The sequence below is a fragment of the Adiantum capillus-veneris genome, chromosome 27 (genome assembly GCF_014529385.1).
Source record: "Adiantum capillus-veneris isolate H3 chromosome 27, ASM1452938v2, whole genome shotgun sequence".
NCBI lineage: Eukaryota > Viridiplantae > Streptophyta > Polypodiopsida > Polypodiales > Pteridaceae > Adiantum > Adiantum capillus-veneris.
In genome coordinates this window covers 59,903,223-59,975,311 of record NC_140957.1, presented here as the reverse complement: position 1 = coordinate 59,975,311, position 72,089 = coordinate 59,903,223, and the positions used below count along the sequence as shown (strand labels likewise).

Here is a 72,089-nt window from a genome sequence, read left to right as displayed (position 1 = left end):
AGCTTGTCGGGTAAAGGGCCATTGTACCCTGGACCTGCTAATCATAGTAGTTTATCAACTTCCAATCTTGAACCATTCTTTGAACATTAGGCAAAATTTGGACTCACAAAGGGGCCCTTTAAGGAGTTTGACTCTATCAAAACGAGCGCATGGATAAATTTTTGCAAACAACTCCAAAGTTGGCGGAGGTTTGACAGTTAGAATCTCCTCTTCAAGCTCTATCTACTGATATATAGCACGCCATGAGATTCTTTATATTTTAGAAGATTCTTTTTTTTATTCACCTATGATGTGACAAGTCTGTTGGAATCGAAGTGAATCACAAAAAGAATCTTCTAAAATATGAGGAATCTCATGGCGTGCTATATATCAGTAGATAGAGCTTGAAGACAGCATTCTAACTGTCAAACCTCCGCCAACTTTGGAGTTTGTTTGCAAAAAATTATCCATGCACCCGTTTTGGTAGAGAGAGGTAAAGTCAAACTTCTTAAAGGGCCCCTTTGTGAGTCCAAATTTTGCCTAATGCTCCTACAAACAACATCTAGAACCTCTCCAAATTAGTATACATTGTCTCATTATGAAGAAATTCTTATATCTGAAGAGCCCTTTGCCTCCTCAGTCTTTTGTTGAGTGTTATTAGAGCAATAGTGTGATGTCGGTCTGAGTCCAAATATGAATTAGAACTAGAATTGATCATAAGTCATTTACTCTTATCATGGAGCTAATTTATAGGCATGTATTGAACAATGGCGTGTTGTGTATTTAGCTGAATAGAACCAGAATTCATTTGTTCTTTATGTTGGGTGTCTGATTGGGTCTATTGCTATTGTTGTTGCTGATTTTGACCAGACTAGGTCAGATCTCTATGCTAATGCTGATTACCAGGCCTGTCGATACACCAATTAATCTCTCTATGTGAGAGGTCATCAAGTCTATATGGAAATTAAAATCACAACTTCTCTCTCGTATAAACCTACCCTGTAAATAAAAAATCCTGATGTAATCCACCCTTTCATGCATCCCAAAACCCGTCTCCTTTGTCTTCTTCCTCAAGATCCCTTCCAAAAATCCCATCACTCCTCCTTCTTGTTCCTCCTTAGTGCACTCCCTTTAGGGCCTTTTCTTTCGAGCTTCCTGTCCTTTGATGTTGTCCGGAGAGAGAGAGAGCGAGCTTATTTTCACCTTTTATGAGAGCAGAGAGAGAGAGAGAGAGAGAGAGAGAGAGAGAGAGAGAGAGAGAGAGAGAGAGAGAGAGAGAGAGAGAGAGAGAGAGAGAGAGAGAGAGAGAGAGAGAATGGAGATTTATCTCCTTATAAGGGTGCAAACAAGATTAAAGATTAATAGTGTGATGGCTTAAGGTTAAGGGAGATCCTTAATGATATCGAGGTGTGAGAGGTGTGAATTGAACATGAGGGAGAGCTACGGAGGAGGTGGCATGAGGGACAAAGAGCTAGCTATGGAGCAAGAGTCTTAAGGGAGTTAAGGAGACCTTTTGAGAGAGAACTATAGCTTCCATTATGAAGATCCAAGAGATGAGCTTATCCCCTTTTTTATAAGCCTTCCCTCCCTTTGCATGAAAACTTGAATGCCTAATTATAGCCAAGTTTTTCCCACTAGCGCCAGTGCTAGTGCTCAGCACGGGCACATTCTCTTGATGACGTGGCAGCAAAGCAATTTCATCTCCACCAAATGGGCCAAAATCAGTGTCAAACTAGGTGTCCTGGCTCACTAATGGTTTCTCGTTTCATGGTCGGAGCGCCACACACCTCCTCATGAGCTTTGTTCTCTCCCCTCTGTGCCATGCTCGCTGCCTGTGCCACATGCCCTCTTTTTTTCCTTTTGTTCACATTAAACCTAACCTTTTTTCCACTATGGGCGGCCTTTTTGTCTTAGCAGCCATTGCCTTCATGTTACACCACATTTGGTTTACATGGCGACCAAGACATTGCCTAGCACATCATTTGTGGCCAACAATCCCCAAGCCCAAGCCTCATTGGACTTATACCGCAATCATTGCACTCCAAGGGATACGATTAGACAAGGGAAGCTCCACAACCTCCTTTCGTGCTCTTTAAGGGTCACCACGTTTGGCAAAAATATCAGCCAAAGCATTGCTAATCACAACATATTTCTCAGACCACCCGAACCAGCAATCTTATCATTAAATCTCTCAACCATATCGAAGGTATTTATAAGGCTACTTGCCTTCAACCACAAGCATAGATGAAAGGATTGGAGAAAAGGATTCCATTTGCTTTCAATTAAAAGAAACTCCCTTGTCATAGCTATGTAGAACACATCCTCAATCAATGCATTCCAAACAACGACATTCCAAAGAGATAGCCCATCAAGATCTTTATTTGCTTTTGTAAAAGCATCACATATGACATACATATCAACCCAAACACCGCCAAGTTGACATTTAGCTTGCATATCAATCAAAGCATTGCCAAGCACCCAAGATTTTGATTGAAGCAGTGTCAAGCACAACTTTAATTGCATCCGCTTCATTTTTCCCTACTCATAGTTGTCTGAGACTGCATAAAAATTTGATTAGACCATAAGTTGAGCATTGAAAGCCCGATTTGAGCATTGTAAAACTTCACACACATTTCGAGGTGGGTTCAAACACTGGTAAAACCAGCCCCCAAAAATTACAAAACAGGTTTCAAATCTTCTAATGGGGATTTGCCCTGTTTTGTCTCCAGTGCAGGATGTCAAATAATTCTAGATGGTCAGGTTTTTAGACCGTTGGGTATACCTATGGGCTTTAGAGTCTCCATCCAGCAGAGATGGAAATGGGTATTAGAGAAATTCAAGATAAACGTTTTTCTTTGGCACAACATGCAGCCCAAACCTCTCATCCACAGTGTTTGTACTAAACAACTATCTGCTCACTTCTCTGATTTATTTTATTTCCTGTTGGAAATCCTCCCAACAGTTAACTGGACCAGGCCTTGAAGCTTGCTAGAAGGTTTCTCTGGGGTTGCAATGAATTGGTTGCTAAGGTCCCTAAGGTTTCTTGGGAAATATGTTGTATGCACAAAAGCAGGGGAGGATTGGGTATTCTAAACCTTGGTAGACTTGCTGCCAAGCTTGCTGCCAAATGGATCTACAGAGCTGTGGACTCTAATGATTTTTGGGCCTGCCTTCTCAAAAAATTTGTAGCTAAATGCTACTTAAAAAGCTACAAAGTCTAGACAAATATGACCCTATGGGACATCATGATTGCACCAGTGGACCTAAAGTGTCCCAACCAGTCCATCTTTGACGGATTTTGGAATGCCTGGTTTGAAATCAAGAAAAATTGGAAGGTTCCCTTAAGTATATTGCTATTCCTAATTTTTATATGCAAGATTACATCTGGTTTCGTCACCTCCCCTACAAGGATGGATGTGCTCAAAAAATCAAAGCTCAGAAGTGTTTCAAAAAGGGTCTGAGATCTTGGGGAGATGTCCACCATCAGGGCAGGCTCGTATCTCTCAATGAAATCTCTAACAGATTTCAGTTGTTTGCTAACTGTCTTGCAAAAATCTCCAGCAGAATTATTCTTTTTCAAAAGCTTCAGGACCAAAGGATCTCTTTTGTTAACAAACCCCATATGTTGGCTGCTATAGCTAGGCATAAGAAGCAAGATTCCCTCCCCAACCTGGACCCCTCTCTGAAGGCAAAGCTCAACTCCAAATGGAAGGTCTCATGGAGTTGTAAATAGTGGATCCATAGGTTTAAAGCCAGATGGAGCTTCCAAATCCAATCAAACGCTCTTTTCTCAGCTGGCTAATGCTTCATCCAGATGTATGGACAGGGAAGAGGGCCCTTAAAGCAGGTATTGGTAATGGTCAGTGCCCAAGATTCTCCCAGCAAGAGGATGCCTTCATCTCTTTACGAATTGTTCAAAAAATCAACCTTTTCTTCAAATTCTCAATAAGACCTGCTCAGTCTATCACCCTATGCCTTTCACCTATATGGAATTCTTGATTGGAGAGTGTAAATATCTTGATATTCCTCTTTGGAATGCCTACCTTGTGGAGGAATACCTACCTCTGGTATGTTTGGGTCCCATAGACTAAAAGCTCTGTATAATGAATTTGATGTTGGGATAGTATTCTCCTTTACTGCTAAATTAAAATCCGTGGCTGAATTTGCTATTCAGAGCATTAAAGATGTTTCTTCCATCCCCCTCTTTGTAATTTAGAGAACTCTCCCCTGGAACCTATGGAGACCCTTTACTCTCTCCCTCTACTCCATAGAGAGAATGGCTATGGCTGCTCAAGCCTTCCTTTTGTAATCTTTTGATGGGATGCCTCTTTCCCTACCTTTGATGCCCTGTAACCTTTTTATTTTTTAATACATTTCCTTGTTATCTAAAAAAAGAAACCCCCGAAATCAACTCCTTTAAAGCTTTTTCAAGACACTCCAATGTCGAATTTCATCGCCGCTTAACCAATTTTCTTCAAAAGCTTCTTCTTCTCATTTCCTCGCAAATTCTTCTTCACTAATTTGACCAAGATTAGCAAATTTTCTTGAATTGAATGCTTGCCATATTGTTTACGACTATAAATAACTGCAATTTGATGGATAATATGCCGAGTATAGGTCGATCAAGATGTACATTGATAGTTGTCGATCGAACTTCAAATTGCAAATCCTCTATTGCCAGTTTGAATTTCCTTATCAAGAATTGAAATCAAGTTATTGTTTACCATGAACCTTTGCTCTTTAACCACTATTGGGAAACCGAGAGAATGGGTTTCTTCAACTTTCCTCACACACACACAACACAAGTATTGCTATTGGTTGTAATTAGTTGAACCCTTGCCCTCACACACTCTCTCTCTCTCCCCCCAAAAAAACACTATCTTTGATAAACCTGTGGTTCCCCAGTACCGAGATCATGTTATAGCTTCTAGTACTTATCCACTCACACGTACAACATATTTAATTTGAACCATACACAGTTGGTACAAACACCCCCACACGCCCAACAACCCCCTTAGGTTGGCTAGTATACTTTTCTCTAGCTTGGGACTTTGTACCTAGCTGCCTCTCGTAAATTGCCCATCCCCTTTGACCCTCGTGGGAGTCTATCCTTAAAAAGGAGCTTGGTAAAAACTTACACATGGTCGTGATCATTGAACGTGGCATTTTAATACCCCTTAATTTCTCGTCCTTACGAGGACCTTTCACGCTCTTGCAGCTCTTTCTCCCCCTCTCCCTCTCCCCTCTGCCGCATAATCCTCACTATGGCGACCCAACTCACCTGTGCAAACTCCTATCCTATCACTCTCCTTCTCAGCCTCCACCATACAAGCCGTGGCGACTGCATTGGCTATCTCTCTAGAAATTGGCACTTGCAGAATATACCGATCGTGGGGGATTCACCGCCCGGTGCAAATCATGAGGCCTCAACCTTGTAGTACTGCTATAAAAAGAGGTGAGGGTGCTTTGGCCCCTCACTTAGTGTGCATGTGAAAGTGAGGAGAGAGAGTGTATTGCCACTTACTGTGCAGTTATTGAACAATCTTCTCAGGTTGATGATTACCAATCTTGTTCTAGTTGATAGCATGTACTTGAGCTTGTTGACATATTACTACACTCTTTATGTGCTTTAATTGTCTGCATACAATTAGTACTAATTTTACTATAACATTTATGTCTGCATTGCACCGCAGTTTGGTAGTGAGCTTTGCATAATAAACCCAAAGCATAATCCAAGTAATACTTGGAACCCTTCTTGCCATATGTAGGAATCGCACATGGCGGGGGATTGTTTCACTACTTATAATGGGTAGGTTCTACCATAGTTTGCACATACTCTATAAAAGGAACTAGGGCACTTGGTAAGTAGTAGAGCCGCCTGCTCGAAGTGCATGTTGAATGTACTCTTAAAACGATCTTTTGGGGTGAAAAAAACAATGGGTTCGTGTTTTCTGTGTGTTGTCTACTTTTTATGTGACGGTTCATAACCTTTGCATATTACCGCATACTTTGATGGGGTTTGCTTCCCTGGTGCCATTTGGGGAACGTTGCACCTACTTGGGTGATTCTAGTGCAAACTCTTGCTTGTTGTATTATGTGGCACTGGCATGGGGGACCCTGCATTGATAACTACCTGGTCTAAAACATGCAGGTAGGGAGAGAGCTTGAGCTCTTGAAAGCACACCCACAATCACATAAACCCTAGAAACGAATACATCGCAACCTCCCGGCTTAGGGTGAGAATGAATTCCGTGACTCTCCCTATATGCCAACCCTCTTCGTGAAAGTGTCCAGAAACAGAGTATACCCTATGCCAAGAGACAAAGTATACCTTGCACTTGGTTTCCATATCCTTTGTAATGGTGAAGTGCCTACATAGAAGGGCTAAGAGACAGACTATGTTGATTGCTCACAACAACTTGCCTCGTCACTAGCTTGGCTATTTTTGTGGCAACCCCATGTCAATCATTACCTCAAATCTGGCAGATTGAGCATGCCCTTGCTCTTTATCCACAATGTCCTCACATGATTATTTGCGGCATTTAGCATGACATCTGAAATGGTTTTTTTGCTCGTTAATGCGTATGCTAAACGAGCTATAATATAACTTTTTTTTCACAAATGATGCATAACATCTTAGTTTTGGCTTTTTCCTGACATGGAAGGATGGGCTATTGTGTTGGTTTTAGTTTCTTGAATTTCCTTATCAAGAATTGAAATCAAGTTGTTGTTTGCCATGAACCTTTGCTCTGAAACCACTATTGGGAAACCGGGAGAATGAGTGCTAAAATTCTTCAACTTTCCTCTCTCTCTCTCTCTCTCTCTCTCTCTCTCTCACACACACACACACACACACACACACACACACACACACATCTATCAAATCTCTCACCATCTCTCCCTTAACCAAGTATCCATAAATAGAAAACGACACCATACACACATACACAATAGAATAGGCACGATAGTGATAGCTTGTACGAGAAGAAGATGGAGACACAATTTCTACATACACAGTTTAGCAGAAGATAATAGAGAGAGGAATCTTGCAAGAGAATGACTTAAAGTTGTAGCCCCTAGACTCCACGGTTCTTGTAAAGTTGAACATTTAATTTTATTATTGACTAATTTAGGTGCCAAAAATTTGAGGCCCCACTTTACACTTTAGTTCATATATGGTACCACTTATTGCATGACCATTTATAGGGTGGGTTCTCACTAAATATATATAGTGGAGCCATACCACCTTATTGAAAAAATAACTGCAAGACTATGCAAACGTAAATGGCCGAGAAGTATTATTTTATTGCTGGCACCTTCTCCTTAGTTCTCAGAGTTTCAATCTACACAACCTCAACTCACTATTAGTGAAAATAAAAGACAACATAGTAATCAACCATAACACACAGGCTATTCCAATTGTAATGCTAACCACATACAATAGGAGGGTGCCCAATAGCATAAGAATTGCACAATGTGAAAGTTATAAATGTGTTCCATTGAACCAAGCTCTACCTACCAATGTTATCTCTCCAATTAACCGCATCGACTATGAATGCTTGTTAACTGAGTCAACGTCAGTTAACAGAAGCTGCTAAAGACCAAAGATGTACGGATGCACATCGAGGATGAATACGAAGAAGCAGTAAAGATTGGAGTTACACATTTTTCACATTTTCCCAGAATGGTCATGTATTGTAAATTCTCGATTTATTTCAAGCCACTGTAATATTTTAATGTGTTACGGGCTCAATGGGAGTTCCAAGTTGTAAACAACAGGTCAGTTAGTGTGCCTAGGTAGCAGATTCAGTAAGTGGTGGAGCCCTAAAGGCATTGGGCACCCGGACATTGCATATTTTTACCCTACGTATATAAGGCAGTGTGTAAAAGAAATTAGGGTTCTCAAGCTCATTAGTTGAGAGCACTCTTTGGTGAGAGCTCTTGATGTGTGTGGCTATGGAGTCCTTGAGCTTCTCCTTGCTGCTATTGAGACTTGATTAACACTAATCAATGATTCATTCTCTTTCACTATGCCTCTCTCATGCTTCTTATGATTGCCTATGATGCTTAGATTAGCTAGATTGTAACTAATTAGTGGTTAATCCCTCTCTAATCTTGTGTGATTGCCCTCTCTGACTTGTGTGTGCATGTAGGTTTGATTGGAGTGTGGTGCTCGATAGATCTATGTGTGTGTGCTTGCGAATCTGTTGCATGATAGGATTAGTGTTGTGTACGTCTTGCAATTGTTAGTGTGTGTGATTGGATTGATTAGAGGTGAAGAGAAGTGGATGTGGAGATTGCCCTTCATTGAGACTTAGCTCCTCCATAGGCCGAGAAGCTCACCTCATAGAGTTAACCATTTGTGTTGCCATGATTAGCTCAGTAATTGTGTGAGTGTTTCCATGCCCTAGCCGGGTAGCTCATCCCTCTGGATTGATAATTTTTTTGGTTAATGGAGCTATTGCAATGATGGGACCCCCAACATTTGGTACCGCTGCTGGGATCATCTTGTGTAGTTGTCCATTAACTTTCTCTAGGTTCACCTAGAGTTAAACTTTCTCTTTAAAACTGCATAGCTTAAGAGTGTCGTCTTTTGCTGTGTAGAGGTAGCTTGGAAGTAGTTTGTACTTACTAAGTACCGTGTAGGATTAGATTAGGATTTTGAGAATGATTGATGGACAAAACAAGTCTTAAGATCAAAGCTCAAAAAAACCACAAAAAACAAGAAAACCATTGTTTGTGAACACTTTCCACAACCCAATTGAAGAAGAACCTAGGAGTAGGGTAAGTAGAATCCGAGGTGAGATCTCAAATCATTGCTCACTCCAAAAGAATCATCTGTGAGTTGTTTATGTGAAGTTGCAGAATTTCAAGTCTACAGCTTGAAACAACACCACAAGACTGTCAACCAGTGAATCCGGTTGGAGATTATGCTTTAAAAGTTGCATGAACCAGTGGGTAAGCTTAAGAACGTATTTGAGGTAAATTTTCAAGAGTTTGCAAAAACTCAGATTATTTATTTTTTCTTGACATTTTAGGCCAAATTAAGTTTTGACTCAAAGGCTCAAAACATGTCATAAAAAGACTGTCCACTGAAAAAGTTGAAAAAATGTTCATTTTAGGTCAAAAGTAAATAATCGTGATTATTTACTTTTAGCTCAAAAATGATCAAGGTTGATACCAGAGACTCTATGCATGCGTACAAACATCTTTTGTAAAGGCTCATAGAGTTTGGATCACAAAACAAACCAAAAACTTGACAAAAACTGAAATCCCTACTGATTGTCAAGAAATTGTGTCTGACTTGGTAAATCTTGTTCAAATTCAGTGAAACTTGACTCAGAGGCTTAAAACATGTCACAAAAAGAATTGAAAAAAGTGCAAAAAATGTTCATTTTAGGTCAAAAGTAAATAATCACATTTTTTGCATTTGGCTCAAAATTGATCAAGGTTGATACCACAGACTCTATGCATGATTACAAACATCTTTTGTGAAGGCTCATAGAGTTTGGATCACAAAGTAGACAAAAAACTTAACAAAAATTGAAATCTGTATTAATTGTCGAGAAATTGTGTCTGACTTGGTAAATCTTGTTCAAATTCAGTGAAACTTGACTCAGAGGCTTAAAAATGTCACAAAAGACCGAGTATTGAAAAAAGTGCAAAAAATGTTCATTTTAGGTCAAAAGTAAATAATCGAATTTTTTGCATTTGGCTCAAAATGGATCAAGGTTGATACCACAGACTCTATGCATGATCACAAACATCTTTTGTGAAGGCTCATAGAGTTTGGATCACAAAACAAACCAAAAACTTGGCAAAAACTGAAATCCGTACTAATTGTCGAGAAATTGTGTCTGACTTGATGAATCTTGTTCAAATTAAGTTTTGACTTGACTCAAAGGCTTAAAACAGGTCATAAAAAGACTGTCAGTGAAAAAATTACAAAACATGTTCATTTTAGGTCAAAAGTAAATAATTGTATTTTTTGCACTTGGCTCAAAATGGATCAAGGTTGATACCACAGACTCTATGCATGATTACAAACATCTTTTGTGAAGGCTCATAGGGTTTGGATCACAAAACTTGGTAAAAACTAAAATCTGTATTGATTGTCGAGAACTTGAGTGTGACTTGGTAAATCTTTCTCAAATTTAGTGAAACTTGGCCCAGAGGCTTAGATTGAAGTGTTAAACACATGTATATGCTCAAATGACCAAAAATATACAAAAATTTGCTAGAAGTAAATAATCACGATTATTTACTTTTGCCCTATTTTTTGACTTTATTTACCAATTAAGCATACCACAAGTTTTAGCATGTTATATTAAGCCCACAAATAAAATTTGGTAACATTTGGATCATTGGAGTGAAAATTGTGGCCAGATTTGTAAAGTCGGTCTGCAGACACAAAATTATTGACCATTTGAACAGGGATTATCCAAACTTGGTGAAACTTGGCTAGGGAGCTTAAGTTTAGTTGATTAACCAGTTGGTATCAGCATTTTGGCAAAAAGTTTAAAAAATAAATAAAAAAATCCCAGTAGTAAATAATCTCGATTATTTACATTTGCTCCAGAATTGAGAAATTTTGCACAACTGAGTATACCACAGGGTCAAGCATATCAAGTAGACTCCACAAATCAAATTTGGTGAAAGTTCGATTACAAAATTGAGACTTAAGCCAAATTCTTGGAATCAGAGTCTGCGGACACTAAACAATTAATAACTTGGACAAATCTTGTTCAAACTCAACCAAACTTGTCCAGAGACCACAACAAGGTGATTACTTGGCAAAAAAAGCCTTAAAAGTGTAAAAGCTGAGAAAAGTAAATAATCGTGATTATTTACTTTTGAGCCCAAGAAACAAGATTTTGGACTTTTGAGCTTGTACAGTGTTAGAGCAATATAAATTACAATCAATTCTGACACTTTCGAGCTAGAGTTAATTAACTCTTGTGAGTCTAAGAGCAATCAACTACCAAAAGTACTTTGGCAAAACCAGTCTTATCAAACCCGAGTAGGAAATTTTTTCACTAATCAATATCAAAATCTGCTAGGAGATAGTTTTTACAGAACCAGTCGACATGGAATCATCTCAAGCTGAAAGTTCAAGTACATCAAAGCAAGCCAGTAGCAGCAGCAACACGGGTACAAGTGCAACAAAGTAAATTCTATAGCTATATGGCTACAATGGAGATAAAGTTTATATGCAGATTTAGAAGGCCGTAGATACTTAATGAGCAACAAAAGCAACACAGGAGCCAAGATTCTATTGATAAGAGTGAAGCTAGATTCAGAGAACTCCCAAATGTTCACAGACTTCAGTGGAGCCAGGTATTACAAGCTCAAAGATGAAGTGCAGATAGAAGTGCAAAAAATCAACCAAAGTGGTTATCCAAAAATCTGCACAAGCAAACAAAACATATAGTTGGTGCATATGCAATCAGGGTCACTGTACATGGATTACAGTGGTTAGATCTATTGTCGAGAGCCAGAAATGGAAGATCCAACAGATCAACCAATAGAAGCCAATCTAATTGGAGAACCGAGTCAAAGACAATACAAAGGTAAAGACAGAGCATTCTACAACTTGATGCTCAGTGTTCTGAAAGAAGATGCCGACAATTTGGCAAGCACAAAAGCAAAAGCTTCTCAGCTAGAGCTTGACATGACAGAACCAAATGAAATACAACCAGTCATAGCGTATTGCTCAAATTGTGGACAAAAAGGTGGACATTGTTTATGAAGATTGTCCAAGAAATCCAGACAACAGGGACGCATCAACTGCCAACAAGCAAGGTAGAGAGAAAAATGGAAATGCGAATCTCGATGTAAGTGCATTTAACGCGTCACTTTTAATGCAATCAAATGATTCTACATTACCATTAGAAGCAGCAGTAAAAACACTGCAAGTTCAAAATCAGCATAAAGATGCACAAACACCTGAAAAGCTTAAAATTGATTCTTTGAACAACAAATTCCTGCATGAATTTAGTTAAGGTGTCCATATATCACCGAAGGTTGAAAAGACTGTTAGGTTTGCAAATATCTTGCATCCACTGCCACAAGTGTGCAATCATTCACGAGTCTAAGGGACATATCAAACAGAATGTTGTTAGCATTGTATGGTACACATAATTCATATACACACTATGTAGACCAAAAAGGGAAACTGTACAAAAAGAATCAACCAGTGTTTGAACGGCCCACATACCAACTCATAGAAGAGCGTCCAGTGATAGATCAGGAAGGATGGCTCATTTCAGACGAAAGAACCTATTATAGCCGATCCTCTCTAGAGCTGAAGGATATTACTCGAGTGAACCCAGAAATCTGTTCAGAGCCAAACTCTCCTCCATCGGAAATTAAGCTTCGACATTGTGACCAAACGAGCACATAATTTGACCAAAAAAATCGTAGATATAGACGAGAGTCTAGCATCTATGATGCCTTGGGTCCTGAAACCACAGAAGCTCATATCATGGGAGACCCATGGGATAGACAATATCAGGGCAAAGATAATACTATCTACAGCTTGACTTGGGGAATAATTTGTCATGTTTCAAGGAGATACATAGGAAACTATGCAGAAGGTTTGCAGATGCCAAACATCAACAATGCTACCCAAAGTGTGACTTCACACTCCCAAAAGGTGAGACTAAACCATAGCCAAAAAAATTTAAACTCTTACAATGAAGCAGGCTATAGTGATCACCCTAGGAAGGGGGAAGCTGCAAATCCATCAAGCTCAGCTCATGTACCAGGAAATGCTACACTAAATAGAAGCCCAAGAACTTCTAGCCAGCAGACCCCTTCAAAGCAAAACCCATTGGAAGATCATATAGTTGTTCGAAGTTTTCCACTGACCCAGAAACCATCAAAATCAACAAAAAATGTCTTCTATGAAGATCATCAGGGACAAAAGTTTTAGTTGATCTCCACGAGTCAAAGCCATAAGTCGACAAATCCCATAGTGCTCAAGCAATTGCATGAGACCAAGCTCAAATATGCATATCGAGATGCAAATGGCAATGATTCTCAGCAGGTTCATGATCTTGTACAAGCCCCTACAAATGCTAAACCTAAAGTCAATGACTATCTGAAGATGATGCAAAGCCTCAAGCTGCCAGAACAGGTGACAGAAGTCAAAATCAATGAAAGCTAAAGTCTAGAAGGCTACACAAAGGTCACCACCAAAATCTCCTCTGAAGAGACATATCTGCCTGAAAGTACAGTGGGTCTTCTAAGATCAAAAGTTACTCAAATGCAGGCACACAATGCTCAACAATTGCAAGAAAAAGGTGCAGTATTACAACAAAACGAGCCAACATCAATGGAAGTAGGTGATCAAGACAAAGCCAATGTAGAAAAAGCTCAACCCAAGGACACTGCCACAATAGAATCAATCAATACAAAAAGAGATCCTGAGAAGATCGAGTGCAAAACCAGTGAAAACAAAAAAAAGCTGTAAAGTGAAGTAAAGCTAGATTTTCAATTAGACAAGAACCTTATGTCTTTTCGCACTTGGAAAAAATGTGGTCAACCACAGTTGGAAGATGCTCCTGAATTCGTGAGCATATCTGGAGACAAACGAGAAGAATGTTGAGGAATCATCTCCACCGCCATTCAAATAGGTTCACAGATCATCACAACCCAATTTCATGTGATCAAAACAAAGGATATACCAGACAACATCATATTGGGAATGACATTGACCCAAAAGGTCCTAGAGATACAAAGATCAATGAAGATGTAGTCGTCAAAGAAACAAAGAATGAAGACCGAGACTCGTCACCCTCGGACGACAACACAAAGTCTTCAAGCACATTTAAAATGGAGACCGATGCCAAAGCAAAGCTTATTGAAGATGATTCATCTCCATTGGACATAACCTCAGAAGAGCTTAAAGCAGATTAGACATCAAGAAGTGCAGATCAAACAGAGTAGAGAGTAACCATGAAAGCTATTGAGCAGAGAATTCCACCAAGACAAGCAGTAAAGAATATCAAAATTGCAGATACCCAAGAAGCAATAGGAAGTCCAAAGATCCAAATGTTGCCAACTAAATCAACTGATGAAAGTCATATTGGAAAATAGAGCCACAAGCCACCCTCCATAGAGACACTATTAGGTCAGGATGAGACCATGGCAAAAGCTGGACAAAGATCTTCAATAGAACCAACAACAAGGATAGTTGTAGTTCTCAGCAGTACAAAAGGAACAAGTGTCAGATGTAATGCTCTAATGGATAAGGAAGCAAAGTGCAATATGGTTGCAGACAACATCCAGAGAATTCTAGAGATTACTCCATGAAAACATGAGCGCAAAACAATGCTAGGTATGGATACAAGTCAAAAAGAAATGGTTGCTACCCTTAGCATCCAAACACATGAAGAGCAGGTAAAATTTCAGGTGAAGCCTTCAAAGGAAATGCTTGCAGATGTCATCCTTGGACATCAGTGGTTAGATCAACACAAGGCCTACAAAGAAGATACAATGCTAATACTCTCTTCTCCAAGAGGTAGCCAACAACATTTACAGGTATCGTTAATGCTAGATTCAGAGTTGCAGAAGTCACAAAATCGAAGACAAATCTTGCAGACAAAGGTAAAGCTAAAGTGGATCCTCCATCGACTAGCAAAGAAGGTGTGACAGCATATGCATCTACATCAAAGAACCCCCGTGGATTAGATACTTCTAGCAAGTCAAGATTTCAAAATTTCAAGTCAATTGCTGACCCAATTAAAACCTCTAAGGAGACACCCAGAAAAGCAAAGATATTTCAGCCAAAGTAGTCAAGAAAAAAAAAGATAACCAAGCAAGTGTTTGTTTCGAGCAATTTAGTCAAAGTCAATGATCCGGTTTGGATTAAAGACAGGAAATCAACACAAAAAAACAAAACACATGGGATGGATAGCATCACAATGGAGCTTAAAGAAACAAGAGTACTATAGAGGTAACAGACAGATATGGGTACCAAAACCACAGGTCAGAGCATATGAAGTAACGTCAAGTCCATCCCAAGAAAGAAGGCCCACAAGGTATCAACCTCAACAATATCCTAGGATACCTAAGAAGCAGGTATACAACAGAACAACATCAAAAGATGTTGAAGTCTACCACAACTCTCAAGAGGATATAGAACAAAGACGGATCTCAAAGCATGTTCCTCTTGGACAAGGATTCTACATAGGTTATACAAAGATTTGGCTACCAATCAACCACAAGCCAACTGCAACTACACCAGACCTGCATGAAGATCTCAAGAACTCAACAAGACCTAGAGCGAAGCAAAGTCAACAAAGGAGATACAAAGGTCATCAAGAGATTTGGATTCCTAAGTCTTCCAATGCTCCTAGTCAAAAGCCAGATGCCTATACTCAAAGAAGACCTACAACAACATCAAAGACTTCTTACAACATGCCTAATTGGAGAATCAAATAGATAATGGAGTCTTCACAGTCAAAGAAGGACAACCCAACCAACGAGAATGCAAATTCGAAGATGATGAAACAAGTATGGCAAAAGAAACCTTCAATGCCAACTTGTGTTGGAATTAGGGTTGCAGAGAAACACACACAGCTTGGAGAAGACGAAGGAAGCTCAAGGCACACAATAGAGAGTGTGTTACTTAGTGTGCAATGGAAAGATAGATATCCCTAGAGTGATGGGCGTATATACAATGCACAGGGGAAAAAACTTCCTAAAGAGGGAAAAAATGCTCCGGCGGTCCTAGTGTGTTCACACACATCACTACCACATGTATATGGTAACAAATCCCCCCTGGAGTGATGCGGTGAACGAGAGTTGGCACATGAGTAAAGGGAAGTGCCATGCTCTAAGAACAGGATCAGTCCACAAAGGGGACTAAGCCCAAAGCTTTGCGGAAAGCTTCAAGCTTCTCACGAGGCAATGCCTTTGTGAAAAGATCTGCAAGGTTGTCCTGTGTTGGCACATAAGCCAAGCTAATCTCTCGTGCTGAGAGCCTCTCCCTGACATAGTGGTAATGCACCTCAATGTGCTTTGTGCGAGCATGAAAAACTGGGTTCCTCGCAACTGCCAATGCGCTCTGACTGTTAGTGTAGATAGTGTTGGCAGTGTCCTGTCCAACACCCAAATCAGCCATAAGGCGTCTGAGCCATACACACTCAACCGTAGCTGTGAAGACTGCCCTATACTCAGCCTCACAACTCGAAGTGGCCACAATAGGTTGCTTCTTGCTCAACCATGATATACTGCCAAGCATGAAACAAAAACCACTTGTGGACACTCGCGTGTCAAAACAACCAGCCCAATCTGAGTCCGAAAAAGCATGTAAGTCTGGCGGCAATGATCCCCCCTTGGGATCAAACAAGCCAAGATGTAAAGTGCCACTAAGGTAGCGGAAAATCCTCTTGACAGCCTACCAATGCTTAGACCCTGGGCTATGCATAAATCTGTTGACCTGTGAGACTGCAAACTGAATATCCGGCCTCGTGTTGCATACATAAATGAGGCAACCAATAGCAGTTTGGTAAAGAGTGACATCATCAGGATCGCCAGCATCCTATAGACTCAACTTCAAACCTGTTTCCATGGGAGTGGCAATAGGTTTGCAATCCTCAAGTCCAAACTTACATAGCAATGTTTCTATGTAACTTTTCTGACACAAGGCAATACCACCATCACACTGCTTAAACTGTATACCCAAGTAATGATGCAACAGCCCCAAATCTTTCATCTTGAAAGTAGCATTCAAATCAACCTTAAATTCAGCAATATGTCTCTCATTTGGTCCAGTGATCAGCAAATCATCAACATAAAGAACCACAATGAGAAGTACATCACCCTCACGCTTTACATACAATGTGCTTTCTGTTGGACTGTTACGAAAGCCTCGCTTAACCAAATGAGTGTCAACTTTCTCATACCAAGCACGAGGAGATCGCTTCAACCCATACAAAGCCTTCTTACATCTGCACACTTTGTCCTCTTGTCCTTTTATGACAAAACCACGAGGCTGCGTTACATAAACTTCCTCAAATATGTCACCATTCAAGAAAGCAGTTACAATGTCTGATTGATGTACATCCCAACCAAAATGAGTTGCCAATGCACATAGAAAACGTACAATAGTCATACGACAAGTGGGAGCAAAAGTCTCTTCATAATCTATGCCTTTTTGCTGTGCATAACCTTTTGCAACAAGTCGAGCCTTATGGCGATCGATCTCACCATCCGGCTTGCGTTTCAACTTGTAAACCCACTTCGTACCAATGACCTTTTTGCCAGGAGGCAAATCACATAAAGTCCATGTGTCATTTTCTATAAGTGCATCATATTGTGATTGCATGGTAGCCATCCAATTTTCTGAATTTTGTGCTTCATCAAAAGAAAGAGGCTCCTCAACGTCATGTAAGCTAGACACAGCCAAAGCATAACAATCTGATGCATAAGATGCATGGCGAGAGCCTGAACGAGTACGACTAGACAAAGGTGCATCTAATTTACTGTCACGCAAAGTGTGCACCAACCATTTTGGCATACCTCTAGCCTGCTTATTTTCAGCCCTTTCCTCATCAAGTACATCATGTACATCTGCATCAGTAATAGGCTGATCTAAAACATTTTCAGAAACCCCCATAGGCTGTACATTTGCCTCATTGGAACTTACATTCGTATTTCCACCTCTGAAAAGAGGCAACAAAGTGTCAGAAATGTCATGTGAGCTTACATTACTGTCTCTAGTACATGACAACAAGGGCTGAACAGAATCTTCCACAAACACTACATCGCGAGAAACCAAAATACGTTTTGTTTGCGGATGATACAACCTATAACCTTTGCTTTCAGCACTATAACCAACAAAAATACATTTGACAGCCTTATCATCCAATTTTCTGCGCTGCACTTGTGGCACCAAATCATATGCCAAACAGCCAAAAACACGCGTGTGCTCAATAGAAGGCTTTCTATCATGCCATGCTTCATATGGATTAATAGACTGCAAAACTTTCGTAGGAAACCTGTTAAGTACATAAGTGGCACACATGATGGCTCAAGCCAAAAAGAATGTGGCAAAGCTTGACTTTTGACCATACATCGTGTCATTTTCGTTAGTGACTTGTTTTTCCTCTCAGCAACACCATTTTGCTGAGGTGTATAAGGCATTGTACATTGGTGTTTTATCCCACGACTAGCCAGAAATGCATTAAATTCATGAGACATATACTCCCCCCCTCAATCGGAACGGAGGGTGCCCATAGTACATTTCGAGACATTTTCAACCATAGCCATAAATTGTTTGAAGCACATAAAAACTTCGGACTTCGCTTTAAGCGGAAATACCCATGCATGCCTGGAGTAATCATCAATGAAAGTCACGAAGTACATGTAATTGCCCAAGGACGGAGTTTGCATGGGCCCACAAACATCACTATGCACAAGCTGCAACCTGCATGTGGCCCGAACTTAACCATCCTTTGGAAATTTAGAACGCTGCATCTTACCCAAAATACAGCCTTCACAAACATGTTTGACAGGTGCTTCAAGAGGCGGCAAAGAAGCAACCATATCAGATTTCTGCAAACGCAGTAAACTGGCAAAATTCAGATGACCAAAACGTGCGTGCCAAAGTTTTGCATCTGAAATAGCCCTTGAATCTACAACAGCATTTGCAAAATTTTGTCCACACTTGTCATACAAAGTGAGCTTATGCAGCCCACGGCACAAAAGCCCAGATGCAACAATTTCAAACCCTAAACTGAGATCATGAACTGTACATCTGTCATCCACAAATTTGACTACAAGTCCAAGTCTAGCAAGTGCGGATACAGACAAGAGATTCTTCTTGATCCCCAGTACATAAAGTGCATCAACAAGTGTGAAGGAACTGCCATTAACAGCAGTGAGCACAATCTTTCCAACTTCCTGAACTGGATAAGAGGCATTGTTGACACAAGTGACTGAATTCCCATGAGGGACAGACTCGAGAGAGGTAAACAATTCATGATGTGAGGTAATGTGCTTTGTAGCACCACTGTCAAAATACCACACATGTGAATCTGCAGCAACTGACAAGCATGCATCATGGACAACAGGATTGTAAGTGCACTCTACGCTAAAAGCCCATTCTGCATCAACATCAGCAACACAATCTCCTTTCACAGAAGACTCAACAATGGTTGCATTTGTAGTGGAACCAGCATTTGCAGTGGAACCACCCTCTTTCTTCTTAGCCTCTTTGGCCTTCAACTTAGGACACGACTTGATCAAGTGATCATTGGCTTTACAATAATGGCAACACATCTTCTTTTTTGCCCTTATCACCAGAATTTCCACACGAATTGCTGCCAGCAAAAGCATTAGGAACAGAATTTTTGCCACTTGCAGCAGAACCATAAGAAGTGGCTACATTGCTGTTACCACCCTTTCTTTGAGAAGCAATAAAAGCATGTTCGACTGCACGCTGTCTAGTCCTGTTTTTTCTGGAAAGTGACTCTTGCAACAGCAATGTGCATAATGCATCAACTTGACAACTTCTGGATTTCCTTGGGTCATAAGTCTCCAAGTACTAGTAAAAGTCTAGTAAGAATCTGGTAAGGCATCAAGAACAGTATGCACAAGGGAACTGTCTGAAATAACTTCACCTGCAGAAATAAGTTACTCATTGATATCCTTGACACTAGCAAGGAAAGTGTCCATATCATCTTCCTCATGCATAATCTTCGACTCCAGCTCTTTACGCAGCAAAGCAATTTTAGCCTCATTGCGGCTTGCATAAAGACCTGCTAGAATATCCCAAGCCTGTTTTGCAGATTTTGTTGAACGGATGTGAGGAACAATGGTGCGCTTCACAGACAACGCAATCAATGCATGAGCTTGCGCATCCTTCACATCCCAACGAGCTTGTTCTGTCGTAGGCAAAACAACTCTAACAGCTACAATCCTTGCAGCAAGACCTGCAACATCCTCAACATTGCCTACATCCTCAGAACCAGGACGTACATCAATGCCCTGCACAATGTTCCAGACACCCTTTGACACAAGAACATGTTGCATCATATAAGCCCACATAGGGTAGTTGTCCCCATCCAACCTGTCCTCAACAGAAAACATCTTGAACACATCTGTGTTGTTGTTGTCAGCCATGGTAAATGATGCACCTGATGTGAAAACTGCCCGAAAATAGGAGAAACGGAGCGGGAACAACCTGTGCTATATAGCACAAACGGTAGAAGACTATAAGGCACCTATTATGCAGAAAATGGCACTGACACAAATTCTGCACAAAATGACGAAATAGCCTGTGCAGTTGTGGAAACGGAGGCCGAAATGAGCCCAAATCAAAATTCTGAGCAGACGTACGAACGCTTGCCAAAGCTAACTGAAAACGGAGAAAGTGAGCAGGCGTGTGCTGGAGCAGCTAGCGACTAAGCCCGGGAGGACGTGACCTGCTCTGATACCAATTGTTGACATTAGGGTTGCGGAGAAACACACACAGCTCGGAGAAGACGAAGGAAGCTCAAGGCACACAATAGAGAGTGTGTTACTTAGTGTGCAAAGGAAAGATAGATAGCCCTAGAGTGATGGGCGTATATACAATGCACGGGGGAAAAAACTTCCTAAAGAGGGAAAAAATGCCCCGGCGGTCCTAGTGTGTTCACACACATCACTACCACATGTATATGGTAACAACTTGCTCCTTCATTGATCCTCTTTTTGAGGATTCAAGCTTACTTTTACCTAAAGAAATTTTTGTAGTAAGCACAAGAATGTAAAAAGTCAAGTCGCCAGGGTGCAAAAAACACTCTATGGCATAGTCGGAGTCGGGCTGCTGAGCCATAAAATGAGCAAAGCATTAGTCCCAAAACCTCGAGTCATATTAAACTATGTGCTAAGAGTCATAGTTATTAGGCTTACACTCAAGCAAAAAGAGTTGAGCATATTTAAAGTCGTGTTGCTCATGTTGGATGAGACGAGCATAAGAGTCGAAGTCTATTAACTATAATTGGTGGAGTGTCGTAGAGTCCAACGCTCAAGCACAATGCACAGTAAGATGAGAGCACATATCCTCGTCAACAAAAACCATTCTTAAAGGGTGCCAGCTTGCAAAGACATGTCATATACTTTTATAGCTACACCATCTTTCTGAACAACCCCTCAAAATCCTTCTTGCCAGCATATTGTTTTCCATGCATTCTTTGTATGCATATATAGGACGTCCCACCATTGGACATATGCATTACACACTCTTTTTTGCTTCCACCTATGCACCTTGAGTGGACTACAACAGGCAACCCGATGTTCCATCATGCTACCCTCTCATATTTGCTATCTTTTTAATTCCATATCTATCAGCAAATAATCCGTTGAGTACTTTATTAATATTTCCAATGCTAATAAGTACCCCAATAATGCGCGTATCCCAAAGGTACTTTTTTTCATTGGGTTTTTCCCTTTGGTCATCCAGGTATTATACCCTAGTTTAGAACCTCAGCATTCTACTTCCCTTGTACATACTTTTCATAAATAAATAGTAGCCCCATCATTATGCTATTCCAATAAAAAAATGCAACATCATCTTGGCACAACAGACATATTTGGACCAATGAAGATGCTGCAGCAAATTAAGCCTCATCAACAAATTCATCGACAAATGAAGACACTCAGCCCATCAACAACCAATCAAAAACCTTCCACAGCCTCCACGGACACTTTTCAAGAGTGCCCAAGGACGGACACTAAAATAGGAAGGGGGGAATGTTGACTGAGTCAAGACCGAAGGCGTACGGATGCACATCGAGGATGAATACGAAGAAGCAGTAAAAATTGGAGTTACACATTTTTCACGTTTTCCCAAAATGGTCATGTATTGTAAATTCCCAATTTATTTCAAGCCATTGTAATGTTTTAATGTGTTATGGGCTCAATGGGAGTTCCAAGTTGTAAAGAATAGGTCAGTCAGTGTGTCTAGGTAGCAGATTCAGTAAGTGGTGGAGCCCTAAAGACCTTGGGCGCCCAGACATTGCATATTTTTACCATAGGTATATAAGGCAATGTGTAAAAGAAATTAGGGTTCTCGAGCTCATTTGTTGAGAGCACTCTTTGGTGAGAGCTCTTGAGGTGTGTGGCTATGGAGTCCTTGAGCTTCTCCTTGCTCGTGAGACTTGATTAACACTAATCAATGATTCATTCTCTTTCACTATGCCTCTCTCATGCTTCTTATGATTGCCTATGGTGCTTAGATTAGCTAGATCGTAACTAATTAGTGGTTAATTCCTCTCTAATCTTGTGTGATTGCCCTCTCTTGCTTGTGTGTGCATGTAGGTTTGATTGGAGTGTGGTGCTTGATAGATTTATGTGTGTGTGCTTGCGATTACTGTGTTGCATGATATGATTAGTGTTGTGTGCGTCTTGCACTCGTTAGTATGTGTGATTGGGTTGATTAGAGGTGAAAGGAAGTGGATGTGGAGATTGCCCTTCATTGCGGCTTAGCTCCTCCATAGGCCGAGAAGCTCACCTCATAGAGTTAACCATTCGTTTGTCATGATTAGCTTAGTAATCGTGTGAGTGTTTCCATACCCTAGCTGGGTAGCTCATCCCTCCGGATTGATAATTTTGTTGGTCATTGGAGCTATTGCAACGATGGGACCCCCAACAATGCTTGAAACCATAGGAGGCGTCAAAGCTTTGGTATTTTGTAAAATTAGCACCTTTCTCATGCCAAGTCAAAGCCCCTACTTTTTGGCACCTTTTCATACTTTATGGGTTGACCTCTCCTTTTGAGGTTATGTATGAGTGATCTGCAAATCATATCCAACATGTGCACTTATCAGAAGTCCAATTCATATGTTAGCTTTTTTGTGTAGCTCCAATACTGCATTCGAAACACTCAAATCAAAGTGAGGAGTCATTTTGAACCCGTTTTGATCAGAGAAAGTTATATTAGGCTTGACTTCCTACATCATAATGGTTATTTCTTGAGCTTTTGACACCTTCATGTCATTTCCTCGTTTCACGGAGGCTTCTTGGACAATAAAAATGCTGTCTTAGGGTCATTTCTAAGTCACTTTGTTCTAATGAAAAATTGTTAGAACTTCTATATCAAATCTTAGTGGCTTGTAAATATTGTAATGCTCTTTTAATACTTTAGACTTAGTTATACCGTTCTCACTTACTTAGTAGCTTGCTATAAATCAAATATAGACACTTTCTCTTGCTAGACTAGAGAGAGGAAACTACTCGTCCAATCTTAGATTTTCATTTTGATCACTATAAAACATCTTTAAGTGATAAAAATGTCTTTTTTTATTACTCTCAGAGTAGTGTAGACATACAAAAAATTAAATTTGGTGACAACTGTTGTGGTAGACGTGTATCCGGGCTGTTTCTACATTGACGATACATGGCAAACGCTACTCTCTTGTATGATTCGCTTCAAAGATTGTTGTTCTGTAGGTGCTTTCTCTTGTGTAAGAGTAGTAGCGGAGAAGGAGTACTCAATCTTTGCTTGAGGGATTCCAGAATCACATAGTCAATTTGGGAGGCACCCACTGCTTGACCCTCCTCGATTTCAACCCAAGACATCACCCTTGGGAGCATGATGCCCTAATCACTTCACACACACACCTGTTTTGAAATATATGTGAGTCGGATTGATGTCATAAATGTAGACCATTGTAAATTTGGTGTTCAGGGTGGCATTTTGTAACTTCGGGACACCAATGTATTACTTTATTTTCCTCGAGCTGGCACCTAAAGCGATGCCACACTTGATCGCGTCCCACCATGCTATTTGACCCTCCTTGATTTGAACCCAAGACGTCACCCTTGGGAGCATGATGCCCTAACCACTTCACGGACACACCCGTTTTGAAATATATGTGAATTGGATTGATGTCATAAATGCAAACCATTGTAAATTTGGTGTTCAGGGTGGCATTTTGTAACTTCGGGACACCAAATATATTACTTTATTTTTCCCCTGCTAGAACCTAAAGTGATGCCACACTTGATCGCCTCCCACCATGCTATGATAGGAGCAACAGCTAGCGGTGTCATCAGAAAGGCGGCAATGAAGGGTTGCCATGTCAAGAGAGGAGGCAATTTAGGATAAAGGGCCCGTGTCCTAAATGGGCATTGAGCATGATTTGATAGTGATGAGGTTGATTTGGGTTGAGAACTCGAGTGTCCTAAATAATTTGGGTTTATGCCCAATGTCCAGTTTCCAAAGTACTGAAAGCGGGAAGAAACTTTGAAAAACACTCGCGGGGTACTTCATTTTGTTCGGCCTTCCCCCTCTCAGCAAGAGCCGCTGCCCTTGCTTCTGCTCTGCTAGCCATGGCTTCTCGCCATGAGAAGGAGAAAGGCGTCAACGTTCAAGTTCTTTTGCGGTGCAGGTTGGCTACTACTCTTTCACATCGCCCGTTTGTGACCTCGCCTTTGCGAGGAATTCTGATCTATTGGGCTGTTCTAGCTTCATACCTCGCCTGCGGTTTGTTTTTTCAGCATATTTTGCGCCTTAACACTCTTTAGGGGATTTTTCAAGGTCACAGATGCCCATCATCTTCATGTTGGCAAGTGCACTTCTAAGCGTGCACACTGCCATCCTTCTTTTCTGCCCTAACGTTGCCATTCTCATCATTTCCCTGCAATATGGATTTGGGTTCATGGTGATCCTTCGCCAGGCAGAATTTTAACTATGTTGTTTGTTTTGCAGACCTTTCAATGATGAGGAATTGCGATCCAATGCTCCTCAAGTGGTCACATGCCATGATCTACAGCGGGAAGTGGCAGTGTCACAGAATATTGCTGGCAAGCAGCTTGATCGAGTCTTTACATTCGACAAAGTAGGAAACTATGAGAGCATGTTTTAATTGAGTAATCAAAACGTGGCCATCCACATATGCTGTTGTATAAATGCGCCCATGTGCGCACACACACACACACACACACACACACACACACACACACACACACACACACACACACACACACACACACACACACACACACACACACACACACACACACACACACACACAATGATGATTGGAACTCTGGACCTAGTGTAAATAGTAGATAGGGAAGATACATAATGTGCCTTGGTTTATGATTTTCAAGTGAGCCGTGTGCCTAGCTGCGAGGGATTTTCCAAAACCTGGAATGTAGTCTATGTCTTCTCTCCCTTCAAAGCTTTCCCAGTTCACAAATGGTTGTCTGTGCATCTTTAGCTTGCATGGAAGTGCATGAGCACTCTTGTATTCTTGTTATGCATACCTATATCATTCTATCTCAAAGCATGTATGTGCATGTGTAGACTAGATTAATAAGGGTTAGTGCATGCTACATTGTACTCCAATTGTGTGTGCGCACGTGCTTTTATAGAGGAGTATGTATAGAAGGCAGACTAGAAATTACAGACATTATGGTGTGCATGATACAGAGTGGTGGATCGAGGAAATATAGGAGTGCTGCCCTTCTTTCGCTTCATTTCTGCATTGACCTTTTGCCTCAAACATTTCTCTTTCTTGGATTCATGCATTGAAAACTCTCATCTTGTAGGCAATTTTTTTTTGTGACCGAAGTAAGTTTGTCAAGTTGATGGCTATTGTGTATTACAGGTCTTTGGAACTCAGTCTCAGCAGAAGGATTTATATGATCAAGCTATAGTGCCTATTGTTAACGAGGTTTTGGAAGGCTTCAACTGCACAATTTTTGCATATGGGCAGACTGGGACAGGAAAGACTTACACTATGGAAGGTGCAGGCAGAAACTCTAGGGTAAGAATGTATTGTTTGGTGATTGGCTCTGGAAGGCCGCTCTAGTGCAACTACATATCTTATGTGTGCTTTGTTTGTAATCCTTTTCAGAATGGAGAGCTTCCCCCAGATGCAGGGGTGATACCTAGAGCCATTAAACAAATCTTTGATACTCTGGAGCTTCAAAATGCTGAATATTCTGTCAAAGTTACCTTTTTGGAGCTTTACAATGAAGAAACCACTGATCTACTTGCACCCGAGGATATCTCTAAATTGATGGATGACAAGAGAAAGCCCTTAAGTTTGATGGAAGATGGCAAAGGGGGTGTCATTGTTAGGGGCTTGGAAGAGGTAATCGTCACAAATTCAGTAGAGATCTTTAACCTTCTTGACAGGGGTTCTTCCAAAAGACGCACTGCAGAGACCCTGCTTAACAAGCAGTCCAGGTTTGGATTCCCTCAAGTATTTGTTCAATGCTGTCAAGGCCTGTACACCTGCTAAGTCTGGACAAAACTGTATGATTGGCAGCCGATCACATTCTATTTTTTCAATAACTATTCACATCAAAGAAGCCACCCCAGAAGGAGAGGAGTTGATAAAATGTGGAAAACTTAATTTGGTGGATCTCGCTGGCTCAGAAAACATTTGTCGGTCTGGTGCTAGAGAGGTGCTTTTCTGCTCATCCTTGTGCATGCCTCGTGGCTGTTGTGGTAGCTTCAAGCAGGGCAGTGATGTCAACTTTACATGCATGCGTAATGCATTATCGGAGAACTTGGCTATATATGCAGCTCAATATTCTAAGTGGAGCTTCATATTTGCTATGTTGCAAATTGCTTTTCATTGATAAAAACATTAGTGACCTATTGCAGGGTAGAGCAAGAGAAGCAGGTGAAATCAATAAGAGCTTACTCACGTTGGGCCGTGTTATAACAAGCCTAGTAGAGCATCTTGGACATGTACCCTACAGGTGTTCATGTTTGATTGGCTCCATGGGTTCATAAGTTTTGGTCACCATTGTTTGGAAGAGGTCTTGAATGAATTATGTGGTTGTTTTTACAGGGATAGCAAACTTACAAGACTGTTAAGGGATTCTCTTGGGGGAAGAACCAAGACATGCATTATAGCCACTGTTTCACCATCCGTCCATTGCCTTGAAGAAACTCTAAGCACCTTGGACTATGCTCAACGTGCCAAGAGCATCAAGAACAAGCCAGAGGTATCTCACTCTGTGCATCATTATAATGAGAATAACTTTCTGTCCTTTGCTTCAATCTACACATGACACTTTCCACCTAGTTCATGACACCTACCTTCATGGTATCGATGTAGGTGAACCAAAAACTGATGAAAACTACTCTTATTAAAGAGCTCTATGGTGAAATAGACAGACTCAAGACAGGTACCTGCAGCTGTTAATGCCACACCCTTGATTAATTGAGACTCAGTTGTGATATTGCACCTCAAGCCTTCAGTCCTGATAGTATAGACTGGGACACATTTATTTCTTGAGGACGTGTGAATTGCAGAATTACATGCTGCCCGGGAGAAAAATGGGGTATACATCCCTCGAGAACGCTATTATCAAGATGAAGCAGATAAAAAGGTTTAGCATCCATGTTTTATACTCCATTAGTCCACATCCTATTTAAAGAAAAATCTTTGCATCACATCATCTTGACAAGCAGGCAATGGCTGAGAGGATGGAGCGTGTAGAAGAGGATCTTGCATGTACTCGAAAGGTGCTTACTTACTCTAGCCATATCTTGTCATTTGTCTACTTCTTTTTGACTTAGGGGACTGCGCTCTGAGTTTGTGCACTTGTGTTTGGAATGTTAGATTGTGTATCTCCTTCCAATGTTATCACTTCAAGTCAATCTGACTTTGATGCTTTTCTAAGGTTTTATATAAAAACATTGCCCCTCATGCCACTGCTTAATTTTCTCCTAAATGCTATGGGACCTAGGGTTGTCTGATCTCTTGGTGCTTATCCTTGAGCCATTTGTTAACTACTTTACAGATTTCCCTGTTCCTGCTGGGAGCACTAAAAGAGAGGTTTTAGCAGAAGAGCTCTATGAGGTTGAGCAATGTGGGCAAACGCACTGGTTGTTAGTCAGTTTTTTGTTGGTCACGGCTTTGCACCTTGGTCTTTAATGGACAATATGCATATGCTACTCTGTCTCCCACAGAAACAATCTTATTCAGGCATCTGCCCATCATTTGTTACAGTTGGCAAGAGGAAGCTTTATTCATGTTGCTTCTTATTTACTTCAGGGGATTTAGCATCCGGTAGCTGTGCACAATTTAGAACAATAATGACTTCTATGGTGCCTGCACATTCCTTCACAAAAATAATAATGGAATTATGCTTGAAAAGGCCTTAAAACAACCACTCTGCAAATCACTAGCGCTTCCATTTCCGAAACATAAGACAGTACATGGGGATTGGAGTTTTTGGTCAAGACTCTATCCTTTTGGAATGTTGAGAGGTGTACCTCAATGGACTGCTATCTGCAAAGTTACTGCTCTTTTCTCATTTTGAAACTTGCCAACAAATCATCTATTTCCACGAGGAGCATAGGCATTGTCAACATTGATGTCTTGTGGCTGGGAGAATAACCAAGGAAACCCTTCACTGGGGAAACTTTTCTTCTGAGGAAGTTACACTCTAATTCAGAGGTTAGTAGGGCTTAAGAGGCTGCACGATTGTCTGTTTTCCTGAGATTCAACATTTGCCATCTGTTAAATAAGTCTGCTCATTTTTGAGGACTGTAATTTGCTCAGAGAAAATCGCCTTCTGCTTTCCAGAAGTAAAATGAAGGCTCGCACCTTCTTGTGAATTCAAGCTCCCTTGGATTCACCTTGAAAGGAACAGGCAGTGCATCTTTATGGGGGTGCAAGCTCCCTTAGATTCACTTTGGAAGGAACAGGCAGTGCATGTTTGCATTGCTAACTTGGCCACTCCTACAGTCCCCTAGCAATCTCTCTGCTGTTACCAGCACGGCTGGTGTCCACGGGATAATTCTGTGTGCTCCATAAAATAACTTCTGCTCTTTTCAGAACGTTAGATTTGCTATCTAAACTTGGCAATCGTCTCCTTGCCAATATTGCAGCTTTTGGAGGAAATGCAAGCAAGGTATGAATCAGAGCACGATCTTTGCAATCATATCAATGCCCAGTTGGACCTAAAACAGGTAAAATTTTGTTACTTTGTTACATGAGAGGGCTCAATATTTTGTGTAAGCAAGGTAAAGTGGGTGGTGAATTATTTTGCAGCAAGATCTTGAGGTGACTAAGCAGTTTCTTTTGGACACCAAGGAGGATATCAAACAAGCTAGTACTAAATTAAGTCAAAAAGATTTTGTGATTTCAAGTCAGCAGCAATCAGGTACCAATATCTATACAACACAACAGAAACTTGTAGTGCTTATATGAGGAAACCTTACCCAATTGATGCTTCGCTGGACAGAGGCAGTGCTACTTGAGAAAACCACCTGTATGCGTTCCAACTTTGAGCAAACTGTTCAGGATGTGACTGGTCTATTCTCAAAACTGGGTATTCATTTGCCTTTATCCTATTGTATGTTTTTCTTCTGGTGGCAATACATAATGAAATGAATTGTTGATTGTATTCGTCTTGCAAGAGCGGAAGAAGCAATTAGAAGCTGAAAACATGAAAGTTGTCCAAAGCTTTCAGTCCGAACTTCTGAGATTCATGGCTGCACTCCGCCAGGATGTCACTGCTTCAATCAAACAGCAACAAGAGCACATCTTTTCTTTGGATGATCAGATTCAAGCCTTTATGGAGACAAAAGGACATGTATGTGTGCCTACATTTAATATTTAACCATTCTTAAGTAGATGTTAATATTCTAACAACTTCAATGCAGTCAGCTGGTGAATTAAAGCTTAAAGTAGAAGATCTGAAGCTTCTGTACTTTGCACGTCTTCAAGGTCTGTTCGACCTGGTACATACTCATGAAAATGATTCCAATTTATTATTGGACAGAATAACCGACACAAATACTAATCATGGTAGAGGTCTTCAAGATGTAAGAGCATTTATTGGGAGCTATTGGGCATGCTTGTTTCTGCATGAACTTTTGGTGTTCACCTCATTCCCTCATTCTTGCAGTTGCTGCGAGACGCTGTACTAGAGGCAGAATTGGTTCTGCAAGATCTAGAGTGCACTTTCTCAAAGCAACAAAATGAAGTAGCAGCTTTTGCTCAGCAACAAAGAGAGGTAGCTCTACATAAATTTATAGTTTGCTTCAATTTTTGCAAATGCTTATTATCTGCAGTCCTTTGAGGCATAAATTGCTCATTGGGTTGTGCAGGGAGCCCATTCTAGCTTGATGGCTATCAAGGAGTTATCCAAGTCAACATTTGATGCTTTTGATCAACTCGGGAAGTACAATGCTGAACTAAGCCGTCATATTGATGACTGTAGTTTAGCACAAGAACGTAGCTTGGTTGAATTTGAGAAAATTTTTGAGGTACGTGCACTTGATTGCTCACTTTCTGTAAATAATGATGGCATGCCAAGATTTATCCAGTATCAGAGTTTCTGCTTGTGAAAAGACTCGTTGTTTTATAGGAACAGGCTAGGCGAGAAGAACAGCAGATGCTTCAAGAGATTGCCACTCTCTTTGCAAAAACAAAAGCCCAAAAATCTGCTTTGGTGAGTAGTCTTTATATTTCTGCAGGTGAAAACAAAATAGTTTTTTGTACTAAAAACTTTACCATTTAGGTGCATGACATGGTATCCACATTAAGAGAGCAGTCTGCTTCTGAGAGATCTGCCATACAGGATGGGATGAATAAAGTTACCAACTTAGCATGTACAACCCACAGTCAATGGGAAGCTTTTGTGTGCCAGTCTGAGGTGAATAGTGCTGAAGATATTAAACAGCTTGCAGCAAGACATTGTGAGATGGAAGCACTTATGCAGACCTGGTATGTATGATGACAATCTTAATTGTCTAATGTTTGCTCAGTGATTTTTATTATCATATTACATTGTTTGAAGTGTTTGAAAGAAAGTAACTGTTCGCGATTACAACATATCTGCAAAACAACTCAAGTCAGCTCAAAAATTTCAGAGGGTTATTTCAAGGGACAATCAGTTCGCTCTTTTGATCAAGGAGTTGGCTTCTCCTTTCGTCCAGATCAGAACTCTTGATATTCCGGTGTAGTAAAATTAGCCATCACACTCAAACCACACTGATCTTCCACAGGTGTCTTGATGCACTAAAATTACATACCCAAGCAATCTCATCCAATTAGGAATATGCAGTTGTTGACACATCACAATGCAACACAAATGCTCACATATGTATGTTATAGACACAACAAACAGCGCCGTTGAGCACTCCCTCGAGACAAACGGTTTGCGGTATGAAGCTACTCAACGACTACCTTGTCACTCCCCCCCACAAATAACCTAAAAAGGTTCGAGGAATACAACCCGCTCCCCAGACCGCAGCTTGCGTCGCTTGGAGGTTCAAGCATACAACCAAACGCTCCCCAGAGATCTCATTTGCATCGTTCGGAGGTTTTCTAGCATACAACGAAATGCTCCCCAGACATCCTGTGTGCGTCGTTCTGAGGTTCAAACAATACCAAGACAATATTTCTCACTACTCTACCCATGAGTAAAATCTGCAATCATTGAAACCAATATTAAAACTTGAGTCAAACAATTCAAATCGGCACCAAGACAGGTTTAAAATAGATAGCATCCATTTCAAACAAATTTCAAACAATACTTCTCAAACAATGTTAAAAAGTATCTAACTATAAAACAATTAGAGAGCTCATTCAAGGCTTTGTTCTGACAACCGAACTTTGAGGATGAATTGCTTGCCCTTCTGTGCCACGGTGATGGTTCGGTTCCGAACTTGGAGAGTCGCATCATTCTTGTTGTGCCAAGGCATGCCCGAGAGAGCGTCGCAATTGCCCAACTTCATAATGTAGAAATCGGCGTTTCCATGATAATCTTGGATAGTCACTGGAAGAGCACCAATGAGCGGTACCACTTTCTGAGTTTGCCCCGTGGCTAGCTCAACTTCAATTTCTCCACCCTTTGCATCATAATCAAAGTGCATCTGCTTCAAGTGTTTTGGATGGGTGAAGTTCTCTGTAGCTCCGGGGTCAAAGAAAATAAGGGCTTTGAAGCCGTTGACTTTGCCATATGCTCAACACAATTCATTTGTACTTTCAAGGTGTATGCCATAAATATCAGGGACTAGTCCAATAGCGGGTCTAGCTCTCTTGGCTGGTGGTGGCCTTGAGGATCATTTTGTCGTGGGAGCAAAAGGTTGCTCTGAAGACATCGAGGCTCTATAACAAACTTGGACACCCCAAGTCTAGATTCTGCTGCGCGAGAGAGAATCACTTAAAATATTTCACAACTTTAAAATCACAGTTCAATTTGGTCGACACGGTTCGGCGTAGTTTTGTGCCTAGAGAGATTGGCCCCAAAGATTGGCGTCCCTTTCGGTATTTCTTTTATATTAATCTTTGAGCAAAGTGCAACTCTCGAAGGGTCCTTTGTGAGTGTGCGAATGCGGTGTGTGTGTGGAGAGTGAGAAGGGAAGAGAGAGTACATAGGATGTGGGTGGAGCTCCCAAATCTCACTGTATGAGCACAATGTGAGAATGAGTGAGAGCTACTTATTCTTTGTATGTATAAAGAATAAGGAGATAAATGTGAGCGCTCGGACACTGGCCGGCGAACACGGCAAAGCACGGTGAGGCACACCGCCTTAACCTAACATTCTCCCACTAAAGGCTGTGTGCCGATAAGTGGCAAGAAGACTAGCCTACAACTAGTATATACAAGAGGTGAGAGAAGACGGCTCTCAACTTATGCCCATTGGCTCACTTTGTAACCGCTCTAGTGTAAATGCAACATGCATACCACTAGGTCTAGAGCTACAATGACACTCTTGATGTAGATATCGAGTGACAACCTACATGGCTCCACAATGCACAATGTCAGTGTCAATCATTGCACGATTGACAACTCCCACTGCAAATGCGCCAACCGCATAAGCAAGATCATGTCTCGAGAACCAAAAGGTCAGACATGAGAGACTTGAAAGCCGAAGAAACATACACTATGTGTGCCAACCTATCCCTGTCAGCAACCTTAGTGCCATATACATCCTCATCAGGAACCATCTGACTATACATCACCATGTCAATATCCTCTGGCAAAGACATACACACACAGCTGTTTGAAGGACATTGTCAGCCTCAAACGTATCAGACGCATCATAGAACAATGCATCGGTCTCTGGCTCAATTGATGTCACCTCAATTGATGACATCTCAATCGATGACTGACAAAGCTGTGCATCCCCAGAGATACCACCGTCTGTGTGAACGTCACCACAAGACAAATGCACAACCTGTTCTCCATACAACACATCCGCAAAAGAGACGTCTCGTCTCTCGCTCCAAACATGGCTGCAAATACACAACCTTTACCGCCTCGTGTGTTAGAAGTATGCAAAGGGTATACTAGACCACTCCTAGCACCTTTGGGTATCACTAGTGATTCCCTATGCATCTGGAAAGATTGCTCTTTAAGCAATACATAAAGTCCGCTACTCTGCAATTGACGCACTGAAATGAGACTCTGGCTGAGTCCTGGTACATAACGTACATCTCGTAGCGTAAGCAATGCATCGCTAGGTAAAGACATGCATACATCTCTAGCACCCTCTATGTCATATTCTGAACCATCAGCAAACTGCACACAACCAAGTCTCCCACTAGAGAAAGAGCAAAACAAATCATGACGTGGTGTCACGTGAAAAACTGCATGCTCGTCTAGTAGAAAACGCGTAGACAAAGTAGTCTGAAAGCAAGCTAGACTTAAAAGTGATATGCCCGTCACATGCATACTCTCTAGTAGCTGTCCTCATAGTAGCAGCATGCATCTGTCTTTTTTGTTGTCTCATAGCCTGAAGCAACGATGCCTAATATGCCCAACGTGGCCGCAATGCCAACATGTTAGTCGCGATTGTGAGCGAGAACCGCCTCTAATTTGATCCATGCCAAAACTATGGCAAACAATGCTCGAGATCACAAGACTCTACCACGCGAGAGCAGACCACTGTCTCAAGCAAAGAAGCATACACAACTCCTCACTCTTGCGAGAGTGGATATAAGAACACCAAATGTGTCCAAACTGATAAAACCTCTCAAAAGTGAGAGCTAAGCTTGATCACAAACTATGACGAGTAAACTCCAGATACTATCCCTCAAAAGCATACACAAAGCAAAAGCTCAAGACACCTGTCGTGTCAAAACCGGTATGCAAGCCAAAACATTGCAGAAGATGTGCTCAACCACAAATGGCAACCCTTGTGGGAGTACTAGACTCAACATGTAGTTGGGAGTCAAAACTGGAAGCTCCAAATGGCCAAGCACTCACAGCTCAAGATCAAAAATGTAGAGCAAAACTCGTGATTCACCACCCAAAAGAGAAAACATTGTATGCAAATCTTGAGTGCTACAAGCAATCACAATCTCGATTGCACCAAGGATGCGCATAAAACTGTTGGGAAAATTTTGCAGAGTTTCGTCAGCAAAACGGCTACAAAACTAGTAACCAAAGTGACTGCACGCTCAAAACCATGAGCAACCAAAGTGCATCAAACCGCACTCCAAATGCATGCACCAATCTCCACACTTTGTATACATCATTGCAAACACTTGCAAATCTAGTACACAAATACTTGCTCTACCTGTGACTGTCAAAAAACATGCTCGAGGCATACATTGTCGAGCTCAAACTGCAATCATCCGAGAGCAAACCATGTGTGGAATCCTCAATACACAATAAATAGTTGTTGCTGCAGAAATTTTAGAGGTCAAAATCAGTCCAAATGGACATCACCATTGCGTGCCAAAACCCCAAGTTACACCCTAACCTTGCATACATCGCATTCGGTATGCAAAAAACATTGTTTTGGAGCCCGAAAAATGACCTGTAGAAATGAAAATCTGCATTCTTCCTGCAAGTATGGTTGCAAAAAAGCATACACACTTGCAATACACCCTCCTTTCAAGCTTGGGAATGTCTCTCAAGCTTCCATGAGCACAGATCTGGTAGTTGCTCACCAATCTCAAGCTTCCACCGAAAGCGAGCTCACCATAGCCGAAAGCTCACTTCTCTGTAGCACTCCATCTGTCGCGAAGCCAAAGCTCTGATACCAATTGTGAGTGTGCGAATGCGGTGCGTGTGTGGAGAGTGAGAAGGGAGGAGAGAGAGAGTACATAGGATGTGGGTGGAGCTCTCAAATCTCACTATATGAGCACAATGTGAGAATGAGTGAGAGCTCCTTATTCTTTGTATGTATAAAGAACAAGGAGATAAATGTGGACGGCCGGACATTGGCCGGCGAACACGGCAAAGCACGGTGAGGCACACCGCCTTTACCTAACACTCTGTTCTCAGACTCTGCGTCATGCCCTCAAGAGAGAGGCCCTAAGGACTCTTTTATTCTTACAAGGGGTTCCAAAAGCAGAGCCTCCAAAAGCAATTAAACTCAAAAGAAAATAATCCCTTAAACCAATTTGTCCAAAAGCAACTGACTCCAAAAATCTGTTCAACAAAAAGCATCAGCGCAATTTGCAAAAATCAACAGCCACATTAGCATGTCAGCTCGATATGCGGAGATCCATATTGCTGTCCATACTGTTTTTTGCCACGTCAGCATTGCTGTCCGTACTGTTTCTGCCACGTTTGCACTTGTTTGTACTCGACTGCCACGTCAGCATGTGTGTGTGTGTGTGTGTGTGTGTGTGTGTGTGTCTGAGGACTTGCCATGTCACCAGTTTGTGACATACTCCCCTCTTGAAAGAATTATAATCGCCCTCGATACGCTTGCAAAACAGACAAAGGCCATAAACTGTCTTAGGAGAGATTGGTTGTTAGTACCGACGCACTAGACACGAGACATCTAGCACATGTACAAAGATGACAGTCACATTACTGCACATGACATCATAGGACATCACATGACAAATCACATTAAAAAATCATTCCAAATCTCAGACAATGACTGCCAACAACGTATTTAGTAACCACATCTAGATCCATTTTGAACCTCATTGATGTCGGATTAACTAATCCCATATTGTGATCATGTTTATAGATATTTTTTTTCGACTCGAGCACTGTCGTGTGCAAGTAGTCATTTGCCTCAAGCACTGTCGTGTGCGAGAAATCTTTTCCGAGGATCTCAATCGATCACTAAGTTCATATTGAACAGAGGGGTCTAGTCATTCATTCCATTGAATTAATCGTGATTCATGATTCGTTATCAAGTTAATTCGAGAGCTGTCACTGCTTCAAAATCATCATCATCTCATTCTTATTCCTGTTATTTGTTTAAGTGAAGAAGCAAGACCAACACACCCACACCCACACAGATTTGTGTAGCAATTGATGACGTGGCATTAGTACAGATGCTCCGCAAATTGCGTTGACATGATGATGTGGCATCTTGTACGGATTTTCGCAATTTACGTTACTAACATGGCATGTGTATGGATTTCCTAAAATTACGTTGACTGATTTTCAGCATATGCTTTTGGACTAGATTCTTTTGTGTTTGAAGCTTTTCATGTAAACTGCTTTTCATAGGCCAAGAGTCTTTAAATATGTGTAGAGGGCTCAGTCTCTGGCACTCTTCTGGATGAAGGTGCAAAGCGCGACTATCGGCATTGTACCGAGTTCAAGTATTATAAAGAAAAGGGGCGTCAAGGTTTGGGGCCAGTGCTCTCTTATGGTGGAATTCTGCCACTCTTCGTCTCGTGTCGTGCATCTCTTTCTGTTCAATTGTTATTTAAATTGCTTAAGGTTGTTCGGTCTGTTCTTTTTCGTTGTCACGTGGTGCCTGTCCCGATTACAGATCTTGAGGACCTTCGAGTCCTTAGCACCCAAGTACCTTCAGTATCCAAAGTACCCCGCAGTACTAGCAATACCAAAGTACCCCACAATACCAAGCACCAAAGATCCGCAATGCCAACAGTTAGCCTCTCAAGTACCAAGTATCCGTTGCAGTACCCCTCAATATCCACTGCAGTACCTCTTAGCTTCTAAGCAATACCTAGTATCAGTAGCATCAATACCCATTAGCATTTCACCATCTCAACATTTAGCATCATTGTATCTTCTATCAAAATTTTGTGCAAGTAATAAAGCACTCTGGCAACAAAGCAAGGGGACCCTTGAGGGTGGTTGGGACCCGACATGCCGTGTCGTCTCTTTTCTCTCTCTTTGCATCTCTCTTTCATTCAATTCAGTTTAGTTCTTTCAAGTGAGTAAAGTAACCCTTGTGTTTGTTCGGAGTACTAGATCCGAGCTAAATCCTTTTCCATTGCACCCGACAAAGTTCTTCTGAAGCTTTGTGTGACTTGTTTTGTCTACAACTATCTTATTGTAAACCGCTTTATAGAGTGTCAGAGTGTAGTGCAACGGCTCTTCATCAATACTGAATTTACTGAGACTTCCATGCAAGTACAGCCACAAGGATCTTTTGTACAACTTTTTAGAGGATTTCAAGTTCTAGGAATCTCTCAAGACTCTTGACAAAATGGTAAAACTAGTGATCCACTTGCTTAGCTTGATGGCCTTGCATTGACAAGGTCTATGAAGCAATGGATCGCATGGTGGAGGCGCTCGAAGACCTTGAGAAGGACCCAAATAGGCTCGAAGAAATCGAAGACCTTTGCAACAACAGATGGAACTCTTTTAGTTCACCTTTTCATGGTGCATCTTGTGTTGGATCCAAATCTCCAAGGTGCAACTCAAGAGCATGGTTTAGAGGTGAATACACATTGAAACACTATCTTAAGAAACTTTACCCTGATTGTGACGTGCAACGCAAAATTAAGGATCGGCTTGCACTTTATAGGGATATGCGAGGATCATTTTTGATTGTCAATGCCCAAATTTTCGTATCAAGATTTCCTCCGTCTTGTGGTTGCAAAGACATGGTTTAGATAAGCCCGATCTTCAACGACTTGGTATGTGTATTCTCAGCCAAGCGGTTCTAGCCACATTGCATCTAAAAAGAGGAACCCTGCCTTGGAGTGGAGAAAGCAAATGACTGTTTTTGTCAATACAAACTTATGAAGGCTTTGAAAGTCAGTAATTAAAGTTACAAACCCTTTTCTACAATGGAGATGGAGGTAGAGGCAAATGTGCTTGGAGAGGTGGGAGGATCTATGCATGGGGATGAGCCTATGGAGGAGGATTGGGATGATATTGTAGCAGGGCTACAGTGTCACTTCACAGGGCAGACAGTTGGACAGTTGGCTACACTGGGTCTGGTTCACACGGGACGGACCCTCTGGACGGACCTCTGGTCTAGGGAGTGACACGTGGCAGGGTACCTACCCACGGTGGTCTAGTGGACCTCGTGGCCACGTCACCACATGGCTAACATTTATGAGCCGTTGGTGGCTCTTTATGGTGATACATATGAGTAGTAGCGGTTGGTGATCATGATAAACTTCTTCACCTTTGGTCCAGCATCGTCCTAGAGAGCAGTGAGTCTATACACAAAGCAAGTCTTCACCATCCTTGCACATTTGAGCCTCGACACCCCATTTGTACCTGTGAGTCCTGGGCTGGAGCTGAGTGTGTTGCCACGCCAGAGTCTGTACATGGTTCTTTGAGCTAGTCGAGTCCACATGTTCTGGTCCACTGTTGTGTCTCTGTTGTTATGCATTGTTCCTGTGTTTCATTCTGTTTGAGAGAGTTTCCATTTGTTTGAGTGAGATTGTCACGCACATTGCACTGAGGGGCACCCACACTATTGAGAGCACGACACATTATCCGCGCTACAGGTGCTCTCATTTTGGCGATCACGGTGGGACCTCAACTGAAGTCTCACTCTGTTGAGTAGCTGGTTTCTTCGCTTCGCCTGTGCAGCCTATTGGTTTGGTCCAGTTTCACCCTTGACAGCTTAATCTAGCTGGTCTAGTCTCTTGCCTTGTCGGTCTGGTCCTCTCTCGCCCTGGTCCACCCAGTCCTCGTCCTGGTCTAATCCTTCTCGTCCTTGGTCTAGTCCCTCCTCGTCTTGGTCCAGGCCAGGTGGTCTAGTCACTCGCCTTGGTCTAGTAGAGTCTAGACCAATGTTTAGCCAAGTGAAGGTTGTCTTGCCCAAGTGAAGGTCTTCTTGCCCAAAGCTTGGTGGGGTTGGCGGTTACTGCATGACACATACAAGGAGGTCTTTGGAGCGTCAAAGTGCACTACTGAGTCCTCTGAAGTACTACCACAGACGGCGTCAACCCTTGGTGCCTAGTAGAAGCATATTAACCCCATCACCCATACCTACTCATACGGCTACCTCCATTCCTTCGACCGGTTCTACATCCTCTAGGTCACCCTCTCCGGTAAGGCTCTCCCCCATTTTGCTACAGCAAGTTAGTGAACAACAGACTCAGGAGCAAGAGGCCATGGAGGAGCTCACAAGTCTTCTGGCAAAGGTGAACATCAAGTTCCCTACCTTTAAAGGTCTCTCCACAGAAGATGCAGACGACCATGCTCGGAGGTTTGTCTCTCTTTGCAGAGGTCGTGGCCTCAACAGAGAAGACGCATACGTGGTGCTCTTTTCGTCCACCTTGGATGGTCTTGCAGATAAATGGTAGTGTCAATTTGCTGAAAACCACTTTACTACTTGGACTATGTTAAGACAGCAGTTCTGTGAAGCTTTCCAACCAGGGGATTATCAAGAGAAGATTCTAGATGAGTTGGCCAACCTGTTGCTCCAGCCTAAGGAGACATTTGTAGAGCTCATGACCAGAACAAAGTCCCTGGTTGCCAAGCTGCCTCAGCAACCAGGGGAATTCATGGTGAAGAAGTGGGTATAGAAGGCTCTGCCTAAGACTTCTCAACAAAAGCTCAGAGAAAGTCTCCGTCCTGAAGCCAGTCTGGAGGACTTTGTTGCTACTGCTACTAGAATAGAGGGAGCAAGAAGGCAGTTCACTGACTCTCCTCAGTTAGATACTGCCCCTGTACTCGTGGACAGTCCATCAGACCCCTTGAATTCTTTAAGAAGGGAACTGGAAGCCGTAAAGTTACAGCGGGCTCTTCACGAAGAGAGATCCTTCTCTCTCAGACAGGAGAAGCCTCCACATGAAGAGGCTTATGATCAACTTAAAAGAGAGTTAGAAGAGCTCAGGTCTCAGCAGGAGACTAAGGCTATGGTATGGTGTAGTTCATGCCGCTCTCCAGGACACCCTCCACAGGATTGTCCCCTTCGCTCTTATTGTCACTTCTGTGAAAAATCGGGTCCTGAAGATAAGGATTGCTATTATCTAAAGGGATTGCACAAGATACAGCAAAGTCTTGGTCCTACTCTCCAGCAGGGGCTAGCACCATCATCCAACATGGTTTCCCACTACGGCCATCCCAACTACATGCCACCTTTGCTCAATACCCCTGCTGTCCAAGGTATGTCAAGTACTTTCCCGACTCAAAGTTTTTATAATGCTAATGCCACCTCAACCCCTCAGAGCTTCTACACTTCAGCCTCCAACTCCATGCAGCAACCATCTCGCTCCCCGTTTCGTCCTTCCAATCGGCCCATACTCTGCTACAGATGCGGAGAATATGGGCATTATCAAAGCAAATGCCCTTTGCCAAAAGGCTCTTCTCCGTGCCAACTTTGCCCTGAGGCTCAGGATCACTACACTAAGGATTGTCCAAAACAATGCGCCTCTACCTCTGCGAACCCAAGTCAAAGCCAGACCGAGTTTGCCTTTCCCAAGCTCAATTTGATAGCAGTTAGCACTGTTTCTCAGCCGCCCCCTTCCACCCACGTGGTTACCCCTCAAAATAAGCCGCCGCAGTTGGCAGAGGAGCCATCGGGCGTCCTCACCCGGGCCCAGAGAGCTGCTCTCGGTCTTAGCATTCCATCAAGTTCAACTTCCCCACACAATCTCACACCAGTGGATACCCTACTTGCAGCTGTTAACAAGCCATCCCCCAGTGCCATCAAAGAATCCCAATCTTTGCTCTCCGATATCGATGAAGCTTTCTTGGAAGCAGTTTTCGATCTACAGAAGATCAAGGTACCAGAGGAACAACAGGTAGAAAAAGAGAAGCTTAGAGCAGAGACAGTCTTGAAGAACACTTTCCAACAAGTGTCCCTCTATGACATGCTGCGACTAGATGCAAAGTTTAGAAGTGACACCCTTGCTGTTATTCAATCACTTTATCCTGGAGCAGGTCCTAGTGGTGGGCACCTCCCAGTGCGACCATCGGAGTCCTATATGATATCCAATCCCGTTGCTCCACTCACTGATTATAGAAGCCCTCGCCTGACAGTGTCCGTTTTGGGTCGGCATTTCTCAGGAGTGATAGTGGATGGTGGATCTGGCATCAACCTGATGCCCGAGTTCATTATGTTAGCTCTAGGTCTACAGCCTACTCGCCCTGCTTCCTTCACAGTTACATTGGCCGATCAACGAACGGTATACCCAGTGGGCATCGTAGACAATGTGCCTCTGCAGGTACAAAACTTTACTTTTAACTTGGATTTTGTGGTGATTCGTCTTCCCCAAGTTGAGGGCGGATTTCCCTTGCTTATTGGAAGATCGTGGCTGCGACACACTAAAGCACTCCATGATTGGGGAAACGATGCAATGTGGATACATACTTCTGGCTCCCCGATGCAACCCATCCTCTTAGAAGGAGGCATGGATCCAGTGGTGCAGCAAATTTCCTTGTCAATGGAAACCAACCCTGAACAAGAACAGCCTACTACACTTGACGGGTCAGACGAAGATCTGCCGGTGTGGCTGGAGGCTACAAAATCTATGCCTTGTTATGGAGTCTCTATTCACTCTTCGCTTGAAGGAACACCCTCTTCAAATGATTCCACAATAACTAAATCTAATGTGCCACCTGAGCCTATGAAGAAGCATAGCAGCAGTGAGAAACCTCCTCTACAGGAGTTCACCCCCCCTAAAACATCAACCCTTTTGGTGTCTGCTTCTCCGACCATAAGAAAGCTCTCCTCTGTTTCTAGCAAACTCCCTTCTCAGAGCCCGTCTTGCAAGATGAATTCCAAGTTCTTGATAGCTGTATTGCTCTTGATAGCTGGTGCTCTTTGTTTGCCACTATCTACCCTCTCCCCCTCGCCCTACCCTCCCCCTCACCCCCTGATCCTAGTCCCTCACCCTCCCTTTCCCCTCTTCCCCTCGCCCTACCCTCCCCCTCACCCCCTCGCCCTAGTCCCTCACCCTCCCTTCCCCCTCTTCCCCTCGCCCTCGCCCTACCCGCCACCTCATCCCCTCGCCCTAGTCCCTCACCCTCCCTCCCCCTCTTCCCCTCGCCCTCGCCTTGGCCCTACCCTCCCTCACCCCCTCGCCCTAGTTCGTCCCTCGCCCCCTACCCTCCCATCTCCCCCTCGTCCTCGCACTACCCTCCTCTCGCCCCTATCCACCCCCTAACTCCCTCTCGCCCCTACCCTACCCTCCCCTCATCCCTCGCCCCTACCCTCCCCCTCACTCCCTCTCGCCCCTACCCACCCCCTGACTCCCTCTCGCCCCTACCCTCCCCTCACCCCTCGCCCCTACCCACCCCACCCCCTCTCGCCCCTACCCACCCCCTAACTCCCTCTCACCCCTACCCTCCCCTCACCCCTCGCCCCTACCCACCCCACCCCCTCTCGCCCCTACCCACCCCAGCTCACCTTCGCCCCTACCCACCTCAGCTTGCCTCGCCCCTACCCACCCCCTCTCGCCCATACCCACCCCTCTCGCCCCTACCCAGCCCCTCACCAGCCCTCCTTCCCTAGTGTTTGTAATTAGGCATTGGTGGAGCAGTTGAAGTAGGTATTGAGGTTTCACAGGTCACAAAGTTCGTTCTCAGAGGCTCTTCTCGACTTTGAGGAGATCGAGTTGATTCATAAACTGTAAGACCAGGCCCAAAGAGACCCTGATCATGATCCAACCCGTCGTGATCCAGCCCAATCTGAAGTTCCTCAGCTTGTCGCTTCATTGGTTGCATGCTCGTACTGGCTACGCCTTCCAAGCCAAAAGCTCTTGAGCTCTTTCTGGGATGGAAGTACTTGGTTCCAGCTAATGTACTTGGAACAGAAGGTAGAACATCTGCTCCTCGCCCTACCATCCACTTTGCCCCCGTATTGTCGGCCATGATGATCAGCTTTCGATGACCATGCCAACAGCGTTCTCAGAAGCTCAAGAAAAGACTAATCTCTGACCTTGTCACAAGTGCCTCCACAAATTTGCTCGGCTCCCAAGGGGATGACAGCTATTCTCGGTTCTGCAGACCAGTATCCATGGTCACAGCCTCGAACCCTGTAGTTGCTCTGCTTCTACCCGCAGGCATCTGCAAAAGGAGCTCCCTCACAACGCCACGTCGTCGGTTCAAGTCTATACTAAGTTGATTTCCTGGATTTTTTGAAGCACTCTTAATTATAGCATCAATCCATCGCTTGGTAGACGTACATTTCAGTCCACTAGCATGTGGCTATTTAGCATTCTTCTGGTGGCCATCTTGTTGCTGCGAAAGCTTTTCATTTTGCCATCATGATAGAGCTTAACCACATTTGCGGTGTTACTCCACCTTATGGTCATCCTTTGAGTAACACATTATGGTCATTCTCTTTTTCGAAAGCAATGTTGTGTAGAAAGTGTTGCAAGGTTCATCTGCAAGTATGGAGCAGGTCATTTGTCTCAGTATGTATTTCCTCTCACCGAGACGGTGAGCGGTCTTGTGGCGGGCATCCTGTAGCAGGGCTACAGTGTCACTTCACAGGGCAGACAGTTGGACAGTTGGCTACACTGGGTCTGGTTCACACGGGACAGACCCTCTGGACGGACCTCTGGTCTAGGGAGTGACACGTGGCAGGGTACCTACCCACGGTGGTCTAGTGGACCTCGTGGCCAGGTCACCACATGGCTAACATTTATGAGCCGTTGGTGGCTCTTTATGGTGATACATATGAGTAGTAGCGGTTGGTGATCATGATCATCTTCTTCACCTTTGGTCCAGCATCGTCCTAGAGAGGAGTGAGTCTATACACAAAGCAAGTCTTCACCATCCCTGCACATTTGAGCCTCGACACCCCATTTGTACCTGTGAGTCCTGGGTTGGAGCTGAGTGTGCTGCACGCCAGAGTCTGTACATGGTTCTTTGAGCTAGTCGAGTCCACATGTTCTGGTCCACTGTTGTGTCTCTGTTGTTATCCATTGTTCCTGTGTTTCATTCTGTTTGAGAGAGTTTCCATTTGTTTGAGTGAGATTGTCACGCACATTGCACTGAGGGGCACCCACACTGTTGAGAGCACGACACATTATCCGCGTTACAGATACCATCACGTCGAGGATACCACTGCAGATTGGGAGGTGAGAGGCTCTTCTGTCCCTACGCAAGGGTGAACATTAGGCATGAGTCATGACTCACTGCTCATTGGTTTTTGTTTCCTTTGTGGCTTTGTTCCCTTTTGTATTGCACCACCACATGAGTGATTGAGTCTTGACCTGTCACCTAGTGACTCTTACAATTTCTATTTTGCATTCTAGCCTCTACATATCTTTCTACATATCTTTCTGTAGCCACTCATAGCGCCTTGGCAAGCCTTGTAAGTCATCTTCATGATCTATAATCGTTTTGCTCCAAGCTTTCTGTAGCCACTCATAGCGCCTTGGCAGGCCTTGTAAGTCATCTTCATGATCTATAATCGTTTTGCTCCAAGCTTTTGTGTGGAGTCTGGACTCTATTCAACTTTAAGTTAATGTTCTTTATATAAAGAATCAAAATGCTTTTGTGAATTGTGATTCGTGTCACGTGTTGTGTGGAGTGCGTTTGCAACCAGTTACTGCGTTGGCACGTCGCACAATCGAGTTTTAGCCTTAAGACTTTAGCGTCATTGCAAAGCATGCCTAAATAGGATTCTACTCGGACATATAGGTTGAATCTACTAACATATATGTTGAATTTAGCTTAATTTAAGCATATTTTAGGTTTGTGGCTCTCTACTAACTTATAGGTGGAATCCATCCTTATTTAAGCATATTTTAAGTTTATCAATCCGCCCCCGTTCCTATTTTGCTTTTTTGGCCTCCCCTTTGTTTGGGAAACGTTTCAGAGGCTCTCGTTCCTATTTCGCGTTCTTGTTCTGTGGTAATTTTGCAATGAGCTTTGCTTGGATGATCTCATGGGAAACTGAGGCCTTAGGCTTAATCATTATGAGATAAGTGGCCTTTCCATGTCGAGCCACCCATATGTACATTGATGTTGAAAAATATGAAACAGATCTTGTCGTATAAGTCTAGTGACCTCCCTTTGTTGAGAGAGAGAGAGAGAGAGAGAGAGAGAGAGAGAGAGAGAGAGAGAGAGATGAAATGAAATGTTATATTAAACGTCTTCAAAAGGCCAAAATGACCTATGACACCAAATTGATACAATTTTTGTGGCTCTAATCCAATGTTTGGGTACAAAAATAAAATGAAGTAAAGTGAAAGATTAAAACTAAAAGACTAAAATTGTCAGATTGAAAATCATCATCATTATCATCATCCATGCCTGGCATTGGGCGTTGTGTGAGAAAGTATTGCATCGATTGTTGAAGAGCTTCGTCAATGTCCGTCTCTGTAAATAGTCGTATTGGGCGTCTAGCCTATCGTGCTAGAATAGTCCTGATTCTCTGGTGGAGCCTCCATGATGTCGTGGTCGCCCCCATAGACGTGGGTGTCTAGCTCTCCTGAGCTTAGTGGCTCTGTCCACTAATATACCTCTGGTAAAAGTAGGCTTTGAAATCTGTTGTGAAGCATGCTCATCCGGCTGCTGAGTCCTTGCTCTAAAGAAGTCAGTGATCTCTCTCTGTGAATGTCTCCCACTACGTGGTCTCCTTAAGAGACTTTCCCTCTGTCTGCGCAACTCTAGCAAAAACAACGATCTTGATATCTCATAACTCTAGCCGACGGTCCAAAGCCCTCTCTGAATAGACAGTGGAAGCAGCCTCATATCTCATAGTATACCGGACAATGACAAATGTGATGTAACTCTGTCTCTGGCTCTATATGGCATAACTGGCATATCATGGCATCCATGTGCTCCTGGTATCTAGCTGGATCAGGTCCTAACGAATGAGTCTAGTAATCTCCACCTGTGTAAGAGACATCGAGGGTGCCTGAAGAGAGTACTGGAAAGGGGGCAGCCTGTCCATGGTGAAACCATGCGTCTGAAACCATGATGTCATTTGTGCATACCGGCATGAAGTGTCCCCCTGAAGAGCTAACTGTCTTGAAGACTCAAGGGCCAGTCTAGCATATCTGTCTCTAGTAGTATCCCACAAGCTGTGCTCAAAGGAGACTGATTGGTAAGCGCCTCAATCTCCATAGGAGGGGCATCTAGCTTTGCTCGAATGATAGCGTGGGGTACAAAGGCCTTGGCTCTGATCATTCGAGAGATCATAGATACCAAGGGCCTCTCCATACGTCTCCAACCATCTTGGCCTATAGAAGGTCCCCATGTTTGCACCCCATACAACATAGTTGAGGCTACTAAGGTTTCAAAGAGCCATAACTTTGTCCGAGGTTCTTGGAACTGAACCTGCGAACACATCCTCTCCAAGCATCCCAAGGCCGCAAAAGCTCTAGTTAGTCTAGTCTCTGCTGCTCTTTCCAAAGAAAACCTCGGCCCAGTGAAGGCAACCCCAAGGTAAGTGTATGCATCTGTATACTCTACAATCTCTTGACCATATGTGAAAGTCTGTGCTGATCTCCTGATCCACTGTGGTGTGGTGTTAAACACCATAACCTTGGTTTTACCAAGGTTTACAGACAATCCACTATCCTCTGCAAATTTGTGTAATGCATCCAACTATCGTTGCATACCCTCTGGTGAGTCAAAGATCAACACAATATCATCAGCATATAACAACAATGGGATCCACTTCCCTGCCAGCTGGGCACCTCTATCACCCTCTCTGTCAATGTAATGAGACACCTCATCAATAGAGTAGGAGACAATGGGCAACCCTGTTTCACATCTATGGTGGAGTGAACTAAATCAGATATCCCCTCCGGAGTGTGTATATGTCCCATCATTGATCTGTATAGAGCCATAATCCCCCAAGTCAACACTATGGGCCATAATCCCCCAAATCAACACTATGGGCACCCCCATCTCCTGAAATCTGTGCATCAATCAAGCTCTTGGTACCATGTCAAATGCTTTGTGGAAATCCACAAAGCTACAATAAATCTGTCTCCCATGTGATCTGGCCTCCTCAATGATGGCTCTGAGTGTCAGAATATGATCAAGATTGGAAAAACCCCTCTTGAAACCAGCCTGGCCCTTTGCTCGCACACCCTCACCGTTTGCCCAATTACTCTGTTGCGTAAGAATGGATGCATACAACCGTGCCAATGTGTGCCCAACCATAATAGTGCGGTAATTCTTAGGCCTTGTAGGATCACCTGCTTTGAAGATAGACACAATAGTAGACAACCTCCAAGTCTCAGGTAACCCCTCACGCATAGCATGATTGAACAACACTGCAAGAACCTCTACCAGCATACCTCTAGCATGTGTAAAGTGCTCTGCTACTAGACCATCATGATCATATGCCCTGCTGGTCCTCATCCTTCAATGGCTCTCTTTACCATCTTAGTGGTAAAGAAGGTGCTGATAGGTGGGCATGGCTCTGTAGGATCTGGAAGGGGGTCTTGTCCAAGAATTGTATATAACGATGTGGCATACTGGCCCCACACATGAGGAGAAGTAATCACTGGGGGAGGGGAGTGCTCATGAAAGAATCGCCATGCCTCTCTTGAGTCTCTACTCAAGAACAACTGATACAAGTCTCGCTCCATCTGGGCCAAGTAAGCTCGTTTATTCCGTCGCACAAGGCGTCGGGAAGCAATCCGAGATTGTCTGTAAGTGATGACTCCTAAAAGAAGATCCCTCTGAAGCTGGGCTCTCATCGCTTTGCACTCCTCATCATACCAACTATTTTGGGGCATGCTCCCAGAATATCGCCTCCGACCCCCCGCCTCCGACCCGGCTGAGTGTCTGGGTATGCCTCTGATGCTGCACCATGTAGTGCCTCAGTTAGTAAAGTCGTGTACTCCCCCACTGAGAGGCGAGGACTAGCTGTGCATAGACGGCTATAGATTTCCTTTGTATAAACTGAGTCAGTCTCTGGTGTAAATGTATAACGGGTATGTGACCTACCTCCTGATGTTTGGGTTGTACTATACTGAAATGAAACAGAAAATGTCAAAAGTGCATGATCCATTGCTACGCCCATTGGTCTGGCTCCCACTATGAAATCCTGAATACAAGGAATAAAGCTCGGCTGTGCCATAACGAAGTCCACTGTACTGGCTCTGTGTCTGTGTGGAAAGCATGTGAAACCGGCTGCTCCAGGAAATCGCTGTAAGCCTTTAAGTATGGCTAACCCATGCGCTCCCATACTCCGTGTGCTCTCTGTCATGTGAGCATCTGTCAAGCCCCAACTCACCCACATCCAGCTCTCTAAGCATCTCATCTGAAGTGTCGTAGAAGACTGTCTGAGAGTTGCCCGTTCGGGCATTGAAGTCCCCCAGGAGGATGATATCACCATCCGTAGAAAACTCCCATATATCATCATCTAGTATAGAGAAAGGCGATTGTCCTCTGGATGCAGCATATACTGACGTACTGGGGGGAAGTAACATATGGCAATGTATAGAAATCGGTTTGTGTCAGTTCTCAGCCTCACCCACATGTATCTAGCATGATCATCTCTCCGTACAATATGTAGTAGTGGCTGTGTAACTCCTCCCTAAATAGCATTGCTACTCCTCTTGAACCTCTACTCCCATGCTCAAATCTCGTGACTGTCCTGTGGGCTGTCTCCCATCTGTATCCCACCACATGTGGCATAAGCTATTCGGGGGCCTGATGCGCCTCTGAGAAGAAAACAATGTCCATGTCTTTGAAACTGTCCTCAAAGGCATCAACGTCCAACCTCATAATCCATTATAATTCCAAGTAGCCATCTTCAGTGTGGTCCCATAGGTCTCACACCGTCAGGTGAAATAAATGAGACAACCTTGAAAATTTGTTCAATAAACTTGATAGCTTTTTATGTTAAGAGTCTGCTAGAAACAAACCTCCAAACTAATTTTCCTTTTCTATGCAGCATGAAGGGAAGAGATGATGCTACCAAACAATGGAAAAAAGCAGAGTACCTAGTGGAACAGTGTAACAGAATGCATCTTCCGGTGACCGAATCGATTGTCAGGTTTGCAATGCTCTACTGATGCATTACCATTTGTATTTTCATTATTACAAAAGAGGTTGTGATTCAAGTATGACTGTGTTTTGCCTATAACAATGCAGAGAATCGAAAGAGGCTAGTCAACAATTTCAAGAACGGATGAAACAAAATGTTTTGGCAGCTGAGCTAGAAGTCGAGCTGTTTAATGGTTCTTTGCTTGCACATACTCTGGGTATGCAGCTGATATATAACTTATTTTGACTATGTTGGGCACTAGGAGTGCATAATTGTTGAAATTTTGTCCTGTTGCTTGGATATGCTCTCAGATGCAACTCAACATGACATGGAAATCAAGGAAGAACTGCAGTACAGCATCTCCAGCCAAGTGCAGGGCCTTGCGACTCTTCGGAGCCGTCACCACACTAAAGTTGAGGAGCTGCAAAGATTAGCAACCGGTTGCTTTGAAAATATTAAAGTATGTGTTGCTTTTTGGAGAAATGTCTTGCATCTTATGGCAAAGTAACTAATGTTTAGCCACATTACACTTCAGCTGTACATTAGTGAAGCCAGTTTCTTTTGAAGTGTACATTAGTAAAGCCATATTGCTTTGAGTCAGAAAACTTACTTACCAAGAATACACCTGTGCATGTGCACGCACGCAGACACATTGGGTCCATGCAAATCTGTGCCACCATCATTCATGCATGCACCTTTTAGGTGAGCACTTGAGAATGTTCACACGTCAGTAGGGAGTAAGTGTTTGGTTTCATTATGATTTTCAGGAGGATCTGCCAACCAACCTGACACCCAAGAGGCGACAAATTCATGTTCCTAGCATGGAAGAGCTTCGGGTTGGCAATGCAGAAAATGTCAGAGAAAAATATAGGGAACAAACGGCAAGTATTGCGAAAGAGAACGGGGTAGCAGAACCAGAGCATTTCACCATAAAGCCCTCGCATCGGAATGAAGCCCTGCCAACTCGGATACCTCTTGCCAGGCTCAACTGAGGGCTAGAGCTATTCAAGACAGTGAACGACCTCAGTTGGCTAATTTCTGCATTCTGTGTCTTCTTCACTGGTGAGGCTTTACCTCCTTGTATTTTACAAAGTGAATAAAACACATGGGGTGATCATTGATTCATACCCTTGAAATGCCTGGAGCTTGATGCTTACTCTTGAGGTTATACAAGGCATATTCCCAAATATTGTTACCCCGTCTTTGTTGTGATTGTAATACCTGTATATACAATAGTACTAAAAGCTGCATAAATATACACTTGCTTTACAACCTTAAGCTCAATTTGCATTTTAAAATTACATAAATATCAAAGCTGCTGATTCAGGGGATTCTTTTGTTGATAATTCCATGGTTCAATGGTCGACAGTTGTTGCGTGAAGTTTTTGTAAGTTTTAGGCTAAGCATAGTTAATAAGCTATTTGCCTCTGTAGACTATGGCACTGCCTTTTGAGAGAGAGAGAGAAAGAGAGAGAGAAGGTTTAATGTCCCAAGAGCATATCTCAAAGATCCATATGATGGGAGAGAGAGACAGAGGTTGTTACTATGTCTTTCCTCCTACATGGCATTGGCTTAAAAGATCTCCACATCTACACTCCCATTCTCTTCAAAGACAATGCCATCAAAGGTTTCCTCTTGTCATATTCAGTCACATTATGAGGATTTGAGTTCCTCCTTACCTTGAGAAATGGATTATTCTATAAGAGAAAATGTGAACAATATAACCTTGTGCACCATCTTGGAGGAGAGAGTTTCACAGAATGCCTACACCTTTGTTTTGTCATTTTAAATACACTCCAAAAACGCAAGAATGTTCATGGCTTATGCTTGCTACAAATTCTATTCCTTTGTTGTCAAGGTCTCTAATCGCCTGTTCTGCAACCAGCCACCTGATACAGCAGGTCCTTCACCGGCAAAATGTGCGCCCCAATATTCCCTGCACTGAGGTGTCAGGCTGAGGCAAGTTTGGTAATTCCGGCTGTTGACAGGTCAGGCTCCCAGAGACTTTGACGGCCGGGAATAGGCCTTGGTCGACCCATTTTGTAGCAGGCTCCCGGTTACCGCCGGTCGCCTGACCTGCAGAATAGGCCTCCCAAGGCCCATTCCCTATACCATCTACTTTTACATGGATAATTTTTGATGTACATTTCAACATTGAGAATTTCAAAATCAACCTTGAGTAGCTAATCTTATTCTTGAGGCGGTCAGTTTTCAAAATGTGTATCCGGGAGGATTATCAATACTCTATAAAATGTATACTTCTATGTATATTTATAGGGGTGTTGGGGTTTTTAAATAGGCACTCATGTAAATACATGTATATAGGGGTATTATTAATAACTGTTGCATGCACGTGATATAGAGAGCTACGAGATCTCCTTGGCTACTCTTTCACATGAATCTCAAATTGGTATAGATTTTACAAAGCTGTACACACAGTATGAGTTAAAGCAGGGCAAATGTGCAATCTTGATGCTTTCATTAACTTTCACTTGCGGACAAGGGCATAGATGGTGAAAAAGAGTGAACATTTTTGGTGAAATATCTTGAGATTATGTTGCTCCCTTGCAGAGTTAACAACTTAATCTCAGCATGATATATACTACCGTGTAAAATCACCCCAAGCAAGGCACGTTGATTGCATCACCGCAGAGTTTAGGATTGTCACGCCATCTGCAAAGGAGAACCATAATGGCTTGAGTTGATTAGATGCGTGTACAGAGACAAAAACATTCTATGAACGTCCTTTGGAGGCCAAAACATGAGAGAGAGAGAGAGAGAGAGAGAGAGAGAGAGAGAGAGAGAGAGAATGAGAGCTTACATATCTATATTTTGAAAGTTAGCCATAGCTCCACCGACAGGAATAGTGCCATTAAGGTCATTGCTGTAGACATAGCTACATAGTTTTCACAGTAGTAGAAAATTAGGTAATTGAAAGAGACTAGAAGTTCAAGTTCAAGCTTGATGAGTGAAACAAGTTCAAGCTGGATGAGTACGTAAAACAAATGCTTCTTTGTAAAATAGTTAATCACAAAATTAATGTGGATTCTCAATGCAAATGGTAGAGTTGTAGCCTATGTGCCTAAGGTCTTGCGTTCAATCCCTCCTTGGCGATTTGAAGACATGTTCTAAGTCCTTAGGGGTTGGGTGTGCGTGTGATGGGATGCCTCTCTCCCTACCTATGAGGCTGTTGTACATAGGGTGTGTGCGTGTGTTTCAAAGTTCCTGTACCCTCAAAAAAATTAAAATTAAAAAATCAATTTTGCTACCCAACAAGGTGATGTCTCCTCTTGTCAAGTTTCTAGGTGCATTTCAAATGTTATTGTGTTTATGCAAATGAATGAAGATGAAGTTTGATTCTCAAAAAGGTTGAAAGGTGAATGAAAAAGGAGAAAATGGGAGGGATTCTTACAAGGTTTTTAGTGAAGTGAGCTGTCCAAGTTCTTTAGGAACGAGCCCGGTGAGGTGGTTCTTTTGGAGATGTAGGGCATATAAGGCTGGGAGATTTCCAAGCTGAGGTGGAATGCTACCATGAAGGCTATTCCAAGCCAAGTCCCTACAAGTTAGTTACAACATGAAGGTTAGTTCAAACAAAGGCATATGAGAGATTCGTGTGCATGTGCATGCGTATGCACACACACTTCTTTATTTTGGTAAAAACACACACACACACACACACACACACACACACACACACACACAATTGACATATATTACTAATTTATGCGCCCCTACACATGCATGCACATGTGTGTCTGTGTGTGTGTGAGAGAGAGAGAGAGAGAGAGAGAGAGAGAGAGAGAGAGAGAGAGCTTACAATGATTGGAGGTGCTTAAGCTCTCCAAACCTTGGTGAGATTGAACCAATGAGTCCAAAGTGAGGCAACAATCTAAGACAAACATACTGAGATTGATACAAGCTTGTTAATGAATACATCCTATTTAATCAAAGAACAATCATCTTTTTTTTTTGGGTCCTACATAAGGCCATAGGGACTCATCTTACTCTTGAGAGCAATTGTGGACCATGATTAAGTTTGTTGATCAGTGCCACATGGTAAGGCTAACCATGGAAAATAAGTTTCTGATGGAGTGCTTAAGAGATGCATTAACTAGGGGGCTACACATTCTTTGCTTGAGTAAGGTCATGAGTTCAAGGCTAGTTAGATAGATCTTTGGGGTCTCTTGGGATTGTTTCTACAACAAAAATACTTATTTTCTTCTTCTTCTCTCTCTCTCTCTCTCTCTCTCTCTCTCTCTCTCTCTCTCTCTCTCTCTCCATCCAGAGTGTAGATGAGGATGGATTTTAGTAGTAGTAGTAGTATTTTTGTTCTAGTCTTTTTGTACCCAGACATGGTATCAGATTCACAATTTTGTAACGGTTTGGTCACATAGGCCATTTTGGCCTTTTGGAGACGTTAACATAACATTTCATTTCTCTCTCTCTCTCTCTCTCTCTCTCTCTCTCTCTCTCTCTCTCAATTGGTTATCCCAGTTCCAACTTGATCAAGAGGTCTTGAGTTCAAGTCTCCTTGGATAGACCTTTGAGGCCTCTTGAGATTGTTCTACTTGTTGAAAACTTCTTTTCTCTTCACTCTAATATTGTTGATTGTAGGCAATATAACATTTCGCCTTGATTCTTTGGGCTATGAATTACTTGATTAACAATCGATACAAATCAAATCTAATTTCCATGCACAGGCCCAATCACTTCACTCACATGTTACTTCCTTGTTATCTTTTGTACACAGTATTTTTGGCTTTGACATATAGCCATCATTTTTGTAGGGCTTCTTTGTATTTCCTAAGTATACACTTCGGCATACCCTTTCCACCCAAAAAAGAAAGTTCCAAAAATAGCCATCAAAATAGTTTCTTCAAAGAATGCTAGAATTTTGGAGGAAAAAGAAACTCAAAAACTCAAGTAGGACCTTTCAACATTTGCAAGAAGGGTCACATACTTAAACATAATCAAAGGAAAACTCTTATAAGTAAAACAACACTTGCCATAATAATCAAAATATGACCAGTAATACAAATTTAAAAACATTAGCCTTTTGCTCTCACAATTCTATCCACATAGTACTATCTTTATTTGCAATCCATGCCACTTTGAAAAAGACAAACTTGAATTGAATTTGCACTTAGTTTCTTCCCACCCGTAGAGTTATGTTAGCCACTTGTGACCTTGTTGATACTCTATAAGGCTTTTTGACTCTTACACCAAAGGGTGGTTTGGTAATGCTAGTTCTTCTAGAGTGGTATCTCACTAATCGCTCAGGCCCCTTCGGAAAGGAGCCCTCTTTGCCTTCCACCTAAGCTGTGCAAGAAGAGCCCGAATCCAATAGCAGGGAACATTGAAGCTTCATAGGGTCTTTCTGTCCAGGTGCGGGTAATCCGCATTTAGCCATTTATGCTCAAGAAAGGGACCTACAACACTATATCATGAGTGTGCAAAAAGGACCATGTACCATCATGAGGTAGTGAATGTGCTCTATTGAAGGGAGATCATTGCAAGATAATCACCTTGGGAGATTACTAGGACTTTGAAGGGCAAGAGCCTTTGAAAAGCAAAAGCACATAGTATCCACCTTTGCTGGGACATTTTATTGAAATTGTTGAGTTGCTTATGCAGTTACAAGTTACAACCTTGCATTTGATCTTTAGTAGAGCCCACCAAATGTTAAAATTTAAGGTCTCACTTTAAAATTTTCTTTAGAAAACGCGCTCAAATGATATGAATTACTTTTGAGTTATTTATGGCCCTGTGAAACAATTCCACAACCGAACCATAATTTTGATCCTTTGCTCTAGGTAATAAGGGTTGTCACACCCTATGATGACATGGTAGTGGACTTTTTAGAGGACTGACGCTATCCTTAGATTGCCTTGTATAGGTCATACTTCTTCACTTATCGAAACATGTAGTAACCAATTTTTACAGAACATGAAGATTGCCTCTTCTTGAGCAAAGAAGAGCACGATATTGGTTCACATGCTTATGAGTACATGTATTGTTTCCATACTTTGTAATCTTGCATAGTCACTTCAAGAGAGATGATAAAATCATAAAGCTACTCACATCATTTGGACGTCTGTAGTATCTGGTAGGCAAACCACCCCGCTAAAAATGCAAGGATTAGCTTGGAAGGGATCCCATAAAAGCAACCTACAAAGAATGTCTATTAAGTAATCGAAGTGAAAAATTTGATTCCTATTGAGGACACAATGCACCCAATATAGAAATTGTAGCATATGACTATCTATTCAAAAGAAAAATGTAGAGCAAATAATCAATGTTGTTGTGTTGGCTAAGCTATAGCTCCATCCAATAAGCATCATGTCAGATACCATCCTAAGATACTTTAAACACACCAATTACATCCAAAACTTCAAATGTACATAAAAATTACCTTTTATTAGGATCCTGGATGCTTTGCTTCCATTCTAATAAGATGTCAACTGCTCACCGCAAAAGTAAAAACACCGAGAATCAATCTCTATCACCATGCTAAGATTATTTGTAATGCAAACTTGACACAAGTTTTGCCTCAATTATAAAGATGAGGAATGAAAACAAGACCTAGATTTAGATCAATCCCATAATTGAAATTTGTGTATATCCCCTTTGACGGGTACTCTTTTGTATGTAAAAATATTTTAAAAATGCGAGTAGGTAACCCTTTTTGCTAACTCACATGCTATGTCAACATAACTTATATGAACGACCCATTGAGGTTAATCTCTTTTTTGTGCATGGGCATCAACTATAGGATATATTGACAACATTTGAAGAGCCAGAAACAAACGAGGCTATAAGTGCTTATGGGCTTGACTCCTAGATTCAACCTTTAATCAATAGAGGTCCTTGGTGAGCCTAGTTACTAATTGACACTCCAATTATATCTATGGTTGAAAATCGGCATCGTGTGTTGGCAAAGCTTACATCTGTTGATCTCCAGTGTGAACTTGATGTAAACTAAGTGTAAATTCAGGAACACATGAACTCATTGTGAGCATGCATGTGAACTCCACAAGTGATGTGCATAGTGGTATGAATTAAATGTGAATAGACGTAAACTCAAACAGAACCCGATTAGGATCGTGGATAAGCCAAAACTACTCAATATAATGCTACCATTTCCCTTACATAACAAAAAGTGTGCATAAGCATAGTGGTAAGATATCCTTCAGGCTGGTCTGATTGGTCTGCCTTGGCTCCCAAATGGATCTATAGGTGCTCGATCAACAAAGATCTGGACCGTAGACTGTGCGGTTAAATTTCAGCGCTAGTGCTTACGTGGCACAAGCGAAAATCATTGATTCTATTGATCTTGAATTTTTCAATGGCGAGCGTTTCTGCCACATAGGCGAAAGCACTCGAGGGGTGTCAGAAAGTGCCGTGGGTTGGCGACCTTGCGCAACTCAGGGGGCCCATGGAGCTGCGCTATTACTGCTATGTGCCGTGTAGAGAGAGAGAGAGAGAGCTGACGAAAGAAAGAAACACGCAGACGAGCTGATGAAGACGATATTTACCGTCATGTGCAGTCGCAAAGGAATGTAGAGAGAGCGCCCACACCACTAACACCACCGCTGCGTTCCTCATTTGCACTTCTGGCGCTACCTCAGTCTCGCTCTCTCTATCCCACAGTTATACGTTTATATGGAGGCTTCGTGACCGACCCACGTACAAAATTTAGAACTTACAAGTTACCTCTCAATGTGAAATTAGAAGCTAAGAAACTCTACAAAAAGCTTAGTGTAAAAAGCTTCAATTATAGCCTTTCTTCAAGTTTTCTTGAATTTCCAAGGGTCCTTTTTAGAGAGTGTGTTTCTTAATAGAGAAGCACTTAATCATGAAAAATGAAAAGGGTGTACACCTACCCCTAAGGGTGGATAGGGGCCATCATAACCAAGCAATTGGCTCTGGTCACAACACAAGGGGAAAACTTTACAGTTATATGCTACAGAGAAACAAATAGTCACGGATCAATAATCACCTAGAAAAGACATACAAACCAAGCTACCATCTCAAAGACTTTTGCAAACAAGATAGAATCTTGTAGACAAAAGTTTCAAGAAAACAATAACTTTCTAGGAGGCACCCATCCACTTTTTTTTATTGTTCCAAGCTCTCCAGAACTTGCAAATAAGAGCAGATTCCTTTGGAACGAAATGAATTTTTTAAGCATGTGATAGCCTCTTCGTGGAGTTCTTTACGTGGAAAAGGTGCATGTTTCTCTTGATCAGTAGAGTCCAATAGTCTATAAAGGATGCAACTCTCATAATCCACTTGGAATCCAGCTCGGTGGAGAGCAATTGGATGTTCAAATTCCCCAAACCACCTCTATCTTTTTCCATGTAGCAACTTTACCAAGCCACGTTTGGAATTTTGTTAATATTCTTAGATCCTCCCCATAATAAGAATCTTCTTGCCATGCTAAAAAAGCTTTATTCAATTGGTAATGAGAAGGCATCCCAACAAGACAAATAAAATATGAGTGAGGAAAGAAGATAATGATTGAGGAACAAAACTCGAGCAAACAAATGTGGCTGAAAATTCTACGAGGAATACAACTTTTCCTTCAATTCAGAAACCAATTCCACCTTTGATTGAGGGTGACATTGAAGCCCATGGAAATTCATAGCAGTCTAAAAAGTTCTCCATCCACAATAGGCTTACATCCCGCTTGTGTCACCATTGCAAAGAAGACTCCCTCTGAAGCTCTGTAACCACTTTTAGCATGATTTATGACTGAATCACTGGCTAAGCAAAAGATGTTCAGGCATTTCCAGAAACTATCTACACTCTACACATCATTTTTACCAAAGCATTAGAGTTATCAACAAAGTGTTGCAAGCGCAGAGGGTCCATAGATCTTGGAATGTCGATTGCATTCAACTTACCCTATTGCACATAGAATTTGACCAGCCATCCCAAGGCATGATAAGAAATGGCATACAAAAGAGGAGATAGAGGACACCCTTGCCTTATAAGTTTGCGAAGAGGGATGGGCTCCATTAACTCCCCATTGATGGACATTTTGGCACGAGCATCACCAACGAGACTATGCACAAATTTTATAAACATCCTTCCTAGTCCTATATCATGTAGGCATTAAAGTATGGATTCCCATTCAATTCTATCATAAGAAGGTGAATTACAAGTGGTATAGTATGACCGGACTCATTAGCATCTATATACATTCTTTTTCCCTGTAGGTGAAGTAGATTCTCCTTTCAAGGAACTTCATGCCAGCAGCCATGTGGTTGAACCATGGTGCCCCTAGGATAACATCCTCATGCTGGAGAGGAGAGATGAAAAACTCTTCCTTGTCAACGTAGCTTTGGACATCAAGCCTCAGCTTCCCAATCAAGGGAGTAATGAAGCTTGCTGCCCCTTGAAAGCCCCATCGTCGGCAGTTACAGTATCTCCCATTTTGAAAGCTTGTATGCCCACCTTTGTGGCCAACTCCATTGATATGAAGTTGTGAGTAGAGCTAGGATCACATAGGATGAAGGAATCATGCTCCCTCACCTTCCTCCAAGCATATGAAAGGGATGATCCTTTGCAATGAGCATCCTCTTTTTGAGATTTGACCGTGGAAGCTCTAGGAGTCTCATTATGAGCATTTCGTTTGGGGCAAGAACGATAGCCGTGTCGTTGCTCCCCAATTTTGAGCATTTGTGATCTTTACAAAAAGCCTCTAGCTCTTCAAGAGAGAGTTTGTTTTTACATTTGTAAACTCCTTTCTCCTTGGTCTTGTTGTTGTTGTTGTTGGCATTTCCTTGGGAAGAACTTTGAGTATTTTTCTTCCCCCTCGAATCATTCCGATCTTTGTTTTCCATGGGCTTGGCATTCCTTTTAGCCCATTGTTGGAAATTAATGTGAGAAGCAACCATAGTGTGGTGGATGACTTCGGTGATGGAACCAAGCCGTTGACATACTCGACCATTTCTTTAGGTAATCCCGCACAAAATTGTTGCTTTTTCTCGGCGAAGTCTATCTTTTGAAAGATTGTAGCTTTGAGATGTAAATCCCAAAACTTGTCTACATATTTGTGGATAGACTCATGGGAGAGTGGCTTCAAGCTTCTCCATTAGTAAGCACGTTGTCCTTGGCATCGCTTGCAAGGAATTGCTTCATTATGGAAACTCGTAGAGTTTTCCATGTCCTTGGGGCTTCACCATTCCCTCGGAGACTAGCCCATCATTGACGAGCAGATTTTTGAAAGTGTATAGCTACATGGTGGAGCTTGGAGGACTCTCTGAAGCCCTCGTCTCCAAAGGCCCCATCGAATTACTGGATGAAGGCCAATACTTTGTCAGTAGCACCAAAGGTGCCATCATAAGTGAGAAAAGAGATACTCTTTCCTCCCTCTTTGAACTTCTTAAGCTTTTGGGACCTTTTCCAAGCAGGGTAGTATTTGTGTTGTATTCTCTAGGAGAATAACCGTTGCTTTCATCCGAAGAGGAGGAAGGTGAAGAAGAAGGAGAAGAGGGTGACCTCTTTCTTGCCTTTTTCTTCCTTTGTTTCCTCTCTTCCCTTTTGGAGTGATGAGGAGAAGGACTATATGATGATATTTCCCTCTTGGAAGGAGTTGGGGATCGTGGAGACTGCCGTCTTCATGGAGCCACATCTTCAAAGGAATTTGGAGATTCACTTCTTTCTTGTTCATTGGATTCCTCCTCTTCTTTATCGGAGAGAGTCTTCTTTTGAAATTCTCAACAAGTGGCTTCCTAAGCTCTCTCTCTTCTTGGAGAGGTAGGGAAATCCCATAAGATGAAGTTGCTGGGTAACTTCGGCTTGCAAGGTAAGGTTGCCCATAGCTTGTCTAGTAATAAGATACTTCACAAACATTGGGACATCATCAGTAGCACCTTCTTGTGCAAAATAAAAGTTGTCAATATTCATTCTACTCTCTTGATTATTGTCAGACATGCTAATTAAACTTAATGTATATGCTACTTTGTGCTTTGGTACCCTTAGTTGCTACTCTTCTTTACCTTTGAAAATTAGCTCTCAAGTAGCCACACCAGTGGTTTAGAGACTGTTGATTGCAAAGAATAGTGGAGAGGGTCTAACATTGCTTGATTGATTATGGTTTCTATTGAGCTTGGTGGTAGCTCAATAATGGTTAAGCCAAAGGCAAGCCCCAAAAGACTCCATTATTAAGTCTATAGTTCGCAACTGTGTACCTTGAACTAAGTCCTTTTCAATCAATTTTATAGATCCCTGTCCCACTTACCCTTTTGCAATGAACATGTCCAACATTTCATGGACAACTTAAGGACTCTCTTCTTAAGCAAGAAAAGAGAAACCATGGCAGCTTTGATACCAATGCAATGGAAATAGAGTATGAACATTGAGAATACCGGAATTAAGAAAACTATAGTGAGCATTTCTATGAGAATACTTTGAGAAAATAGAGGTTGAACTTGATTAGAGGTAGCAACATAACCAATATACTTAATTAAATACTAATGTAATGGAAATAGAGTATGAACATTGAGAATAGCAGAATTAAGAAAACTATAGTGAGCATTTCTATGAGGATACTTTGAGAAAATAGAGGATGACCTTGATTAGAGGTAGAAACATAACCATTATACTTAATTAAATTGGCATGAACAATACTTTGCAAGATAGAGAATTAGAGAACTTGACAACAATTGAGGATCCGATTTATGCAGAGCCGGTCCCCCCTCCAAAAGGCTTTCGTATTATAGTTTTTCCCATAAAGAGAGACTTGGTACAATACAAGCTTTGTGTTCCTTGAGACCTTGATGGTGCAATGAAGATAGAGAGCTTCATGCACCACAGTTACACCCGTAAATTAGCTCAATGAAAGCATTAACTTGTCCCCGAATTGAGTCCCAAGACCCGAAACACCTTCAAAGATGGAGAGAGCTAGCAGGGAATGAGGATAGGGAAGAGGAAGAAGAAGTATTCTTACAAGAAAGAAGTAGTGTCCTCTCTTACCATTACTCATAGAGCTTAGCATAGCATAGTGTCATAGTAATGGAGATGGAGAATATGGCTAGCATAGCATTGAAGCATGGCTCTTAGCTGGATTTGCATTCCATAGCCAAGAGTGTTGGTGTAGACTCTCAACTTCTCAACAAATTTGGAGAAGAAGATGAAGTTCTTTGCACTTCACACAATGAGAATGTGTGTGTGTGTGTGTGTGAGGGTGTATATCCCTCAAGTCAACCCCCTTCTTGCTTGGGTCGACCCCTCATCCTAGCTCATGCCTTAAGCTCATTGGATTTCTCAAGCAAAGCAAATCACAAGCCTAGGTCAATTCAAGCTAGAGAGGTAGTCTTTGGACAAGTTTCCTCCTTCCCCCTTTGAGAGAGAGGGCTTGATTAATGATTAAATAACTAATTTAATTAACTAAATTCTCATTGGACCTCTCTAAGGATCAACCAATAGGATTTAGGCACACTATGGGGGCAACCTAGCTAGGGGCCTGACATGTGTCCTACTTGCCTCTTGAGGGAAAGGGGTGTCCCTTGGGTAAGTTTGAGACTTTCCAATCACATCCCCTCCTTTTGGGGCTCACCCCCATCCTTTCTAGGCCTTTGTTTGACTTCAAGCATCTCAAACACCTTGGCCCCCAAGTACCTTAAGCACTTCATGTACCTTAGTCATCAAGCATGACAAGCACCTCAAGCATCTTAGTCAACAAACATGACAAGCACCTTAGTCAGCAAGCATGACAAGCACCTCAAGCTTGGGCCGGGTTCCCACCTCAAGCTCAGCCCTAGCTTGCCTAAGGTCTTAGGTCTAAGGACTTTTAAGACTAACCTTTGGAAGTCTTTAATGAAGCTAACTCTAAGGTCTTTCAAGATCCATTAGCTAGCATTTCTCTTTGAAAAACCATCTCTCATTTGGACCCATTGACTTTGGTCCCGCGCTATATAGATCCATAAGCACATGTCTATATTCTAACTCTTGTTCTAGTTTATTCTCCCACATTAAATGATTAGTTTAATATGAGAAAATCATTTAGATTAGTTAGATATTAGATTTTATGACATAGACTCTCTAACAAAAGTCATATGCACAAGTTGAAATTTTTATTGAATTCTCAAAAGCTTGTGTTTGCACAAGGGGTATGGTGTTACTTGTCTCATTTTCATATATATACACCTCTCTCTATATACTTCAAATAGATTTTTCTCTCAGGAGGATTTGTAAAGATAGCCATGTGATTAAACCATGGTGCCCCTAGAATTACATATTCATGTTTGAGAGGAGAGATAAAGAAGTCTTATTTGTCCACATAACTTTGCGCATGTAGTCTCAACTTTCCAATCAAGGAAGTGACCGAGGCTTCTTGTCCTTGAAAGATCCATTTGCCTTCAAAGTATCCCCCATGTCATAAGCTTGTATCCCTAACTTGGTGGCTAGCTCAATTGATATGAAATTATGAGTTGAGCTAGGATCAAAGTGGATAAAAGCATCATGTTCTCTCACCTTTCCCCAAGCGTAGGAAAGTGGTGACCCTTTGCAATGACCATCCTCTTTTGGAGCTTCAATCATAGATGCTCTAAGTGGTTCATTGCGTATATTTCTTTGTGGGCAATACCAATAACAATGTCCTTGCTCCCCACACTTAAACCATTTGTGATCCTAACGATAACATTCTAGCTCTTTGGGTGAGAGTTTATTTTTGTCTTTGTAAATACCTTTGTCCTTTTCTTTGTTGTTGTTGTAGTTGTTAGGGTTGCCTTTGGAAGAATTTTTTATAGAATTATTCTTCCCCTTGGGCTCAATTTTGTCCTTAATTTATGCGGGCTTAAAATTTTTCGTAGCTCCTTGTTGGAAATTAATTCTTGAAGCAACCATGGTGTGGTAAATGACCATTGAGATGGTTTTGGGCCTTTATGAATTGACTTATTCATTCATGTCTTTGGTGGGTAGCTTGACACAAAGCTATTGCTTTTGCTCTGCAAAGCCTATCTTTTTGTACATAGTGGCTTTGAGATGTAGCTCCCAAAATTTTTCTACATACTTGTGGATAGAAACATATGGAGTCATCTTCAAGATTTGCCATTCAATGAGAACTTTATCTTCAGCATCGCTTGAAAGAAACTTCTTCAAATCAAATCTCTTAAGGATTTCCATGTCTTTGGAGCTTCTTCATTAGCCTATAGACTAGCCTAGCATTGCCTGGTAGACTTTTGAAAGTGCATGGTAACATGTCATTGCTTAGATGGGGGTTTATAAAGTCCTCATCTCCAAATTCCGCATCAAATTGTTGTATAAAAGCTAATACTTTGTCGGTGGTACCAAAGGTACCATCATAGGTGAGGAAAGTGATGTTCTTTCCTCCTCTTTGAACTTCTTGAGCTTGTTGGACCTTTTTCATGTGGCATAGGATTTATGATGTCCTTTACTCTTAGGCTACTTGGAGGGGTAGCCGCTATTTTCCTTGGAAGAGGAGGATGATGAAGATGGAGAAGAGTGTGACCTCTTTCTCTCCTTTTTCTTCTTGGGAGTTCTTTATGTTATGGATAAGGGAATTTAGGATTTGTACCCTATGTACCTTGTACACTAAGGCTATGTAGTAGGCATTGATCTAGAACCGTTAGATGGTAGAACTAGATCCTAGGGTTCACAACAAATGCAGCTAATAGGTGGCAAAAGCTAAGACTAGGTGAAGATATCACATTCTATGTATATTTATTACTCAAGTGCTCATAACGAGCTATGGCCATTTATGCTCGACCAACCAGTGTGTATTCATTTTTGAGCATTGAAGAATCTATAAATAAATGCATGCAAGAGAAAAATGCTCACTCTTGCATGGGGGGAGATTGCACCTACTTCTTATGTATTTCTTCTCTCTTCTTGTCTCTTCTCTCTCGCAGTGCCGGTGTAGCACTCTACTTTAGGAGGTGCATCTGCATGTACTCTCTTGCTCGCTCTCACTCTCTATCTCCCTCAGTTCATGTTTAGCTCAATTATGGATTTGTGCAATTTGTCAGGTATGAAGGTTTGTTTGCTTATGGCTTGGAATGTGCTATTTTGGGTGTTTTGCAGGGCCACCTCGCCTCCATTTGCAGTAATGGTATCACAGTACAAGGATATGCTCTTGGTAACAATCAATCACAAAGATCCAAAAACTAGCAATGGAGCGAGGATCTATACGACTATGTACCAAAGCTAAGTGCACTTAATAATTATTCTTTTTTTGGTTTATCAAAATCTTGTCATTTTATTCCTCTTTAATTATACTTATTTCTTGTAAATATTTGGATACTTAGCGTTAATCCTATGTTAATTTGTAATTATCAAAAGAATCTGGCTAAGATATATAAATCATGATATTCCATATATTGAGTAAAGATATAAATATTGCCAATATCTCATTTAGCACTTGGTAGATATCAATATAGCTTGTAGCTTTAATACGACCAAGGATACAGATAGTAGAAGGAGAAATAATTTATATTGAAGCAGAACTAGCTCCCAAGGGATAGGAAAATTCTCAATAGACTTCAAAGATCTATCCAATAAGGCTTTGATGTCAAGATCTACTACAGTGGGTGATGTATGAAAATAAGAGCGTTATTTTATCTGAGGAGCATATATTCGACGAATCTTCAACTCGAGACTTCAGGCTTTGAGGATGTTGTTGGGAAAAAAAAAAGATGGTGAGCCTTTACTACTGTCATCAGATGGCCGTGCTCATCGACTTGCGTAAAATTGCAGCCCAGCATGCGTCGGACAACAACGTCGTCGGTAGAATTACTGCAGCCAACCAATTGACGTCGACCAATTTTGCCGCAACATCATCGACAGAGCTGCCACAATAGTCAAAATCTACAATATGGATGGCAATAGCGTGGTATGACAAGACTCTATAGGACACATGGTAGGTGACCAATTACCATCACCAACCATCTGAGATATCTCTAGCTCTTTGCCACTCCTTTGTAGATCACGTGCCTTGTAGCCATTTTCCACCCACCTCACATCCGTCGCCCCTTGCTCTTTGCCACCAAAACTATCTCTTTCACTCTCGTGTTCTCATGCAACCATCCAATTCTTGCTATCTTTCTCTCATCTGCATGACGCCCAAATTCCATAATACAACATGCAACACCTCTCTCTCTCTCTCTCTCTCTCTCTCTCTCTCTCTCTCTCTCTCTTTCAGATTGTGGCGCCCACCAAGCAGCCCACCTCGCCCTAGGCCAATCAACCTTCACTCACTCTGCAACTCCCTCCTTACCCACCCACTTCATCATTTTGAGTGGCCAAAAACCGAACACTCTCTCCCTCTCTCATTTGTTGCCAACACCATGCAGAGGGCTGTTGCCTACTCTCTCTCTGTCTCTCTCTCTCTCTCTCTCTCTCTCTCTCTCTCTCTCTCTCTCTCTCTCTCTCTCTCTCTCTCTCTCTCTCTCTCTCTCTCTTTGTGATTATACTCGTTGGAGGTCTCCCTCTCTCTTATCCTCTAGGTTGCTACACACACAAACATCCACACCACACACTCGCAGTTTTCTTTTTTCTCTAACTACCCCCCCCCCCCCCCCCCCCCAACATACACACACACACACGCTAAAATGAATAAATATTACACACACTAGTAGCCTTTGGAGCACATGCAAAGGTAGCTCAATTTACAGCTCTCACCGTTAATGTATTTACCCACCATCCACCCTTGCCTTAGTCCATTCAATGTAGCCTCTCTCAACTCTCTCTCCCCGACTTTCTCTCACCCACCACAAATGTCCAATTGTCTTTCTCTCCATCTGTCTCGCTGCACCCTCTTCAACTGTGAACCCTGTCTCTTATGCTGTGGTGAACAACCATGTGTGTGTGTGTGTGGTAACCTAGCTAGCCGCCTTCCCCTGGGCGAGAGGCTGCCATGTGGGGAGGCATTAGCCTCAGTCTCGCCTCATCTCTCTATGCCGTTGCCTGCGCCCCCCTTCTTTGTTGTAGTCTGCTTGCGCTAGCCCCATCTCTTGTTGTAGCCTGCGCGATAATGCTTGCACAACAAACTTACCTTGCTCGGTGTGTTGGCAGCATGCCGTAGCCTGCACGAAAACCCCTACACAACAAAACTCATTTTTCTCGGTGTGTTGGCAACGTAGCGTAGGTCAGCCATCCGATTTTGTTCAAAACCCTAAAAAAGTAAGGGTGTGTTCTCCCCTTTGTGGTAAGATGTCCACCATGCCGATCTCACGCACCCGTAAGTCCTTTCTTGCAGTGGAAGTAGCACCGAAGAAGGATCCTTATGCTCGCCAAGATACAAGAATCACAAACCTTGAGGCCCAATTCAAGAGCTCATTAAAGAGAATGCATAGCTCAAGCAACATTTATGCAAGCTTGAGGAAATGAAGGAAGTAGAGAGCCAAACTCTACTTGTGAAAGCACATGAGGTTGAAAACGCTTTTGCCAAAACTATCAAAGCAGCCTAGAAAGAATTCCATGAAGCAACACGTAAACAGATCATCAACAAAGTTCAAGCAGCATTACAAGAAAATTGGCTACAAGAAGCTATTGGCCTCAAGGTTAGGATTGGAGGACTTCCCTCACCATGGTGCACAGACAAAGACACTCTTGAAGACGCAATCACCAAGCTCAATGAAATTCTCCAACCAGTAAATAAGCTAGCAACCATCTTGTGGATCAACGACACACATAGAAAGGTGCCACCCTAGCATTGTATCCTTAGTCTCAAGGACAAAGAAGAACGGCGGAAGCTACTATGCCAGTCTCATCTCCTAAAGGGAACAAAGTTATGGGTCACCAAAGAATTGACCCCGAGCCAACTCAAGACCAAAGCAAGTGAACTCAAGAAGATGTGCGAAGCTTGCAAACAAGGTAAATGGGCAGTCTATCGAAGTGGTAAAGCAGTCATCCAGGAGTTTCGAACTCCCAAACTGCCCCTGCCCTCACTTGAGCCTTTTTAGGTTTCATCCTCCTTCCTCTTTTTCATTATCCTCTTGATGGACCCTCAGTCCTTAACTGATATGTATCTACGCTTCACTTGAAAGCAAGCATTATAATGTTTTGTTTTTCGGTCCCATAGGTCATATTTGACCTCCGTGGATAATAATTCAGTCTCTCTCTCTCTCTCTCTCTCTCTCTCTCCCCCCCCCCCCCCCCCCCCCCCCCAAGTACGACGACCTATAGAGGTGAACATTGACAAAGCTCTTCAGCGATCGGTGCAATACTCTCTCGCACAACGAACTTTGCCGGGTATCCTTGGGCATTGATGATGATGGCACTACTTTTAATCAAGCTTTTAGGCCTTTAATTTTTGTCTTTCAGTGTTTCTCTCTACTTCATCTTATTTTCGTACCCAAGCATTGGAATAGATACACAAGGATTTTATCAATTACTTTCATACATAATTTTGACCTTTTTGAAGACGTTTAATATAGTCATTCATACCACTTCATTGTCAAAGCTCGCACTCTGCTTCTACATATTTTGGATTTCTCTCACGACACTGGCAAGTTTTACCAGTACCATCGCGCACTTGTACCACCTGTCCATCGGTTTGATTCGCAACATTAGAAAGTTTCGGAGGTCTTTTGGAGGGCCTTTTTGTAGAGAAGAAAAAAGAGCTCCTCCAATGAGAGAATAGCCAATGTTACGTAGAAAAAAAGCCCTATATTAATAAAAATATGACAAGGATATCATCCATGCATTCAATGATCTAGTCGTCCTTGAAAACAATTTTTTTTAGTAAATGCGAGTGTCTTTTTCACGAAAATCAACGATTGCTCATTCAATGTGGCTTGCGTTGTCAGGAGTTTTTTGGAGCAAGGAATTGCGCATATGTACATATACATGCATGGTGCATCAAATAAAGGATTGCCCATTTTCCAGAGCCAGGTGGTTACGTGGGGCCCACATGTGTACAGGTAGGACAGCATGTACATAGTGCAGCGATTTTCACTATTATCAGTATTAGTGTGTTTTTTCTGCAATAAAGTGAAGTTGGTAGCGTGTAAAACTTCTCGAGGAAGCTATCCGTGGGCCGACGACGTGAGGTCAGCAGGTGCGTCAGATGGCATCTAGTGGCGTCAGGAGGGCGAACGAGGTCAATATTTGCACGCGGATGAGGACCAACACAACGTGGGTGTTTTCTGGTGAGAATTATGCAGAAAGGTCATCATTAGGACCACTTTTTGGGGCCACTTCACGTGGTGGCGAGATGCATTATTGAAAAAAAGCTGAGTGCCAGGTGTGCGAATGATGCAAAAAGGTGACAACTATGCACTGCGAGGTCAGTTTTTGGCCTGTTCGGGGTCCGTTTGAGGTCATCTAAAAGGCCAAGGGTGCCCAACTAAAAAATCTAAGTGTGGGAACTGAAAAAACAGAGAGAAGACCAGAAAAAACGTGGAGAAGAGAGGAGGAACAACCGCAGGTGTGTTTTTTGGGTTTTTGGAGCCTGTTTTGGCCGTAAACTGCTCATCCGATGTCGGATTTGAGCACTTTGACATTGTAGACTGGGGTTTTGGGCCGTTCCGGACGCGATGGCGCTGTCCATTTTGCCAAGTTCCGCACTCTTTTTCTGCTGTTTTTCTGTGTAATCTTCTCCGGTGAGTGAAGCTTCTCCTCCAATTTGTGATTGTATCTAGTATCTTTTACCCATATTGTGTGAGCTATTTGCCCCATTGGTGTTGGCCCAAGCTCAATTGTATCTAAAAATCAGAAATTCTCCTCTTTTGAGCTGAGTTTTTTGGGTGTGTGTGTGTGTGTGTCTGTGTGGAGTGGGCAAGTGGATAGTCTCTCTCCTCTCACTCCAGAGGTGTGTTCCCTGTCTCGGCCAGGTATGTTGTCTAAGCCGAGTGGTGCCCCATAGTGTGTGTGTGTATCTTCCCAAGAGTGTGTGTTGGGTCGTTATAGAGGCGCTGTGTGTGTTTTCATCCCGCTCACATTCTTTTGGCGCCCCCACGGAGGATCTTCTTCGAGTACCTTCTGCTTCGAGCTTCAAGCTTCGAGATTCAGGGTTACAGGTTACAGGCACAGGTACAGGTGATTCACACAGGTACAGGTAGTTGGAGTACAGTGATATACTAGCAGTGATGTCACTTGCAGTTGTTGTGGGAATGCATCACTTGGCGCCTATTTGAGCGCATTGTCTGATGGATTGTACGTTACTTGTGGAAACTGCCATTGTACGCATTTGTGGAGCCATACTTGGTTGTATTTGGCAGTCCCAGCCATTTCTGAGACTTGGTCTGGAAGATAGTCATTTCTGAGACTTGACTATATGCGATTTGCATTAGCCTTCGTGTGAGGGTCGATAGCGTGAGGTTTTTATTGAGCTGGGGGATTCTCAAATGTAGAGATCCTTTCGGTGATACAGGTAGCTGGAGCACCCTTTTTGTGATCTCGCCATAGGCTATGTACTAGTGAGTCGTAATTGATGCTCGGGTTCTATTGTTGCAGTTTATGCAAACATAGACAGTCTATATTTTGGGTTCCTACTGCTCTACTTCTGGGGAAACTCTGTCGAAATTTTCCCAAGTTATGATGACTGGTTTTTTGGTATTTTGAGCCATTTATGCTGTTATGCTGCTGAAATTTTGGCAAAATCAGAGGTTGAGTCAGGTGTGCCTTCTTGGGAGCTTCATGGTTGGCTTTAATGGATGATCAAAATGGCCCTCAATTCACTCCATTTCATTTAACTCAAAGAATTCAGATTAATGTTCATGTGTCCAGGAAGATCTTTTTCCAGCAGCGCATAGTCTTTATGTTTGGGCCAAGAAGATTGAGAGAGATCCTGGAATGTCCTTTGCCTGTTGTAATTGCGATGATCAACTATGAAAACTCATTTGATGTGCATGTGTTTGTTCTCATCTAAAGCTGAGCTCCATTGAAGTTTCTGGGGATTGGGTAGTGAAAAGTTTTGGGTTCTTGCACGTGTGTTTGAAGGGGTTCTCTAGCCATGGCTTTCTCTTATCCGGAGTTTCATGGAAGAAGTGATGAAGATGTGGAGGACTTTCTGGAAAAGATGGCGGTTGCCTGCATTAGCAACCAGATTCATGACCCTACGCAAATGTTACGCCTTCTCCAAATTTGTTTGAAGAGTGATGCACGAGCTTGGTCCAAAGCATTTGAAGAGGAGTTGCGTATGGCTGATCCACCTATAAGATTGAGTTGGGACAATCTAAGGCATGGATTGGAAGTGGAGTTTGTGAAGATAGAAGATCCTGACAAGGTGTGGCAAGAAGTACAGGCTTTGGTGCAGAAGGAAGGTGAGCCAGTAGATGCGTACATACGTAAGTTTTCATTGGCATGGGAGCGAATGTGCAAGGCTTTAGCACCACAGGTACCCCCGCCTGACATGATGAAGAAGGACAGGTTCTTGGCTGGTCTTTCGGAGAATATACGTTGGAGAGTGGAGCTAAAGAAGCCTAGGACATATGAGGATGCACTAGAGGTAGCAAGGAACAAAGAGTGGAAGCTGAGGAAAATGAGCCAGTTAGGGGTGGAGGCTTTGCCAATGAGGTCTGAATTTCAGCCTATAGAGTCTTTAAAAGGGCGCATGTCAGGGGTTCATCATGAACCAGTGGTTCCTGTTACTACTCACGTTATGCCAGCAGTGGTCACTACAGCAGTCCAAGATGATGGCCTAAGGCAAGACATGAGGCAAGTGGTTGATTTGATGAAGAATCTCAGCCTAAACATGCTAGGTCAAGTGGGAAATAATCGAAGTCGAGGGCGGTTTGCAAATCAGCAAGGAGGTGAAGAAAGGCCTAGGAATGGTGTTGGACAAAGCAATGGTAGGTTTTGGAGGCAGACGCCCACATGTTACAATTGTGGAGAGTTGGGTCACATCAGCCCGCAATGTGATAAGCCACCAAGGATGGGGGGAGACATGTATCCATTGCCAAGACAGGTGCTAACTAGGTCAAATGATTATGGCATCGAAATTAAGGGAGACGAAGGAACCAGTGGACTGACCCAGGAGGAAAAGGGAAAGACAAAAGTGCTAAGTGTAGTCACCTTGGAGAAGGCATCAAAGCTAGAGGATACATTAGTGATGCCTATTGGGAAGAGGACCACAGAGGATAAGGAAGGAAGAAGTGCCCAGGTCCTAGTAAGAAGAAAGGAAAGAGCCATGAAGGCGAAGATGTCAAGGCCAAGAGGAAAAGGAGAGCTCGTCGAAAGTTTCATGTTTCAGATTTTCCACTAGGGGATGGGCAATTAAGCTATGACTTGAAGGAGGATCTGACGAGCAGGAAGGCAGATGTTACTTTTGGGCAGCTTATAGAGATGGTGCCTAAGCTAAAGCGACAGTGGAAGAGGATGGTTAACCCAATGGAGAAAGAGCCAGAGAGAGGTTCAGTGAAGGTGTTGGCAATGGATGAGCTACCAGACATTTGTCCAATAGTAGATGTGTGGCATAAAAGGAAAAATTTGGGACAAGGTTATGTGGATGGCGGAGCCCAAATATGCGTCATAACACACTCATGCGTTGAGAAGATGGGTCTCACAGTGGCTGGGGTGTCAGGGTTTCGGATCAGATTGGCAAACCATCAAAAAGTATGTAAATCCATCAGTAGGGGATGATGCCATTGGAGCTATGCTATTGCAAAAGGGGAAGGGAAGCCATTATATGAGGCCAGTGTATTGTGCAAGCCGAGTGAAGTTGGTAGCGGAGAGAAAGTTATCGGAAGTAGAGCTAGTGATGGCCAGTGTAATATTTGCTTGTCGACGATTTCGTCATTACTTGCTACCACGGCCTTTTGTTTTCTTGACGAGTTATGCCTTTTTGCCACAGTTAATTAATGGTATTAACATGTCAAATGTGGTGAAGAAATGGATAATTGAGCTGCAAGAGTTTGAGTTCTCTTTTCTAGTGGAAGATAGTACAAGGGCTACCCTAGCTGATTTGTTGACCTACAAGGAGAATCCCCTTATTGTTAAGGAAGAGGTGGTGAGAAAGGTAGTTGAAGAAGTGCCACAGATCAGCAATGCACATGTGTTGTTCTTTGATGGTTCATACAGAAAGAGCCATGATGCAGCTTCAGGGGGTATAGCACTTTATGATCCAGAGGGGAAGCTAGTATGCAAGAGAGGGTTCAAATTGGATGCGCATAGTA

The 72,089-nt window shown here is 42.4% G+C and overlaps 2 protein-coding genes across 3 annotated transcripts; one reads left to right on the top strand and one right to left on the bottom strand.

Moving 5' to 3' along the window:
* Positions 1-24,192: 24,192 nt before the first annotated feature.
* Positions 24,193-50,336, top strand: LOC147422062 (kinesin-like protein KIN-5C). Of its 2 annotated transcripts, none has more exons than XM_086502821.1 (23): positions 24,193-24,362; positions 24,683-24,812; positions 25,587-25,745; positions 25,836-26,170; positions 26,253-26,391; positions 26,594-26,691; positions 26,784-26,940; positions 27,054-27,123; positions 27,251-27,327; positions 27,410-27,463; positions 28,835-28,915; positions 28,998-29,109; positions 29,191-29,277; positions 29,366-29,541; positions 29,612-29,773; positions 29,857-29,964; positions 30,059-30,217; positions 30,325-30,402; positions 30,472-30,677; positions 48,913-49,014; positions 49,113-49,222; positions 49,317-49,465; positions 49,773-50,336. In XM_086502821.1, the coding sequence occupies exons 1-23, from the start codon at positions 24,304-24,306 to the stop codon at positions 49,995-49,997; spliced, it is 3,033 nt and encodes a 1,010-aa protein (XP_086358947.1). In that variant the 5' UTR covers positions 24,193-24,303; the 3' UTR covers positions 49,998-50,336. The 2 variants fall into 2 exon arrangements, with proteins under 2 accessions (XP_086358947.1, XP_086358946.1); XM_086502820.1 differs by having other exon boundaries at positions 24,194-24,362; positions 30,319-30,402.
* Positions 50,337-50,895: 559 nt separating this feature from the next.
* On the bottom strand, positions 50,896-56,621 carry LOC147422061 (LRR receptor kinase SERK2-like). The gene is made up of 7 exons (XM_086503636.1): positions 56,541-56,621; positions 55,418-55,466; positions 55,087-55,173; positions 52,823-52,894; positions 52,418-52,561; positions 51,827-51,901; positions 50,896-51,678 (listed from the first exon to the last, which is right to left on the bottom strand). Exons 1-7 carry the CDS (start codon positions 56,608-56,610, stop codon positions 51,621-51,623), a joined length of 555 nt encoding a protein of 184 aa, XP_086359762.1. The 5' UTR covers positions 56,611-56,621; the 3' UTR covers positions 50,896-51,620.
* Between the last annotated feature and the right edge of the window lie 15,468 nt (positions 56,622-72,089).

Bases quoted from the DNA above. Each gene is read 5' to 3' on its own strand.
- LOC147422061 (XM_086503636.1), bottom strand. From the start codon at position 56,610: ATGAGGAACGCAGCGGTGGTGTTAGTGGTGTGGGCGCTCTCTCTACAT. The intron at 55,467-56,540 runs GTAAATATCGTC...TGCGGTGAGCAG, and splicing joins CTTTGCGACTGCACATGACG to TTGACATCTTATTAGAATGG. The intron at 52,562-52,822 runs GTAAGCTCTCTC...ACTAACTTGTAG, and splicing joins CTTAAGCACCTCCAATCATT to GGACTTGGCTTGGAATAGCC.
- LOC147422062 (XM_086502820.1), top strand. From the start codon at position 24,304: ATGGCTTCTCGCCATGAGAAGGAGAAAGGCGTCAACGTTCAAGTTCTT. The intron at 30,678-48,912 runs GTATGTATGATG...TTTTCTATGCAG, and splicing joins GAAGCACTTATGCAGACCTG to CATGAAGGGAAGAGATGATG. The intron at 49,223-49,316 runs GTATGCAGCTGA...ATATGCTCTCAG, and splicing joins TTTGCTTGCACATACTCTGG to ATGCAACTCAACATGACATG.